The 72089-nt window shown below is 38.9% G+C and overlaps 3 protein-coding genes across 4 annotated transcripts; 1 reads left to right on the top strand and 2 right to left on the bottom strand.

The window, feature by feature from the left end:
- Positions 1 to 9012: 9012 nt before the first annotated feature.
- LOC146894449 (olfactory receptor 10N1) lies at positions 9013 to 9960 on the bottom strand. The gene has a single exon (XM_085688583.2). The coding sequence runs from the start codon at positions 9958 to 9960 to the stop codon at positions 9013 to 9015; it is 948 nt and encodes a 315-aa protein (XP_085544709.2).
- A 10055-nt stretch (positions 9961 to 20015) lies between these two features.
- On the bottom strand, positions 20016 to 23642 carry LOC146894448 (olfactory receptor 10N1-like). Its single transcript, XM_085688581.2, has 2 exons — positions 22746 to 23642; positions 20016 to 20060 (listed from the first exon to the last, which is right to left on the bottom strand). Exons 1-2 carry the CDS (start codon positions 23640 to 23642, stop codon positions 20016 to 20018), a joined length of 942 nt encoding a protein of 313 aa, XP_085544707.1.
- A 20962-nt stretch (positions 23643 to 44604) lies between these two features.
- LOC125389032 (von Willebrand factor A domain-containing protein 5A-like) lies at positions 44605 to 66837 on the top strand. Of its 2 annotated transcripts, XM_048417435.3 has the most exons (21): positions 44609 to 44734; positions 45462 to 45541; positions 45756 to 45847; positions 48473 to 48528; positions 48643 to 48845; positions 49127 to 49349; positions 49466 to 49641; positions 49868 to 49982; positions 54612 to 54781; positions 55012 to 55100; positions 55477 to 55621; positions 55940 to 56019; positions 57914 to 58028; positions 58671 to 58835; positions 59111 to 59211; positions 59451 to 59704; positions 61235 to 61333; positions 61442 to 61546; positions 62034 to 62164; positions 65230 to 65356; positions 65871 to 66837. In XM_048417435.3, exons 4-21 carry the CDS (start codon positions 48486 to 48488, stop codon positions 65954 to 65956), a joined length of 2427 nt encoding a protein of 808 aa, XP_048273392.2. In that variant the 5' UTR covers positions 44609 to 44734; positions 45462 to 45541; positions 45756 to 45847; positions 48473 to 48485; the 3' UTR covers positions 65957 to 66837. The 2 variants fall into 2 exon arrangements, with proteins under 2 accessions (XP_085544737.1, XP_048273392.2); XM_085688611.2 differs by lacking the exons at positions 57914 to 58028; positions 58671 to 58835; positions 59111 to 59211; ... (4 more) ...; positions 65230 to 65356; positions 65871 to 66837 and having other exon boundaries at positions 44605 to 44734; positions 55940 to 56023.
- The last annotated feature ends 5252 nt before the right edge of the window (positions 66838 to 72089 follow it).

Below are 72089 nucleotides of genomic sequence, written 5' to 3'. Positions count from 1 at the left end.
CTTCCCCCACTCCCTCTCCTCCTCCCTCTCCATCCCTAAGAGTAGTCAGGGTTTCCTGCCCAGTGGGAAGTTCAAGTTCCTCCCCCCTCCCTCCAGGTCCAGGAAGGTGAGTATCCAAACAGACTGGATCCCAAAAATCCAGTATATGCAGAGGAAACAAGTCCCAGTGTCATTGTCACTGGCTTTTCAGAAAGACTCCGGGCCCACCACATCCAGGGAATCCGGCCACATTCAGAGAATCTGGTTAGATCACGTGCTCATTCAGTTCCAGTCCAGCTGACCTTGGTGAACTCTCATTAGATCAGTCTCCTTGTATCAGTGGGTGATGGTGCCCGTCGCATTCCTGATTTCTTTTTTCATTTTCTTCATCCTTCTGCTCCTCATTTGGACCGTGGAGGGTTCCGTCCGGTGCTCCAATATGGTTCTCCGTCTGTATCGCCATCCAACGTCGGATGAAGGTTTCCTCTGCTCTTGCCCTCTTTGTTCACGTTCTCCTTCCTTCTGCCTCTCGTTTGGACCTAGGGAGCAAAGTATTCATCAGTATGGTTGTGGGCCAAGGCCAGTTCAGGCACCCTCTCCTCTGTCCAGAGAACAATCTGGGGATCTCTCCTAGGACCTGGGATCCCCTTTATACTCAGGTCTCTTGTAAACCATCAAAATGACTCCCTTAGTTGAGGTATATACTTCCCTGATCCCATATCTATCCATTTTCCCTCCCCCACATCCCAGTCCCCCCGATCTTTCCCCATTCCTCCCCTACTCCCTTCTCTCTAACCCTCTCCCCTTCCAACAGCCCCCCATCCCCCCATGCACCCGAGGTTACCTGGCACTCTTGTCTATTTCCAATCTCCAGGAGGATAGCTACATGATTTTCGTCAGGTTTACCTTCTTATTTAGCTTCTCTAGGATCACGAATAATAGGCTCAAAGACCTTTAATTACGGTTAGAATCCACTTATGAGTGAATACATACCATATTCCTCTTTTTGGGTCTGGCTTACCTCACTCAGTAAAGCGTTTTCTATTTCCATCCATTTGCATGCAAAAGTCAAGATGTCATTGTTTTTTACCACTGAGTAAAACTCTAATGTATATATGTTCCACACCTTTTTTAACCATTCTTCTATTGAGGGGCACCTAGGTTGTTTCCAGGTTCTGGCTATTACAAATAGTGCTGCTATGAACATAGTTGAACAAATGCTTTTGTAATATGTTAGGGCATCTCTTGGGTATATCCCCAAGAGTGGAATTGCTGGGTCCTGAGTGAGGCTGACTCCCAGGTTCCTGAGAAACCGCCACACTGATTTCCACAGTGGCTGCACAAGTTTGCATTCCCACCAACAATGGATGAGTGTTCCCCTCATTCCACATCCTCTCCAGCATAGGCTATCATTGGTGTTTTTGAGTTTGGCTATTCTGACAGGTGTAAGATGATACCTCAAAGTTGTTTTGATTTGCATTTCCCTGATCGCTAAGGAGGTTGAGCATGACCTTAAGTGCTTTTTAGCCATTCGAAGTTCATCTGTTGTGAATTCTCTGTTCAGTTCAGTACCCCATTTTTTAATTGGGTTAATTAGTGTTTTAGTGTCTAGTTTCTTGAGTTGTTTGTATATTTTGGAGATCAGACCTTTGTCTGTTGAGGGGTTTGTGAAGATCTTCTCCCAGTCAGAAGGTAGCCTTTTTGTCTTACTGACAGTGTCCTTTGCTTTACAGAAGCTTCTCAGTTTCAGTAGGTCCCATTTATTTATGTTTCTCTTATTGTCTGCACTCCTGGGGATCTGCTTAGGAAGTGGTCTCCTGTGCCTATGTCTTGTAGACTACTTCCTACTTTCTCTTCTATCAGGTTCAAAGTGGTCGGATTAATGTTGATGTCTTTAATCCATTTGGACCTGAGTTTTGTGCATGGTGATAGATATGGATCTATTTTCATTCTTCTACAGGTTGACATCCAGTTATGCCAGCACCATTTGTTAAAGATGCTATCCTTCTTCCATTGTATAGCTTTAGCTCCCTTGTCAAAAATCAGGTGTTCATACGTTTGTGGGTTAATACCTGGGTCTTCTATTCGATTCCATAGGTCGACTTTTCTGTTGTTATGCCAATACCAAGCTGTTTTCAATACTGTTGCTCTGTAATAGAGTTTGAAGTCAGGGATGGTAATGCCTCCAGAAGTTCCTTTAATGTATAAGATTGTTTTGGCTATCCTGGGTTTTTTGTTTTTCCATATAAACTTGATTATTGTTCTCTCCAGGTCTGTGAAGAAGTTTGATGGGATTTTGATGGGAATTGCATTGAATCTATAGATTGCTTTTGGTGGAATTGCCATTTTTACTATGTTGATTCTCCCAATCCAAGAGCAGGGGAGGTCTTTCCATTTTCTGGTATCCTCCTCAATTTCTATCTTCAAAGACTTAAAGTTCTTATCAAATAGGTCATTCACTTCCTTGATTAGAGTTACCCCAAGATATTTTATGCTATTTGTGGCTATCATGAAAGGTGATGTTTCTCTGATTTCCCTCTCTGCTTCTTTATCCTTTGTGTATAGGAGGGCAACTGATTTTTTGGAGTTGATCTTGTATCCTGCCACATTACTAAAGGTGTTTATCAACTGTAGGAGTTCTTTGGTAGAGTTTTTGGGGTCGCTTATGTACACTATCATATCGTCTGCAAATAACGAAAGTTTAACTTCATCCTTTCCAATTCGTATCCCCTTGATCCCCTTATGTTGTCTTATTGCTATTGCTAGAACTTCAAGCACTATATTGAAGAGGTATGGAGAGAGTGGACAGCCTTGTCGCGTTCCTGATTTTAGAGGAAAGGCTTTGAGTTTCTCTCACTTCAATTTGATGTTAGCTGACGGCTTGCTGTATATTGCTTTTATTATATTTAGGTATGATCCTTGTATCCCCCGTCTCTCCAATACCTTTATCATAAATGGGTGTTGAATTTTGTCAAATGCTTTTTCAGCATCCAATGAAATGATCATATGGTTTATTTCTTTCAGTTTATTTATATGATGGATTACATTGATAGATTTGCGTATGTTGAACCAGCCCTGCATCTCTGGGATGAAGCCCACTTGATCATAATGGATAATTTTTCTAATGTATTCTTGGATTCTGTTTGCCAGTATTTTATTGAGAATTTCTGCGTCAATGTTCATGAGTGAGATTGGTCTGTAATCCTCTTTCTTGGTCGTGTCTTTGTGTGGTTTTGGTATCAGGGTAACTGTAGCCTCATAAAAAGAGTTTGGCAATGATTCTTCTGTTTCTATATTGTGAAATACATTAAGGAGTATAGGTATTAGCTCTTCCTGGAAGTTCTGGTAGAATTCTGCATTGAAACCATCTGGCCCTGGGCTTTTTTTGGTAGGGAGATTTTTAATAACAGCTTCTAATTCTTCACGACTGACAGGTCTGTTTAGATTGTTCACCTGGTCTTGGTTCAACTTTGGTATATGGTACTTATCTTAAAAAATTTCCATTTCTTGTACATTTTCCAACTTTGTGGCATATAAATTTTCGTAGTAAGATCTAATGATTCTCTGAATTTCCTCTGCGTCTGTGGTTATGTCCCCCTTTTCATTTCTGATCTTATTAATTTGCATGTTCTCTCTCTGCCGTTTGATTAATTTGGATAGGGGCTTGTCGATCTTGTTGATTTTCTCCAAGAACCAGCTTTTTGATTCATTGATTCTTTGGATTGTTTTCTGTGTTTCTATTTTGTTGATTTCAGCCCTCAGTTTGATTATTTCCAGTCTTCTACTCCTCCTGGGTGAATCAGCTTCTTTTTTTTCGAGAGCTTTCAAGTGTGCTCTTAAGTCTCCAATGTGTGCTTTCTCTGCTTTCTTTAATTGGGCACTTAGTGCTATGAACTTTCCTCTTAGCACTGCTTTCATAGTGTCCCATAGGATTGAGTATGTTGTGTCTTTATTTTCATTAAATTCAAGGAAGACTTTAATTTCTTTCTTTATTTCTTCCTTGACCCATGGGTGATTCAGTAGTTGTATGTTCAACTTCCATGAATTTATTGGCTTCCTGGGGGTAGCACTGTTGTTGAATTCTAACTTTAATCTATGGTCGTCTGACAAGACACAGCTGGTTACTAATATTTTTTTGTTCCTGTGGAAGTTTGCTTTGTTACCCAGTATGTGGTCAATTTTCGAGAAGGTTCCATGAGCTGCAGAGAAGAAGGTATATTCTTTCCTATTTGGGTGGAATGTTCTGTAGATGTCTGTTAAGTCCATTTGATTTATTACCTGTATTAATTCTCTTATTTTTCTGTTAGTTTTCTGTCTGATTGACCTGTCCATTGGTGAGAGAGGAGTGTTGAAGTCTCTTACTATTAGTGTGTGTGGTTTGATGACTGCCTTGAGTTCTAGAAGTGTTTCTTTTACATAAGTAGGAGGCTTTATATTAGGGGCGTAGATATTCAGGATTGAGACTTTCTCCTTATTAATTGTTCCTGTTATGAGTATAAAATGTCCATCTCCATCTCTTCTGATTTATTTTAGTTTGAAGTCAATTTTGTTGGAGATTAGAATGGCCACACCTGCTTGTTTCTTAGGTCCGTTTGCTTGAAAAACCTTTTCCCAACCCTTTACTCTGAGTAAATGTCTGTCTTTGTGGTTGAGGTGTGTTTCTTGTAAACAGCAGAATGTTGGATCCTGTTTTCGTATCCAGTCTCTTAGTCTGTGCCTTTTTATTGGTGAATTGAGTCCATTAATATTAAGTGATATTAATGACCAGTGGTTGTTGACTCGGGTTATTATTATTTTTTGTTTGTTTGATTTATAGAGTTTGTATGTGTCCCTTCTTTGAGTTAAGCTTGTGAAGGGTCGCTAGATGTCTGAGTTATTGTAAGCAGTGCTGGCAATGTTGGACTCCTTGGGTTGCGATTTTCCTTCTATTACTTTCATTAAGGCTGGGTTTGTGGCTACGAATTGTTTAAATTTGTTCTTATCTTGGAATATTTTGTTTTCTCCATTGATAGTGAACGATAGCTTGGCTGGGTATAGTAGTCTGGGTTTGCATCCATGCTCTCTTAGTTTCTGCAGTATCTCTATCCAGGACCTTCTGACTTTCATGATTTCCATAGAGAAGTCCGGTGTAAGTCTGATAGGTTTACCTTTATAAGTTACTTGCCCTTTTTCCTTTGCAGCTCTTAATATTCTTTCTTTAATCTGCATGTTTTGTGTTTTGATTATTATATGGCGAGGGGATGTTTTTTTTTTGATCAAGTCTATTCGGTGTTCTGTATGCTTCTTGAACCTTCATAGGAATATCATTCTTTAGGTTGGGAAAGTTTTCTTCTATAATTTTGTTGAATATATTTTCTGGTCCTTTGATCTGCAGTTCTTCTCCTTCTTCGATCCCTATTATTCTTAGATTTGTTTTTTTTATTGTGTCCCAGATTTCTTGAATGTTTTGTGATGAGAATTTATTGGATTTGCTGTTTTCTTTGATCAGAGCATTTATTTTCTCTATGGTATCTTCAGACTCTGAGATTCGTTCTTCCATCTCTTGTATCCTATTGGTTATGCTTGATTCTGTAATCTCTGTTCGTTTACCTAGATTTTCCATATCCAGCCGGCCCTCGTTTTGTGTTTTCTTCATTGACTCCATTTCAGTTTTCAATTCTTGAACTGTTTCCATTACCTGTTTGATTTTTTTTTCTTGGTTTCCCAGTGTATCATTCATGGATTTACTCATTTCTTCGAACTTTTTGTTATATTTCTCATCCATTTCTTTACTCATTTCTTCAATCTTTTTGTTGTACTTCTCATCCAGTTCTTTAAGGGAGTTATTCATATCCTGTTTAAGGGACTCTATTTCTTTCATAATGGCATTTTTGTCTGCTTCTTCTGAATTAAGAGGTTCAAGACCTTCTATTGTAGGGTCATTGATATCTGGTGTTTTCATGTTGGTTTTTAGATTGTTGGAGGAGTTCTTGCCTTGGCGTCTGCCCATCTCTTCCTTCAAATGCTCTCTATTGGAACCTCTGGTACCAGGTCAGGTTCCCTTGTTGGGCAGGGACTTCACTGACAGAAGGTCTACCTTTTGGCAGGTAGTCTATTGAAACACAGGCACTCCCTCCTGCCGAGTTGCACTCACAGCCCCGGCCCAGTGCTGCAAGGGAGCTCCTCTGGGGAGATCTTGTGGCCCCAGAGGGAAGGGGGGAAGAGAGGAAGGTGTGCCTGGATAAAGACTGGGACAGGATTCGGGAGAGCTCTGCAGGGAGGAGCCTCCTCTGCCTGGTGATCAGAAAGTCGAGGGGGGCGGGGAAAGTCTGAATTCCTCCTAGCCAAAGCCCTCGGGCCAGTAGCAAACTCACCCCTCCTCCAATGGATGACTGCTAGAAGACTACTGTCTCTTGCTGACCAGGAGTGTGGCTGAGCTGAGATAGAACTTACCTGTCCTCAGGCAGGCTCTCAAAGCAAATGAACTGCCCCTGCCGGCCTGAGCCCACAGCCCAGGCCCAGTGTGCAAGGGAGCAGCTCTGGGGAGATCTTGTGGCCCCAGAGGGTAGGGCGGAAGAGAGGAAGGTGTACCTGGATAAAGGCTAGGACAGGATTCGGGAGAGCTCCGCAGGGAGGGCCCGCCTCTGCCTGGTGACCAGAAAGTCGAGGGGGGCGGGGAAAGTCTGAATTCCTCCTAGCCAAAGCCGTCGGGACAGGAGAAAACTCACCCCTCCTCCAATGGATGTCTGCTAGAAGATTACTGTCTCTTGCTGGCCAGGAGTGTGGCTGAGCTGAGACAGAGCTTACCTGTCCTCAGGCAGGCTCTCAAAGCAAAGGAAATGCCCCTGCCGGCCTGAGCCCACTTCCCAGGCCCAGCGTGCAAGGGAGCAGCTCTGGGAAGATCTTGTGGCCCCAGAGGGTAGGGGGAAAGAGACTCACAGTTGAGATTTTAAAAATGACAAAACTAGGATGAAATCTTAAATAGCCATGCTCTGAAAACACCAATTGTGCTCTAGGCTGTAACACTATCACCATGCTTTGAAAACAAAACAAAAGAGAAGAAAACAAAAAACCCTGTTGTTCCTAGTTGTGACAGCATCAAGCTTAGAACACAGTATGAAGAAAGGAGAATTTGAACTTGGGCCCTGACCAGGTTCAACCATCAATAGTTGGTGGCAGGGACCAGATACTAGCTGCTCATTCTACAAGGTGGAAAAATGAAGGGGTTAAAATAGAATTAGCAGTGAGGTCGGTGTATATCCAAGACCTATTTGCAGCACTTATTATCAGTTGTTCTGTGAACAATTCACTAATATTATGAATTCTCTGGCAAGGTAATGAGCTGTGTTAAGGCACACCACAGAAAGCATGAAGGGTAGCTCCAGGAAGGGAGGACAATTAGGAACAGGAGTATCTTATCTAACAAGGTGAGTGTTTGATAGCCATAATGCTAATTCATATGAGATTCTATATCCGTTATTTGAGGTTTTTAAACTGAGAACTCTGACAAAGAAATGGTAAAGTTCTTTGTCTTTAATATACCATATAAATGGTATATTTTATAGGACTGGTATATATAAGTATAGAGATGATAGTCATGAAAAGGGCATCACAGAGATGCCTTATAAGTATCATGTCCTATAAACATCTTACACTCTTCTTGTGAAATAGGGAAACTGAAGTGTGTGGGACCAGAAAAGGAGAGCAGTTCCGTTCTAAGAAAAGCAGAAGTGTGAAGTGAGATTTATTTGACACTGGGAAGGGATCAATAAGGTCACAGCTGTCTCCAATCTTCAACCAGGAGACATGTGGGTTGAGGATTATAGATAGAGGAAATCTAGTTTTTTTACTATGACCCTGGATTTCTTTTTATCTTTTTTATATTATTTTTATTGTTCTATACGTTTTCCCCTACTCCCTGGCTTTCTCCCCTCTCTCTTTCTATTCTGTTCCATGATCCCCATACTCCCAATTTACTTAGGGAGATCTTATCTTTTTCTCCTTCCTTTGTGGATCCATTTATGTTTCTCTTAGTGTCTCCTTTGTTGTCAGGTTCTCTGTGATTGTGAACCCCCTGGATTTCTTGCTCAGAGGTCAGGTCTAGTTACCTCTATAGTTGGCTATAGAGTTACTTAACAGGACTAGCTACCTGTGGAGTTGGCTAAAGTGTTACTTAGGAAGACTCAGGGATTGTAGAGTCAGAAAAACATAGAGTTACAGGCATACCAATGCATTCAGCTAGTCTATTGTGTGTTTATTTATTCATTTCCCTTATATAAAGTCAAAGAATTGAACATGTATAGTAAGAGACAAAGCATTATAGGAAGAGAGTGCTTTCTTTGGAGATTTTGCTGTCCTTTGACATCTCTACATCTTTGATAATTATATTCTTTAACAGGTTTATAATCAGGAGTGAAAATAAAATTGCTGTATTGTATGAAAACAGAAATTAATCTAAAAGACAAATTTAATTTAAATTTACAAGGAATTTAATGTAATTTGGGGCAGAGTATTTGACCTTTTACTACTATTTTACTGTAGTAAAATCGTAAGATCATTTCTTTTTTTTAGTAATAGAACAAAATAGATTACAATAAAACAACAACTAACACTTTGGAATTAGAAAAAAACATACAAACACAAGAAAAAGAACAAAAAACAAGGCTCAAAAAACAGAGGTCAACTGGTTCACACTTAGGAGTTTCAGGAAAAAAAATAAAATGGAAGCCAGATTATACACAAAAGACCTGGTTCACACCCATCGTGACACTGTGCTTGGTGCTTCATTCTATGTGAGTTCAAAGAAGCTTTGTTAATGTTAATTTAGAGGTTATTGTTGCCTTGGTATTGTTCATTTCCTATGGCTCTTAACATTCATTTTGTCTTTTGTTTCTTGGAGTTCCTTGACCCTAAAGGACAGGATTTGATGGAGACATCCTGTCTAGGGTTGAGTATTTTAAATCTTTCACTCTCAGCATAAGGTTTGACTGTGAGTCTCTATGATTATCCCCATTTGCTTCTGGAGAAAGTTTAAAAAGAGAGTTTGAAATATCATTATTGTGTCCAAATTTGTTTCTGAACACCAAGCAATACATTCTGGAAAACTTTCCTCAAGGACCTCTTCACTTCCTTGTTCCTCAGTGAATAGATTAAAGAGTTCAGCATGGGTGAGACAATATTATTTAATATTTGCACCACAGCACCAAGTAGGGGGTTTGGAGTGCGCTGCAGGTAGATGATGATGACAGGTCCATAGGCACAGAGGATGGCAGTGAGGTGGGCACTGCAGGTGGAGAATGCTTTCTGCCTGCCCTCTGCTGAACGGATTCTCAGAATGGCAATCCCAATGTGTGCATAAGAGACACACACACTGAAGAGAAGAATCAGAGCCAGAAAGCCAACATTAATGGAACCCACCTTCTGAGCCAGTGTGCTATCAGAGCAAGCCAAAGGCAAAACTGCAGGAAGGTCACAGAAGAAATAGTCCACTTGATTAGATGCACAATAGACTAAATGAAAGGTAAAAGAGGTCAGGATGGTGGCATGAAGAAACCCCACTGAACAAGCTATTGTTACCAAGCTCACACACACTCCATGTTTCATGATGAGCATGTATCTCAGTGGGTGACAGATGGCAACATAGCGATCATAAGCCATCACAGAATAGAGGCAACCTTCAGTAGAACCCAGGAGGTGATAGAAGAAGAGCTGGGCAGCACAGCCTTTGTAAGAGATGACTGGGCTCTGGCCAGAGAGATAAAGTAGCATCTTGGGACAGGTTACTGATGGGAATAGCATGTCAAAAATGGATAAAAGTCCCAAGAAGAAATACATGGGAGTATGAAGGGTAGACGAAGAAACAATTGCAGTAAAAATGAGTGAATTTCCAAGCAAGGTGAAGAAATAGATGAATAAGAACACAACAAAGAGTAGAGTCTCCAGTCCTTGTGTCTGAGGTATTCCCAATAGAACAAATTCATTGAGTAGTGTGTAGTTCCTCATTATCTTTAAAGGTAGTCTTGGTACAAACAAGTTTCAGCTAAATCCAAAAACAAGGAAATAGAGTCATTACAATTAAATCAAAACTACTATACCAGTATTATTCTTGCTAAAATCTAAAATGGTCTCATGTTCTGTTCATTATTATGAAATAATATCCAACAGTGTCCAAGACTGGATACATCATGCAGAGTAAGTGCTTGATTAATTCACATTTCAGCACGAGTAGCAAGCGCACATCTGGTTAGGGTCTTTTAGACGAAGTTTGCCTGCTGTGTCTGGAGGCCTCACATTGGGAACAGGGTTAACCAAAGGAAAAAGCAGCAAGTTGGCTTTTCTAAGAGATTCACTGGAGAGAGAGCCCATTAGTTCACTACTGCAGGAAAATGTCAACCTTTGTATTCTATGACTTCATTACTTCTCTGCATACTTCAAAAGGGAAACTACACATTGATAAACACGCAGTGCCACACAGACACACATGCACACATACTAATGTAATGATTTTTTAAAGAAGAACTATGAATATTAAATTTAAATATTAGCTTTCTTAGAAATGTCTACTAACTACAGATAAGGTTGAAATTGAATATTAGATATTTTTCAAGAAATACATTGGAATAAGTAAAGTATACTCATATTCCCTTATTTGAAGACACTATATTCATTCCGGATTACTAATGCAGAGCTAAGTAAAATTTAACACTGCCAAATAAGGAATGTCTCAGAAAACATGTCTCAGGGTCAAACAGAAATCATGCTGAATGTCCTTAATCATTTGCATAACATGAATGACCTCAAAGCTCAAGTTTCTGGTTATTTTTCAAAGTATTTGCAGAGTTATTCAAAGCACTCATCAAACACCCCCATACATTTATCAAATATGGACTTGAGCACCACAGCTTTGTCAGAGAAAAAGATTGTGATTTTCCCCTCCTCCTGCTCCTGTAAAAAAAAACAGTCCAGCTCTGTGTTGTTTTCTCTCAATCAACAGAGGGAATTAAACTGTCGAGAATCGGTCATCTTTCCTGGGATTTCGTTGTGGCTGTCTGTCTCTGCGCTCTCATGGACAGGTCCTTGTGAACCATGGAAGCCCAGGTGATGCTTCTATCTACAGCTTCACCTCTATGATCTGCAGTTTGTACTCACCGAGTGTATGGAAACTGTCCCATTATAACCGTCCTAATTATTAACTTTATGCTCAATTTGGTTGATCTTTCTTTTTTCATATTTAGTGGTTACTGATCGGTGCATTTGTCTTCTAAATATTGGAATATTAAAAGCACTTCCTTCCATTTAAACAGAAGAGATTCTGATGGAACAGAGTCCATGCTCCTGGAGTGAATAGTCCTGGGTACTGCAGCATTAATCACAGAGAGTGAAGCATATATAACAAAATGAAATGTATATGACTCAAACATAAGTATGTATACACATTCAATGACAGCTTCATAATTGTTGACAACTGTCTCACATTTTTTAATAAAAACACACATAATAATTTAGAATAAAGAATTAAGGAAAGAAAATGGAGTTCGTTGTTCAAAGGAAAAATGGGAAAGTTTTGTTATTGAATATTTTTGGTAACAAAGAGTGTGAAATTTGCAGTGTAAAACTACCCAATTAGTACAGAATTATATACCATGATGTGTATAGCCTTAGATACTTGGCTTATGTAATGTGTCTTTGTCATGGAATACCTAATATGACATACATATTTTATCAGTTCAATTGGTTTATTTTCCTATTGCCATTTGATAATGTTCATCCTATCAAGTTCTTTCAGATTAATGTTCTTTTGTGGTATTTGTTGGAAAGAAGTCAGTTTTCTTCCTTTTTGTTTCCTTTAATCCTCTATATCTGTGACAGAACTTCACCTACACTTGAGGTCAATTGTTCCTAACTGTAGAAGCGAGTTCACAATGGCCACTGGGGGGCTCCATGCTATGGATCTCTCTGCACAGTCTCCTGGAAGACTTCAGACCAACTGCAATGGAGTTTAATGGAGACAGTGCACATCAAATAATTGACATTTAAGTATTTAGTAGATGAACACATTCCTAGGCAAACATATATAAAAGCATGGTACTGAAAAGTTTGGGGTGTGATATATGACATTTGAACTGTGAATACATAAAGAATAAATTTAAGTAATATTTTGTAGGTAGAATAGCATTATTTGAGAAACTACACATGAAACTGTAGCTTGTTCTTCTAATTGTGTTTAGTACATCAGTTTCTCAGTAAATGTCCATTCAACTCATAAAATACCCTGTTCCTGGGTGCTGTGAATTTTAAGTATAAAAATATTCAAAAAATAACTTTGAGAGTGGTAGAAAATTTTCTTTGTTCTCTTCTGGCAGAGGAGAATAAGAGAGAAATGAGATAAGAAAACAGAAGGTGTTTAAGTTATTTCTCTGTGTTGGATCCGACTTACCAAATTTGTGCCTTTTGTACGCCTCCAGTTTCTAGTCTCTGAAAGGATGATAGTATTACATTGTGTTATTTTGCTATTAGACCAAACAAGGTACTGCAATAACAAGACTTCTAAGGTCTGCAGATGCTCAGCCATCGCTGTTTACTTCCTCAATCAAGGCAAGTAGAAATACTCTTGTGGGACTGGAGTACAGCTCAGGGAGAAAGCTCTTGCCTAGCATTTGTAAGAATTTAAGTTCTATCTCCAGCAACAAAGAAAGATATCTTAGAGGGCACTGTTGTAATGCATGGCTTGTTATTTACCTGAACATATGAACTCTCAATAGAGTAATGAGAAGTCTTTATAACGTGTTCTTGAACTCTATCAAAGACTAATTTTTTAAAGGTGAAAACATACATATACAATAGAAATGGTTGAAAACCCTGATTTAAGGGTTATCTGCATCATTCATTGTCCATGTGTGAGTTCATTTCCAAACCACTCAAAACAGAGTGCAAATAAAAAATATGCAGTACATCTGATCAGTGCTGCTCAAGGGGAGTTAATACATGACTCATAGTGCTGCCTCCTCAAAAGCAGAACAAATCTGATTGCCAGAAACAATAAACTTCCCAACAAGGAAACCTATGAGACATAGCTCATGAAATTCATCTCATTGCAGCCTGAAATGATTTTCACCATTTGAAGATAGTTTGGAGCCAATGAAGTAGCTCAGAGGTTCAGGACAATTGACACTAGGTCTGAGGACCTGAAATAAATCCCCAGGTCTCACATGGTAGAAAGAAGTGACATTCAAACTGTGGTGTGATTTCCACAAGAATTTTGTGCCACAGCTTCCTATGCCTGAATGTAGGGGGTGGGTCTTTGACTTCCCCACAGGGCAGGGTTCCCAACCCTCTCTTAAGGAGGGAGATGGGGGAGGAGGGTGAATGGGGCAGCCGGAGGAGAATGGGAGGAGAAGACGTGTAAATTTTTGAATGAATAAAAAAAGAATGCTGTGCCAGTCATGTATCATCACATAGGCATACTTACACAGAAAACAGACAAATGTACTATAATAATAAAAGTTAAATTTTTCTATGTCAAAAGCTATTTTATAAATACTAAAGATTAATGTATATACCCTTTTTCTACACATCACTATCTACTGTAGTAGATATCATAGATGAATGGTCTCAAGACTCATACTGGGACATACTTTAAATCCCAGCACTCAGAAAGCAGGGTTAGTTTGATGCCAGCTTGGTTTACAAGGAGGGTTCCAGGACAGCCAGTGTTGTTACATAAAAAAATCCCTGTTTTGGAAAAGAAAACAAAACACAACAAAAAGAGTAACAACTAATTGACAGTATATGTTTTCACCCATTACAGAGGTACATGCAGTTTTCCTGGAAGTTTACAGTCAAATTCTACTGTACTCAGGATACTGTAATGAGACGGCAATGGCACACTCATAGGACTTGGTCTATAGATACAAGGACCCACCTTCCAGGTATGTTTCTATTGATAGGACTAAGAGCTGATAATTCATAAACTGGGAAAGTCAGTTTCTTATCATTAAAAAAATTGAAAAAAATTCTCCCAGTAGTAACCTCAATCTTATCTAGCCAGTTAAATTTTATTATCCAGTGGTTTACAAGATTAAGGGAACATGCTTAATAATGGCAAAAAGTAGGGTAAAACTATCACAGTTCCTCCAATGCCAGTAGAATATTTTCTTTTGTTTCTTAGTCTTCATTATGTCTGCTTGTCTTGGTTATCCCAACATAAATTATCTCTCCAGACCAGCATGGGGGCATGGGAATAATTGAGACACAGTTCACATGGCAAATTCAGAAGGGAGTTTCGGGGTACATACAGATTCTGAAGATCACCCACATTTATTATCAAAACAGTTTTTGTGTCAAAAGGTAAACTGAGGGGGAAGTTCATTAGCATTCTGCTTCCAGGGTAGCAGGACTAAGTAATATCAGCAACTATGGCTGCTCTGTCATGTAGCTTGAATTAACACCTCCTCCCAGGCAATCTCCATAATTACAAAGAAAGGAGCTGAATGATATTAGCATATCCTGACCCTATTGTTAGGCTAGCCACAGCCTTTCTGGAAGCTACATAACCACTCCAGGTGTTAACTATGTCTTGAGAGCCTGGCCACCATATAATGTAGAAATATGTGGCTTGTACAATATTGCCCCACATCTGCTCAGTGAACACATGGAATGTTGTCATAATTGTGCTTGGTATAGAGTAGGGACCACATTGTGCTTGGCTTTGTCTAACAGACAATAGCAGCTTCACAAAATTCCTATAACGATTGTATATGATAATTGATTTGGAAAAAATTAATACACAGTATGATGTTATTCAGTCATTAACTATGAGTATAATTATTTTGGGCAAATTTGTGATAGAGATTTGAGGAAAATAGCTACATGAAGGCAGTACTCACTAAGTCCAAATGGCATCATTCAGAGAAGTAGGTTGTGGCCATGACAAAATGAGACTGTCATGCAACTTTTAGAAAAATCATGCTGTAGGAACATATCAGAAAAAGTGAGCCATTCAAAAAATGCCTTCATTCTTCGGGGGAATATCTTTTATTTATTTTTTTCTCATGATTATTATTTTCTCTGCACAAAAAACACATCCAAAAAATTTTTATTCATAGGACACTTTATGATTCTTGGAACACAACCAATGTTGAATTAACTGGCAAGGAATAATAAAGGTCACATTTCCAGACATGGTATTTGAAACAGAAAATGGGAAAAGGTATAGGAGTAGGTAGTATAGGAGTAGGTAGCCTCCACAGACACTATGCCACTAATGAGAGAAACAGGAAGAGAAGCAGTAGGCACTTACATGCATAAGGAATCATGAATGACTCAACAAAGAAAGACAGATTTCCCTTTCTTCTATCGGCAGATTCTTCAGTTGAGTTGTGAGAACTTCATTCCAAATTTGTCCTTTCCCATAGAATTGGGTGTCTATTCTGCAGCTTCAGATCCCAGGTGCTCTTCATTGAGAATCACACCAAGAGGGTGCTGCATGTCTGCTGGCACTTGGAGTAATGTCTTAGTGGAAGTATAATCATCTTACTTCCTTAGAATTTCAATGGTATCTAGGTCCCTGTGGAGTCTCATCCCCAGTCTATCCCAAGTCTCAGGGAGCCTAAGCCCTCTGAGCATAGGGAACAATTAAATGCAGTGTTAAAAGTTTCATAATAATCAAGATAATTTTAAAGGAAGTGGGACTCAGTGTGAATCCCTCCAGTCCTTCTTTTTATTTTTTTTCCTACTGTGGCAAGTTTTCTTTGCCACTCGTAGTGCTCTTCACAGACCTTAAGGATGCTACCTGTCCAATTCTCTCTTGATTCCAGTTTCTGCCTGATCTCTTATCTCTTGTCACTTCTTGTGTCCAACTGTCAGAAATCATTCATAAAAATATACCAGTTTAATGGAGGCAGGGAAATGCTGTTATTTGAACAACCATATACTTACTTTGGTAAAAAGCCATAGAATTGTGGCAAAAAAAGAGAAACTTCTCCAGATCTCGCAGCTGATTCATCATTGGGGTTAGTTTGCTCTGACCCACTGCAGAAGCCCGACAATGAGGAGCTCAGATATCCCCGTCCCCCTTGACTCCCTGGCCACTCTGCAGGGGCTAAGCCCTCTTGCCTCCTAGCCCATCCCACCTCTCATCCAGGAACCCTTTCCTTTATTCCTCCCTTCCTCCTCCTCGGGGCCATCAAAACACCCAGCTCAGCTGGCTTGCAGGCTGGGATTGGGCTCCCTCCCAGCAGGAGGGAGTGGCTGTGTTTTAAAAGCCTGCCTGCCAGGGGTGGAAAGGTAGGCCCTGCATCAGCTCAGCAAGAATCCTGGCCAGCAAGGGGCGCTGATCATCTAGCAGAAGATTCAGCAGAGGGGTGAACCTGACCCAGTACCAGAAAATTCACTAGAGAACAGTTGAAGGAAGAGATGGGCAGACGCCAAGGCAAGAATTCCTCCTACAATCTGAAAAACAACATGAAAACACCAGATCCCAGCGATTTTACTACAGGCGGACTTGAACACCCTGTTCTGGAACAAGTGGAAAACAGTGTCATTATGAAAACAATAGAGTCCCTTAAACAGGGTATGAATAACTCACTTAAAGAACTGGAAGAGAAGTATAACAAAAAGATTGAAGAAATGAATAAAGAAATGGAAGAGAAATATAACAAAAGGTTTGAAGAAATGAGTAAATCCATAAATGACACCCTGGAAAACCAAGAAAAAACAATCAAACAGGTAGTGGAAACAGTTCAAGAATTGAAAACTGAAATGGAGGCAATGAAGAAAACACAAACTGAGGGCCACCTAGATATGGATAATCGAGGTAAACAAACAGAGACTTCAGAAGCAAGCATAACCAATAGAATACAAGAGATAGAAGAACGAATCTCAGACTATGAAGACACCATAGAGAAAATAAATGCTCTGACCAAAGAAAACAGCAAATCCAACAAATTCTCATCACAAAACATTCAGGAAATCTGGGACATAATAAAAAAAAAAACAAATCTAAGAATAATAGGGGTAGAAGAAGGAGAAGAATTGCAGATCAAAGGTTCAGAAAATATATTCAACAAAATAATAGAAGAAAACTTTCCCAACCTAAAGAACGATATTCCTATGAAGGTTCAAGAAGCGTACAGAACACCAAATAGACTGGATCAAAAAAAAAATCCCCTCACCATATAATAATCAAAACACAAAGCATTCAGATTAAAGAAAGAGTATTAAGAGCTGCAAAGGAAAAAGGTCAAGTAACTTATAAAGGTAAACCTATCAGACTTACACCAGACTTCTCTATGGAAACCATGAAAGCTAGAAGGTCCTGGATAGAGGTACTGCAGAAACTAAGAGACCATGGATGCAAGCCCAGACTACTATACCCAGCCAAGCTATCATTCACTATCAATGGAGAAAATAAAATATTCTGGGATAAAAACAAATTTAAACAATATGTAGCTACAAATCCAGCCTTACAGAGAGTATTAGAAGGAAAATCATAACCCAAGGAATCCAACATTGCCAGCACCGCCTACAATAACTCAGACAGCTAGCGACCCTTCACAAGCACAACTCAAAGAAGGGAAACACATACACTCTACTACCCCCCCCCCCAAAAAAAAACCGGAGTCAACAACCACTGGTCATTAATATCACTGAATATCAATGGACTCAATTCACCTATAAAAAGGCACAGACTTAGAGATTGGATATGAAAATAGGATCCAACATTCTGCTGTTTACAAGAAACACACCTCAACCACAAAGACAGACACCTACTCAGGGTAAAGGGTTGGGCAAAGGTTTTCCAAGCAAATGGACCTAAGAAACAAGCGGGTGTGGCCATTCTAATATTTAACAAAATCGACTTCAAACTAAAATCAATCAGAAGAGATGGAGATGGACATTTTATGCTGGAGAATTGTGTGTATTCTGTCAACCATGTTTTAAATAAACACTGATTGGCCAGGCAGGAAGTAAAGGCGGTAAAACAAGACAGGAAGTAGAGGTGATGCAATGAGAACAGGAGAATTCTGGGAAGGAGGAAGCTGATTCCTCCTATTCCTGCCCAGACTCTGAAAAAGCAGGATGTGATCTGCCCCACTGAAAAAGGTACTGAGACACATGGCTAACATAGATCAGAACAATGGGTTAATATAAGCTCCAATAGTAGCCTGACCTAATGGGCCAATCAGCTTTATAACTTATAGAGATCTCTGTGTGATTTTCTTTTGGGCTAAACAGCTGTGGAAACTGGGCAGGAGGGAAATACAAACAAGCAGGACCTCCATGTTCCACTTTGGGCTGAAGATTCTACTTGTTTGAAAAGAAGATAAAAAAATCAATATTTCAAAATACTAAGTACAGATGTTTGGGTTAAGATATTAAATCTGAAATAGCCTCTATTTCTTTTTTATTATATTATAGTCACTCACAGAATAAAGATAATTCTATCAACCAACCACCAAACCATGCCTTGAGAGAAGTTGAAGAAAATCATTAAGGGGCTGAATGATGAATGATTCCTATTAATATTGATGTCATCGGAATAAAAAAATCATATAAAACTGTGTTTTCTATTTCTTTTTTTTTTGGTTTCAAATATTTTTAGTGGTTTTTTTGTTGTTGTTGTTTTTATTGAGCTGTATATTTTTCTCCACTTCCCTCGCTTCTTCTTCGTTCCACTTCTACCTTCTCAAATGGTACCCATGGTCCCAATTTACTTAGGAGATCTTGTCTTTTTCTACTTTACATGTAGATTAGATCCACATACATCTCTCTTATGGTACTGAAGAACTTTAAATCTTTGAAGAAAGAAATTGAAGAAGATACCAGAAAATGGAAAGGTCTCCCATGCTGTTGCGTAAATAGAATTAATATAGCAAAAATGGCAATCTTACCAAAAGCAATCTACAGATTCAATACAGTGCTTATGAAAACCCCAGCAAAATATTCACAGACCTCAAAAGAACAATACTCAATTTTATACAGAAAAATAAAAAACCCAGAATAGCCAAAACAATCCTGTACAATAAAGGAACTTCTCGAGGCATCACAATCCATGAGTTCAAACTCTTCTACAGACCTACAGTATTGAAAACAGCCTGGTATTAGCATAAAAAAAACAGACATGAGGACCAATGTGTTAGGAAAAATCCGAAGATGAGCCGCTCTGCCGATGCAAAGAAATCCAATCAGGTCAAATCAAACCAAATTAAAATGCCCATGTTTTATTGAATGCAGCACTCTCGGGTAGACAAGAGCATGCCAGGAGGGACAGAAAACTGGGGAGCACTTGGAAAACCCGGGACTATGTGTTCCTCCTCTGGGTACCCGCTTAAATACCCTGTGTGAGTGGTCTTGATTCTCCCCCAAAGAGGGGTCAGGACATGGCAAGCAGGGATTAGGAGTACAGACCAATGCAACTCCCAGGGCAGGGTGTAGGATAGATTCCAGGGACTGGGGTGATGCTCCCAACTAAACATCACATTCCAGACTCTTTGGATATAGGGGTGGCAGGAAGTTGGGGTAATATTTATGACCAACATTTTAGGCTCTCTTTGGATAAAGGGGTGTAGACTCAAGTCTGACTACTTCTTGCAGGCTTGGGACCACATGCGAGAGGGGAAAGGGAGAGCTGAAATTTGAACCGCTCACGCTCAGCTAAAGGTGTGGTTTGGGCAGCATCTGGTTTGCTATAGTCCTCAGGCAGCTGCTTTTTGAGGGAGATGTGAAGAGAAGTGACTACGAGAAAAAAAGATTGTTATTACTGGCCCTGTGAAATGAAGCTAGCCATGGGATGAGACATAATAGCAGTTGAAACCAGATTTTAGTTGGCAGGAGTCCTTTATCCAGAAGAGTTGACAAGTGTTCTTGATTTAAGAAAGCTGGTACCAATGGTGAAGTCCCAGAGGTTGGTGCAGGTGCTTTAGGAGTTGTTCTAGGAGTGCTTTGTAGGTTGGTCTTGGCTTAGGCAGCAGCAGTGACCTGTAAAATGTGCTTGAAACTGGCTGGGGTTGGGTTAGTGTAGCAGTAAAACAGTTAAAGGAACTTGGAACCCTGGATTTTTACTGGACCTTTTTCCGGTATAGCAATAGAACTTTTTCAGGAACCTGTAAGTTAACTGGAACAGATTTGCATGTTGGTGTCAAAGGAAAAGGCTACTGTTTTAGGTTAAGACCTATGAACTTTTAAGAAGGCAATTATAGGAAATTGGAAACTCTGAATCTCTGGAGATTGAAACCTGTTAATCCTGGACTATGTAGCCTGTTAAAGAACAGTACCTTGAGTTGTCAAAACCTTTAGACAGATCTGGGAGGAATAAATGAGCAAAAATGAGACAGTTTTTTGGCTAGCAGGAAATCCCATATTCTCTCCTTATCCTTAGAGAACACCAGTCTTAGAATTAGTTCTTGTCATTAGCTGTTGAATACAAGAGGTCCAGAGATTTATTTTGTATAGGATTATTTAGTCTACCTGTCTTGGCAAGATGAGCAGATTGATTCCCTGGTGAAGCACCAGAAAACTGGAGAAGTAAAAGTCCACTTTTTTTTTTTTCTGTGTGGGTGACTATGCCAAACCAAAGGAAAAGCCCAGAAGCAGAAGGTCTTCTATCTTCTTGGAGGAGTCAGAGGGTTCTGCAAATCCAGCATGTCTCTGTGTTAGAAGTGCTTGTTATTAAAATGTCATGATCTCAGATTTGTAAAGGTACTTGAGAACCAGGTACCATTACCTGGTATTCTAAACTGGGCATATAAGCTAAATTAAATAAAATACACATCTCCCCGGGGAAGGGTCAGGACCATTCCAAGAGGATATTTCAGTGGGCACCCTTAAATATTAGATAAACATAAATAAATAAAAATATTGGAAACACATTGTCCCAAGTTTTGCATGTGCTTCCCGTTTTTCTGTCTCTCCTGCCATGCTCCCAGTCACCCAAGAGTGCTGCATTTAATAAAACATGGGCATTTGAATTTGGTTTGATTTGATCTGCTTGGATTTCTTTGTACCAGTGGTGCAACTTTTCTTAGGATTTTTCCTAACACAATGGAACAAAATTGAAAACCCGGATATCAATCCACACAAATAAAATGCCCAATTTTGAAAAAAACGCAAAAAATATAAAATGGAAAAAAGTATATTCAATAATTGATGCTGGCAACAGTGGATATCAACATGTAGAAGAATGAAAATAGATCCACATATATATCACTATGAACAAAACTCAGGTCCAAATGGATCAAAGACCTCAATATAAAGCCAACCACACTAAACGTCAAAGAAGAGAAAGTGGGAAATTTACTTGAATGCATTGATATGGGAGACTCCTTTCTAAATATAACCCTGACAGCATAAACACTGAGAGAAGCAATTAATAAATAGGACCTCCTGAAAATGAAAAGCTTCTGTAAAGCAAAGGACACAGTCAACGAGACAAAATGGCAGCCTACAAAATAGGAAATGATCTTCACTAATTCCACATCAGGCAGAGGGCTGATCTCCAAAATATATAAAGAAATCTAGAAATTGGTCATCCAAAGAACAATTAATCCAATAAAAAAATGGGGTACAGACCTAAACAGAGAACTCTAAACAGAGGTATCTAAAATGGATGAAAGACATTTAAGGAAATGTTCAATATCCTTAGCCATCAGAGAAATGCAAATAAAAACAACTCTAAGATTTTATCTTATATGTGTAAAAAGTGGCCAAGTCAAAAACATTAATGACAACTTATGCTGGAAGGAATGTAGGGTAAAGGGAACACGTCTCCATTGCTGGTGGGAGTGCAAACTGGTACAGCCACTTTGGATATCAGTATGGCAATTTCTCAGAAAATTAGCAAACAACCTACCTTAAGACCCAGCAATAACACTTTTGGGTATATATATAAAGGATGCTCAATTGTACCACAAGGACATGTGCTCAACTATGTTCATAACGGCATGATTTGCAATAACCAGTAACCAAAGTGCACCTTGACCAAAGAATAGATAAGGAAAATGTGGTACATTTACACAATGGAATACTACATAGCAGAAAAAAGTGGTGACGTCTTGAAATTTGCGGGCAAATGGATGGATCGAGAAAACATTATATTGACTGAGGTAACCCAGACCAAGACAACGTTTCCTGTTTCTATTGGTGATAAAGGAAACTTCTGTACTGCTAGTCATGCTTGTGTTTAGTAACACATTTTTATGCAGGTAATACTTAATAGTACAATAACAACTTTATTGCTCGCTTATATATTATTATATATTTGGCATTAATCTAGACTGCACATCTTTTATTTATATAAAAATGAAACATGGTGGCAAAGAGCATGCCATCAGTAGGTTCGTTCACCTTTAATTACTGGGTATTTCCACTGCCTTAAGTATTCAAGCAAGTAAAGGGCTGGTATCATCTGAGCTGTGTTAAGTAAACAGAGTTCTAGAAGAATTTATAAAGGTCCCATTTTTCAGATTATACCTGAAAAATAAGGTCCATAATAGTATTTTATATTCTTAAGTCACTTTGCTACCAAATATTTTCTTTATTATTTATCTATTTTTAACACATTTTTGTATGCCAAGGTGTGAATGTGGAGTAAGAAGACAACTTTCAGGAGTCAGGTCTCGCCTTCTGCCATTTGGTTCTGGGATTTGAATTGAGGCAGGCAGTATTTGCTTACAGGTTTGTTTGTTTAATAAAATGAAAGAGGAGATTGATTAACAAAGATAATAATTATTAAAAATTAATTATGTACTGTATAATTAATTCCTAAACACCTCAGCTAAACTGTGAAATACCCTTCTTAAGGACCTCTTTACTTCTTTGTTCCTCAGTGAATAGATTAATGCATTCAGCATGGGTGAGACAATATTGTTTAATATTTGCATCAAAGCACTAAGCAAGGGGTTTGGTGTGCGCTGCAGGTAGATGATGATGACAGGTCCATAGGCACAGAGGATGGCAGTGAGGTGGGCACTGCAGGTGGAGAATGCTTTCTGCCTGCCCTCTGCTGAACGGATTCTCAGAATGGCAATCCCAATGTGTGCATAAGAGAAAGAAATACTGAAGACAAACATGAGAGCCAGAATGCCAACATTAATGGAGCCCACTTTCTGAGCCAGTGTACTATCAGAGCAAGCCAAAGGCAAAACTGCAGGAAGGTCACAGAAGAAATAGTCCACTTGATTAGATGCACAATAGACTAAATGAAAGGTAAAAGAGGTCAGGATGGTGGCGTGAAGAAACCCCACTGAACAAGCTATTGTTACCAAGCTCACACACACTCCACGTTTCATGATGAGCATGTATCTCAGTGGATGACAGATGGCAACATAGCGATCATAAGCCATCACAGAATAGAGGCAACCTTCAGTAGAACCCAGGAGGTGATAGAAGAAGAGCTGGGCAGCACAGCCTTTGTAAGAGATGACTGGGCTCTGACCAGAGAGATAAAGTAGCATCTTGGGACAGGTTACTGATGGGAATAGCATGTCAAAAATGGATAAAAGTCCCAAGAAGAAATACATGGGAGTATGAAGGGTAGACGAAGAAACAATTGCAGTAAAAATGAGTGAATTTCCAAGCAAGGTGAAGAAGTAGATGAATAAGAACACAACAAAGAGTAGAGTCTCCAATCCTTGTGTTTGGGGTATTCCCAGTAAGATGAATTCATTGAGTAGTGTGTAATTTCTCATTATCTTCAAAGGTAGTCTTGGTCCAAATAATTTTTTTTGCTAAATCCAAAACCAAGGAAATAGATTAATTAGAATTAATTCACCACTAGTATACCAATTAACATTCTTACTAAAATCCAAAATTGGTCTTATGTTCTGTTCATGATTATGAAATAATATCCAACGATATCTAAGACTCATGCAGAGTAAGTGCTTGATTAATTCACATTTCAGCATGAGTAGCATGAGCTCACATCTAGTTAGTGTCTTTTGGATGAAGATTGCCTGCTGTGTCTGGAGGCAGTAAATGACTTCACATTAGGAACAGGGTTAACCAAGGAAAAATCAGCAAGTAGCTTTTCTAAGAGATTCACTGGAGAGAGAACCCACTAGTCCATTAGTTCCTTACTTAGGAGAATGTCAACCTTTATATTCCTATGACTTCATTCCTTCTCTGTATACTTCAAAAGGGAAATTGCACATTGATAAAAACACACAGACACACAGACACTCATGCACACACACTAATGTAATGATTTTTAAAATAGATTATGAACATTAAATCTAAATATTAGCTTTATTAGACATCTCTAATAATTACAAATGACATTGAAATTGAATATTAGATATTTATCAAGAAGTACATTGGAATTAGTAAAGTATACTCATATTTCCATATTTGAAGACATTATATTCATTTCTGATTATTAATGCAGAGTTAAGTAAAATTTAACACTGCCAAATAAAAAATGTCTCAGAAAACATGTCACAGGATCAAACAGAGAAACATGCTAAATGTCCTTAACCATTTGCATAACATGAATAGTGTTTAATAAAATAACCCAAAAGCACATGTTTCTGGTAATTTTTCAAAGCATTTCCAGAGTTATTCAAAGCACTTATCAAACACCCCACAAATATGGACCTGAGCACCACAGCTTTGTCAGAGAAGAAGATTGTGATTTTCCATTCCTCCTGCTCCTTGAAATACAGTCCAGATCTGTGTTGTTTGCTCTCAATCAACCAAGGAAAGTAAACTGTCGAGAATCTTTCCTGGGATTTCGTTGTGCCGTCTGTCACCCGCCCTCTCATGGACAGGTCCTTGTGAACCATGGAAGCCCAGGTGATGCTTTTATCTACAGCTTCATCTCTATGATCTGCAGTTTTGACTTACCAAGTGTATGGAAACTGTCTCATTATAACTGTCCTAATTACTAACTTTATGCTTAATTTGGTTGATCTTTCTTTTTGCATATTTAGTGGTTACTGATCGGTGCATTTGTCTTCTAAATATTGGAAGATTAAACCACTTCTTTCCATTTACACAGAAAAGATTCTGATGGAACAAAGTCCATGCTCCTGGACAGTAAATAGTCCTGGGTGCTGCAGCATTAATCACAGAGAGTGAAGCATATATAACAAAATGAAATGTATATGACTCAAACATAAATATGTATACACATTCAATGACAGCTTCATAATTGTTGATATCTGTCTCACATTCTTGAATAAAAACACACATAATAATTTAGAATAAAGAGTTAAGGAAAGAAAATGGAGTTCTTTGTTCAAAGGAAAAATGGGAAAGTTTTGTTATTGGATATTTTTGGTAACAAAGAGTGTGAAATTTGCAGTGTAAAACTACCCAATTAGTACAGAATTATATATCATGATGTATATAGCCTTAGATACTTGACTTATGTAATGTGTCTTTGTCATGGAATACCTAATATGACATACATATTTTATCAGTTCAATTGGTTTATTTCCCTATTGCCATTTGATGTTGTTGATAGATGGTTCATCCTATTAAGTTCTTTTAGTCTAATGTCCTTTTGTTGTGTTTGTTGAAAGAAAGTTAGTTTTCTTCCTTTTTGTTTCCTATTATCCTCTATATCTGTGACAGAACTTCACCTACATTTGAGGCCAGTTCCTCTTAACTGTTGAAGCGAGGTCACAATGGCCACTGGGGGGCTCTCATGCTATGGATCTCACTGCACAGCCTTCTGGAAGACTTCAGATCAACTGCAATGGAGTTTAATGGAGACTAGTGCACACCAAAAAATGACATTTAAGTATTTAGTAGATGAACATATTCTTAGGCAAACATATATAAAAACATGGTACTGAAAAGTTTGGGGTGTGATATATGACATTTGAACTGTGAAAACATAAAGAATAAATTTAAGTAATATTTTGTAGATAGAAATCAATAGCATTATTTGAGGAACTACACTTGAAACTGTGACTTGTTCTTCTAATTGTGTTTAGTACATCAGTTTCTCAGTAAATGGCTTTTATTCAACTCATAAAATACCCTGTTCCTGGGTGCTGTGAAGTTTAAGCATAACAATATTCACAAAATAACTTTGAGAGTGGTAGAAAATTCTATTGCTATCTTCTAGAAGAGGAGAATAAGAGAGAAGAGATAAGAAAACAGAAGGTGTTTAAGATATTTGTCTGTGTAGGATCTGGTTTACCGAATTTGTGCTTTTTGTATGCATTCAGTATCTAATTTCTGAAAGAATGATAGTATTACATGGTTTTACCTTGCTATTATACCAAACAAGGTATCACAATAACAAGACTTCAAAAGTCTACAGATGCTCAGCCATCGCTGTTTACTTCTTCAATCAAGGCAAGTAGAAATACTCTTGTGGGGCTGGAGTACAGCTCAGGGAGAAGCTCTTGCCTAGCAGCTGTAAGAATTTAAGTTCTATCTCAAACAACAAAAGACAGAGATCAAACAATGGCACTGTTATAATGCATGGCTTGTTATTTACCTGAACATATGAACTCTCAATAGACTAATGAGAAGTCTTTATTACATGCTCTTGAAAACCTATCAAGACTAATTTTTTAAAGGTGAAAACTAACATACACAATAGAAACAGTTGAAAACTCTGATTTAAGGGTTAACCGAATCATTTACTGTCCATGTATGATCTCATTTCCAAACCACTCAAAACAGAGCGCAAATCAGAACTATGCAGTATATCTGATTGGTGCTGCACAATGGGAGTTAATGCGTGACTCATAGTGCTGCTGCCTCTAAAACAGAACAAATCTGATTGCCAGAAACAATAAACTTTCCAACAAAGAAACTTATGGGACATAGCTCATGAAATTCATCTCATTGCAGCCTGAAATGGTTTTTCACCATTTGAAGATAGTTTAGAGTCAATGAAGTAGATCAATGGTTCAGGATAATTGACACTAGGCCTGAGGACCTGAAATAAATCCCCAAATCTCATATGATAGAAGCAAATAACTTATTCAAATTTTGGTGTGATTTCCACGAGAATTTTGTGCCAGGAATGTACCATCACACAGGCATAGTTACACAGAAAATAGACAAAAGTACTATAATAATATTTTTCCGGGTTGTCACGGCCCAATCCTTTAATCCCAGCACTTGGGATGCAGAGGCAGAGGCAGATGGATGTCTGTGAGTTTAAGGTCAACCTGGTCTGTAAGAGCTAGTTCCAGGACAGACACCAAAAACTACAGAGAAACTCTGTCTCAACTAACAATCAAACAAAAATTTAATAAAATAAAATTTCCATTATAATAACAACCGTTGTTTTTTTTTGAAATCCTAGAGATTAATGTTTATCATTTTTTTTTCTACCCATCACTAGCTACTGTTGTAGATACCATAGATGCATGGTCTCAAAACTCATATTAGTGCATCCTTTTAATCCCAGAAATCAGAAGACTGAATCTAGTTCGAGGCCAGCCTAGTCTACAAAGAGGTTTCCAGGATAGCCAGTGTTGCTACATAATAAAACCCTGTCTTGGAAAAGAAAACAGAAACATAATAAAAAAGAGTAACAACTAATTGACAGTATATGTTTTCACCCATTACAGAGGTACATGCAGTTTTCCTGGAAGTTTACAGTCAAATTCTACTGTACTCAGGATACTGTAATGAGACGGCAATGGCACACTCATAGGACTTGGTCTATAGATACAAGGACCCACCTTCCAGGTGTGTTTCTATTGATAGGACTAAGAGCTGATAATTCATAAACTGGGAAAGTCAGTTTCTTATCATTAAAAAAATTGAAAAAAATTCTCCCAGTAGCAATCTTAATCTTATCTAGCCAGTTAAATTTTATTATCCAGTAGTTTACAGGATTACGGAAACATGCTTAATAATAGCAAAAAGTGTGGTAAAAATGGGACTGTTCCTCTAATGCCAGTAGAATATTTTTTTTGTTTCTTAGTCTTCATTCTGTCTGCTTGTCTTGGTTATCCCAACATAAATTATCTCTCGAGACCAGCATGGGGGCATGGGAATAATTGAGACACAGTTCACATGGCAAATTCAGAAGGGAGTTTCGGGGTACATACAGATTCTGAAGATCACCCACATTTATTATCAAAACAGTTTTTGTGTCAAAAGGTAAACTGAGGGGGAAGTTCATTAGCATTCTGTTTCCAGGGTAGCAGGACTAAGTAATATCAGCAACTATGGCTGCTCTGTCATGTAGCTTGGATTAACACCTCCTCCCAGGCAATCTCCATAATTCCAAGAAAGGAGCTGAATGATATTAGCATATCCCGACCCTATTGTTAGGCTAGCCACAGCCTTTCTGCAAGGCTACCTGACCACCCGAGGTGTGAACTATGGCTTGAGAGCCTGGCCACCATATAATGTAGAAATATGTGGCTTGTACAATATTGCCCCACATCTGCTCAGTGAACACATGGAATATTGTCATAATTGTGCTTGGTATAGAGTAGGGACCACATTGTGCTTGGCTTTGTCTAACTGACAATAGAAGCTTCACAAAATTCCTATAACGGTTGTATATGAAAATTGATTTGGAAAGAATTAATACACAGTATGATGTTATTCAATCATTTACTGTGAGTATAATTATTTTAGGCAAATTTGTGATAGAGATTTGAGGAAAATAGCTACATGAAGGCAGTACTCACTAAGTTCAAATGGCATCATTCAGAGAAGTAGGTTGTGGCCATGACGAAATGAGACAGACATGCAACTTTTAGAAAAATCATGCTGTAGGAACATATCAAAAAAAGTGAGCAACTCAAGACATGCTTTCATTCTTCAGGGGACTATCTTTTATTTATCTTTTTCTCATGATTATTATTTTCTCTGTACAAAGATCACATCCAAAAAATTTTTATTCATAGGATACTTTATGATTCTTGGAACACAACCAATGTTGAATTAACTGGCAAAGAATAATAAAGAACTGCATTCCCACACATGGTTTGTGAAACAGAAATTGGGAAAAAGAGTCTGGCTATCCTGTATACGAGTAGGTAGTATAAGAGTAGGTAGCCTCCACAGACACGATTCCACTAACGGGAGAAACAGGAAGAGAAGCAGTAGGCACTTACATGCATAAGAAATCATGAATGACTCAACAAAGAAAGACAGATTTCCCTTTCTTCTGTTACCAGATTCTTCCATAGAGTTGTGAGAGCTCCATCCCAAATTTGTCCTTTCCCATAGAATTGGGTGTCTATTCTGCAGCTTCAGATCCCAGGTGCTCTTCATTGAGAATCACACCAAGAGGGTGCTGCATGTCTGCTGGCACCTGGAGTGATGTCTTAGTGGAAGTATAATCATCTTACTTCCTTAGAATTTCAATGGTATCTAGGTCCCTGTGGAGTCTCATCCCCAGTCTATCCCAAGTCTCAGGGAGCCTAAGCCCTCTGAGCATAGGGAACAATTAAATGCAGTGTTAAGAGTTTCATAATAATCAAGGTAATTTTAAAGGAAGTGGGACTCAGTGTGAATCCCTCCAGTCCTTCTTTTTATTTTTTTTCCTACTGTGGCAAGTTTTCTTAAAGAAACAGAACTTAAAGATGCTACCTGTCCAATTCTCTCTTGACTCCATTTCTGCCTGATCTCTTATCTCTTGTCACTTCTTGTGTCCAACTAGTCAGAAATCATTCATAAAAATATACCATTTTAATGGAGGCAGGGAAATGCTGTTATTTGAACAGCTATATATTTACTTTGGGCTGACAATTCTACTTGTTTGAAAAGAAGGTAAAAATCAGTATTTTAAACTACTAAGTAATGGTATATATCAGAAGTACAGATGTTTGGGTTAAGATATCAAATGAAGTAGCCTGTATTTGTTCTTTATTATATTATAGGCACTCACAGAATAAAGATAATTCTACCAACCAACAACCAGACAATGTCTTGAGAGAAGTTAAATGAAATTATTAAGGAGCTGAATAATGAACAGTTCCTATTAACTAGCGATGCGATAGGAATAAAAAAAATCATAGAATATTGTGTTTCCTGTTTCTTTTTCTTTTTTGGCTTCAAATATGTTTTTTTTCTTGTTTTTATTGAGCTGTATGTTTTTCTCCACTTCCCTCTCTTCTCCGTTCCACTTCTACCTTCTCCCATGGTCCCCATGCTCCCAATTTACTTAGGAGATCTTTTTTACTTTCATGTAGATTAGATCCACATATGTCTCTCTTAGGGTTCTGAAGAACTTTAAATCTTTGAAGATAAAAATTAAATAGGACACCAGTAAATGGAAAGATCTCCCATGCTCTTGTGTAGATAGAATTAACACAGTAAAAATGGCAATCTACCCGAAAACAATCTGCAGATTCAAAGATGCCTCCCAAAAATCCCAGCAAAATTCTTTACAGACGTCCATAGAATAATACTCAACTTTAAACAGAAAAGCAAGAAATCCAAGATAGCCAAAACAATCCTTTACAATAAAGGAACTTCTGGAAGCATTACAATCCCTGGCTTCAAACTCTACTAATGATGCAATTTAGAACCACACCCACAAGGGTAGGATTTTGACGACACCCCTTTGCTTTTCTGGCTTTAGTAGTAGTTTCAACTGTGCCATAAGCCTCATCTACAAGGTGAAAGCCAGAGCTTTTTTGCCAGATGGGATCTGGGTTCAGGGAGATGTCTCTCACTCACTTCTCTTGCTCCCCTATAGGTGACTCAAGGACTCTGTTCGAGAGTCACATTGAAATGGTCTCCGGTTTAAACACACGTGTTTAAAGTGGTTTCTTGCAATATCAAAATGCTCTTGAGCGGCCATTTAGAAAAAAATCTTTTTACATTGGGACAATTTAACTTAAAGCAAATTATGCTCCAAAGCCCTCTTTTTTTTTTTTTTTTTTTGGATGCATACTCTTGTACTGCCCCCACTTCTGTCTCTCTGTGCTGATTTGCTACCAGCTCTCTTGTCCTGTCCCAACTTCCATTTCCCCCCACTACCAGCTCTGTTCAGGCCTTATGATTGGGGGTCAGTGGCTGCTCACATGACTCACATGGCATAAGGACTCTCAGGCTCCTACTAGGCCCTGGAGGATTGCTTGCATGGTGGAAGGGTTCTGATGGAACTCCAATGGGCCCACTCCCTGGTCTCCATGCTTGGCCTTGACCAAGGGACAGGGGCAGATAAACAACAGATCTCATGTCCACACTCAGTGTGCCCAAAACAACTCTGGCCCTACTTCCCACCTCCTTTCCCCACTGCTTGCCATTTCCTAGCCTATCTTCGCCAGGATTTTCCATTAGCTGTCTCCCTGGTCTAATATTTCGTCCTAATGTTTCTCTTCTCTCTTACAACGTCAAGTCAGCTGACACAGGTTTCTATGATTGTCCTATTTGTTTCTCTGTTAAAATAATGTGGCCACAGTATGTTTATATAAATGTGTAACTGTGTTTGCATTATGTGGATTTAAGTTCTTGTGTACCTGTGTACTTCCAAATTACAGCAGCTCTAAAAAGAATACAAACACATGGGTTGCTGCCACTTTAGAGTTCTCACGTGTGCTAGTATTCTATTAGCATTGATAAATTGTAACTAACTAGATAAAATACACATCTAAATTTACTTATATGCCCAGTTTAAAATGCCAGGTAATGGTACCTGGTTCTCAATTGCCTTTACAAATCTGAGATCATGGGCTGAAGAGATGGCTCAGAGGTTAATTAAGAGCACTAGTTGTTCTTCCAGAGGTCCTGAGTTCAATTCTCAGCAACCACATGGTAGTTCACAACCATTTATAATGAGATCTGGTGCCCTCTTCTGGCCTGCAGGCGGACATGCAGACAGAACACCGTATACATAATGAATGAATAAATAAATATTAAAAAAAAATCTGAGATCATGGCATTTTAACAACAAGAGCTTGTAACACAAAGACATGCCAGCTTTCACATCACCCTCTGGCTCCTCCAAGAAGACAGAAGACCTTCTGCTTCTGGGCTTTGCCTTTGGTTTGGCATAGTCACCCACACAGAAAAAAAAAGGAGACTTTTACCTCTCTAGCTTTCTGATACTTCACCAGGGAATTGATCTGCTCATCCTACCAAGACAGGTAGACTAAATCTTCCCCACACAAAATAAATCTCTGGATCTCTTATACTCAACAACTAATGACAAGTACTGATTCTAAGATTGGTGTTCTCTAAGGATAAGGAGAGGATTTGGGATTTCCTGCTAGCTAAAAAGCTGTGTTATTTTTGCTCATTTATTCTTCCCAGATCTGTCTAAAGGGTTTGACAACTCAAGGTACTATTCTTTAATAGGCTCCATAGTCCAGGATTAACAGGTTTCAATCTTCAGAGTCACCGAGTTCCCAATTTCCTTTAGTTGCCGTCTGAAATGTTTATATGTCTTAACATAAAGCAATAGCCTTTTCCTTTGACACCAAGATGTAAATCTGTTCTAGTTCTCTTACAGGTTCCTGAAAATGTTCTATTACTACACCAGAATCAGGTCTGGTAAAAATCCAGGGTTCCCAATTCCTTTAATTATTTTACTGCTACACTAACCCCAGCCAGTTTCAAGCATATTTTACAGGTTACTCCTGCTTCCTATGCCAAGATTGTGCTAAAAATGTCCTCCCAGGACAATGCCAAAAGTACCTGTAGCAGCCCCTGGGACTTTACCATTGGTATCAACTCTCCTAACTCAAGAATACCTGCCAACTCTTCTGTATCAAGTACATCTGCAAACTAAAATCTGATTTATCAGCTATTTTGTCTCATTCCATGACTAGCCCCATTTCATAGGACCAATAATAACATTATTTTTTCCTCTTAACCTCCTACCTTTGCATCTCCCTCAAAAAGTAGCTGCCTGAGGACTACAGCAAAACCACACCTTATGCTGAGCGTGAGCGGGCCAACTTTCAGCTCTCCTCTCTCCCATGTTGTCCCTTGCCCACAAGGAGTAGCCAGACTTGACTCTACACCCCTTTTTCCAAATAGAGCCTAAAATCATAATGATCACCTCAACATCCTGTCACCCCTATATCCAAAGAGTCTGGAATGTGATGTTAAGTTGTGAGCATCACCCCAGGCCTTGGAATACATACCAGACTTCTGGCCTGGGAATTGTGTTGGTCTGGACTGCAAATCCCACCAAGCCAGGTCCTGACACCTCCCTGAAAGGGGCCAGGGGAGGGTCAGGACCACCCCCACAAGGTATTTAAGTGGGCACCCAGAGGAAGAACACATGGTCACGGGTTTTGCATGTGCTCCCTTGTTTTCTGTCTCCCCTGCCATTCTCTCAGCCATCTGAGAGTGCTGCATTTAATAAAACATGGGCATTTTAATTTGGTTTGATTTGACTTGATTGGATTTCTTTGCACTGACAGAGTGGCTTGTCTTCAGATTTTTCCTAACAATATGGCACAAAATTGAAAATCTGGGTATCAATCCATACTACTACAAAAACCCAAGTCTTGACAAAAAGGCTAAAAATATAAAATGAAATAAAAGCATATTCAATAAATGGTGCTGGCGACACTGGATATCAACATGTAGAAGAATGAAAATAGATTCTTCTACACCATGCATAAAATTCAAGCCCAAATAGATCAAAGACCTCAATATAAAGCCAACCACATTGAACCTCATGGAAGAGAAAATGGGAAATAGACTTGAACGCATTGACTTGAGAGATACCTTCCAAAATATAACCTCAGCAGCACAGACACTGAGAGAAACAATCAAAAAAATGGGACCTCCCCAAACTGAAAAGCTTCTGTCAAGCAAAAGACAAGGTCAACAAGACAAAATGGCAGCCTACAGAATAGGAAAAAATCTTCACTAACCCCACATCAGTCAGAGGGCTGATCTCCAAAATATATAAAGAACTCAAAAAATTGGCCATTCAAAGAACAAATAATCCAATAAAAAAATGGAGGACAGACCTAAACAGAGAACTTCCAACAAAGGAATCTAAAATGACTGAAAGACACTTAAGGAAATGCCCAACATTCTTAACCATCAGAGAAATGCAAATCAAAACAACTCTACATTCTATCTTATACCTGTAAAAATGAATAAGTCAAAAACATGGATAATAATTTATGATGGAAAGGATGTGAGGTAAAAGGGACCACTTCTTCATTGCTGGTGGGAATGCAAACTGGTACAGCCCCTTTGGATATCAGTGTGGCAATTTGTCATAATATTTGCAAACAACCTACCTCAAGACCCAGCAATGCCAGTTTGGGGTCTATAACCAAATGATGCTCAATCGTACTACAAGGACATGTGCTCAACTATGTTCATAGCAGCATTATTTGCCATAGCCAGTGCAGTGCCAGCATGACAACTGTAATTCTTCTGAGCGAGGGACGTCGGGATTAACACACAGCACAACTTCAGGTTCTGCAGATAAGCCTTTATTCCACTTTCTCACACAGTATCTATAGCCCTTAGCAGGGGAGTCCAAGCCAGCAAAAGCAGGAAGCTCATCATTGTAACTCAATGGCTTAGGGGTAAATATCCTTAGAAACAATGCTGAAAACACCAGATTGTTTCTGTTTTTGTTCCTGTTTTCAACCAACCGCAAGAGTACAAAACAGATCAAGTGTGGGTGTGAAGGCCTGTCTTCTAGAGACCCAACAGCCAGAACCTGGAAAGAACCTAAATGACCCTTGTCCAAAGAATTGATAAAGAAAATGTGGTACATTTATACAGTCGAGTAAAAAAGAATAATGAATTTGCACACAAATGGATGGATCTAGGAAACATGATATTGACATAGGTAACCCAGACCTAGACAACAATGTTACATATTTCTACTGGTGATAAAGAAAACTTCTGTCCTGCTGGTCATGTTTGTGTTTAGTAATACTCATTTTTATTCAGGTAATACTTAATAGTGTAATAACTACTTTATTGCTAGCTTATATATTATTATACATTTGTCATTAATCTAGACTGTACTTCTTTTATTTATATAACAATAAAACATGCTGGCAAAGAGCATGCCATCAGTAGGTTCATTCACCTTTAATTATTGGGTATTTCCACTACCTTAACTGGCCAAGCAAGTAATGGTCTGGTATCATCTAAGCTATGTAAGTACACAGAGTTCTAAAAGAACTTATAAAGGTCCCATTTTTCAGACTGTACCTGGAAATTAAGATCCATAATAGTATTTGTTTTCTTAAATCACTTCACTACCAAATATTTTCTTTATTGTTTATCTATTTTTATTACATTTATTTTTCTGCCAAGGTGTGAATGTGGAGTCAGAAGACAATTTTCAAGAGTCAGGTTTCACCTAAAGTCACTTGGATCTGGGAATTGAATTTAGGTGGGCAGTCTCTGTAAGAATTGCCTTTCCCCACTAGATCAACTTTGTGGCCCCCCATTTATTTTATCTCCCTAAGTTTAAGGTTCATTTGGTGGTTTTGTTATGTGTTTAATTCTGTGATAAACCCACTAATAAAAAGTGGGGAGGAATGGCTTATTTGAATGACACATCACGATCACAGTCTACATCCAGAAAAGTCAGCACAGGGACTTTACGGAGGTAAAGATGCAAAGGCCATGGAGTCTTGCTGAATGCTGACTTGCTCTCCATGTTCCATTCATCTTTATTTCTCATGTATTTAGGCTACCTGTCCAGTGGAGGAACCACCCCAAATGGGCTAGACCTTCCCACATCAATCCCTTATTAATAAAATGTTCTATAAATCACAGGGCATGCCTGAAAGAAAACCAGGTAAACTACCCACATATCTTCTCCTCTCTCTCTCTATTTTCCCAGACCCAAATTCCCCAATCTAGTTCCTAGTGATGTAACAAAACACCAACCTTCCTTAATCCCTGCCTTCATCTCCTATAGATTCCACAAACAATTACAACAATCATACTCTCCTATACAGAGGGAAAATACAAACTAAGGAACAGAATACCCACCCAACAAAGACAAATCAAGAAACAAACATGTAGATCATTCATCACCCTAACCATTTACTTAATAATTGATTGATGTAAGAGGGTCTGAATGTGAGACACCTACACCAGCGTAGAAACACAGTCAGCAACAGCCAGATCAATATTTCTTTACCAGAGTCTTGCTATACTACCTGGAATATTCTAACATGATGCACATGAAAAAAGATCTTTTATGAACATGACAGGGATCCTTAAAGTGGAAATAAATAAATCCCTTAAAAAAACAGGAAAACACAAACAAACAGTGTAAGGGAATAAATAAAACTGTCCAAAACTTGAATGGAAATATAATCAATAAAAAGAAAACCAAAAATGATAGAGTTCTGAAAATTAAAATCTTAGGAATTTGAGCAAGAGCTCCAGAGGCATGCTTCACCAATAGAATACAAGAGATGGAAGAGAGAATCTCAGGTGTTGAAGATACGGTAGAAGAAATGGGTACTGAGGTCAAGTAAAATGTTAAATCTAAAAAACTGTCAAAAAACATCCAGGAAATCTGGAACACTATGAAAAGACTATAGCAAAGAATAATAGTTATAGATTGAGAAAAAAAAATCCAGTTCAAAGTCCCAGAAGACGTTTCCAACAAAATCAGAAGAATAATTTTCTAACCTAAATGAGGATGTGCCTATGAAAGTACAAGAAGAAAATAGAACACTAAACAGTTTGGAGCATAAAAGAAATCCCCCTCACCACATAATAATCAAAACATTAAATGTATGGAACAATGAGAGTGTATTAAGAGCTGCAAGGGAAAAGGGTCAAGTACTATATAAAGGCAGACATATTAGAATTACACCTGACTTCTTAATGAAGACTCTAAAGCCATAAGGACCTGGATAGAAGTGCTGCAGGCTCTAAGATATCACAAAGCCAGACAGCCCATACTACTATAACCACCAAAGTTCTCAATCACAATAGATGAAGAAAATAAGACATTCTATGATAATGTCAAATTTAAACAATATCCATATACAAATTCAGCTTTACAGAAAGTATTAGAAGGAAAACTCTAACCTAAGCAGGTTAACTACCCATATGAAAACCCAAGAAATACATGTTCTAACACCAATACAATCAAAAGAAGGGAAACACACACACTGCCACTGCTGTCACTACCACCACCATCACCATCACTACCAACAATAAATAACAGTCATCAACAGTCGTTAGTCACTGGCATCTCTCAATATCAATGGTTTCAGTTATTCAATAAAAAGACACAAACTAATAGAATGGATAAGAAATCAGGATCCATTCTTCTGCTGCATCCAATACATACATCAACATTAGGGATAGAAATTACCTCAAAGTAAAGGATTTGAAAAAGACATTCCAAGCAAATGGTTTTAAGAAGCAAGCTGGTGTATCTATTAGTATTCATCAAAATATACTAAACCAAAATTAATCAAAATATACTAAACCAAAACAAATCAAACTAATCATAATCATTAACGGGAAAATCCATGAAAATGACATTTCAGTTCTTAATATCTATGTTCCAAATTCAAAGGCATCCAAATTTGCAAAAGAAATACTATTACAGCTCAAATCATATATTGACCGGCACACACTGATAGTGGGAGACTTCAGTACTGCATTCTCACCAATGGACAAGTTATTCAGTCAAAAATCAAAGAGAGAAATACTGAAGCTAACAGACTTTATAAACCAAATGGACCTAAAAGGTATTTATAGAACTTTTCACTCAAACACAAAAGAATATAGCTTTTATTCTGTACCTAATGGAATGTTCTCCAAAACTGACTACATACTCAGACACAAGTCAAGTCTCATCAGAGACAAGAAAATTGGAATAACTCCTCACATCCTATAAGACCACTACAATTAAAGCTGGATCTCAACAACAAAAGAAACAACAGAAAGTCTACAAACTCATGGAAACTGGATAATTCTCTACTCAATGACTACTGTAACAAGGCAGAAAGAAAGAAATTGAAGACTTCCTAGAATTCATTGAACATGAATGTACAACTGAAGAAGGATGCTTCAAAGAAATCTCACACTAGTTCAGAATTGAGAATAATAGAGGGTTATTTATTCAGGGGTAGATTCCAGATCACAATCCTCTGCTGGAACAGGGAACAGCAACCATATGCTTCACCTGGAAGAGAAGCACTTTATATGGGCATAAATAGTATAAGAGGCCACACCCAAGTGGGCGGGTAACTTAAAGGCTACTGGCAGTAGGAATTCCTACAGTAAACAACATCGCCAAACTTAAAATACCTAAAATCTTTAAAATATAAGAAGCAAGCATACCCAAGAGGAATAGATAGTAGAAAATAATCAAACTAAGAGCTTAAATCAATAAAATAGAAACAAAGAGAACAATAAAATAAAACAATATAAAATACAAAAAAGAGTTGCTTCTTTGAGAAAATCAGCAAGAAAGACAAACTCTTATCTAAACTAACTAAAGACATAGAGAAAATATCAAAATTAACAAAATCAAATATAAAAAGAGAGATATAACAACAGACAGTAAAGAAATCCAAAAACTCATTAGGTCATACTTCAAAAACTTGCACTCCTCAAAACTGGAAAATCTAAAAGAAATGGATAATTTTCTCTATTGATACCACTTACCATAGCTAAGTAAAAATCATGTAAATAATATAACTAGACCTATAATCCATAAATAAATAGAAGCAGTCATTAAAATTCCCCCTACCTCTCCCAAAAAGTCCAGGGCAAGATAGTTTCAGAGCAGAATTCTACTGGATTTTTTAAAAAGGAGCCTAAGTCAAGCCAATTATCCTCAAATTATTCCACAACTTAAAAACTAAAGAAAAATTGCCAAATTTTTTATAAGGCCACAGTCATTCTAATACCCAAACTACACAAAGACTCAACAATGAAAGAAAATCACAGACCAAACTCCCTTAAGAGTATAGATGCAAAAATGCATCTATGTATTTTGCAAGTATCAATAATACCTGCAAACCAAATCTAAAAACACATAAAAAAAATTCCCACCATGACTAAATAGGCTTCATTTCATAGATGCAAGGACAGTTTAATATATGAAATCTGTCAACGTAATCTATCATAAAAAAAACTACGTGATCATTTCATTAAAAGCAGAAAATGCTTTTGACAAAATTCAATACCTCTTCATGATAAAATCCTGGAGAAATTAGGAATACAAGAGGCATACTGAAACATAGTAAAGACAGTATACAGTAAGCTTATAGCCAACATCAACATAAATGGAGAGAAACAAAGCAATTTCATTAAAATAAGGAACAAGAAAATGTTTTCTACTTTCTCCATATCTAGACATTATAGTACTTGAAGTTCTAGCTAGAGCAATAAGATAGGTAAGAGATTTTAATGGGCATTGCATTGAATCTGTAGATTGCTTTTGGTAAAATTTCTATTTTTATTGTGTTAATTCCACCTACCCAAAAATAATGACATCTTGAAATCTGTAGGCAAATAGATAGGTCTTGAAAACATCATATTGAGTGAGGTAACCCAGACTCAGAAAGACAAATATCATATGTACTCACTCATAAGTGTTTTTTAGACAAAAAAAAAAAAAAAACAAAACAACAGCCTACAATTCACAATCCCAGAGAACCTAGACAATAATTAGGACCTTAAGAGAGACATATATGGATCTAATCTACATGGGAAGTAGAAAAAGACAAGATCTCCTAAGTAAATTGGGAGCATGGGGACCATGACAGAGGGTTGAAAGGGAGGGGAGAGGATGGGAGGGGCGCAAAGAAACGTATAGGTTAATAAAATCAACAAAAAAATTAAAAATGATAACTGTAAGAGATCAAACAGATACAGATAGTAAAAAAAAAGAAGTTGAAGGATTTTTATTTTCAGATAAAATATATTATACTTTTATTCTCCTAAAAATTCCACAGGGAAATTTCTCCAACGGATAAATATTCTCAACAATGTAGCTGGACACAAAATTAAGTAAAAAATCAGTAGCCTTCCTTTATACAAATGATAAATAAATTAAGAAAGAAATCAAGAAAACAACACATTTTGCAATAGCCTCAAATAATACAAAATATCTTAGGGTAACTCTAACCATGTAAGAAAAAAAAACTTGTATGAAAAAAATTTAAGGGCTTTGAAGAAACAAATTGACAAAGTTGTCAGAAGATGGAAAGCTCACCCATGCACATGGATTAATAGGATTAACATACTAAAATGGTCATTCTACCCAAATCTGCAGATTCAATGCAATCCCCATTCAAATTCCAACACAATTCTTCACAGATTTTGAAAAGACAATTCTCAACTTCAAATGGAAAAACAAAACAAGAAACAAGATAACTAAAACAATCCTGAACAATAAAAGAACTGCTGAAGACATCTCCATTCATGATTTCAAATTGTACTACAGAGTTGCAGTAATAAAAACTACATAGTGCTGTTGTAGGGGAATGTGTTACAGCTGAGAAGTTGTAGAGATATAGTGACTTACCAGGAAGCCAGGCTATACTTAGAGCTGCAATAGAACAGCTTTGCAGGGGTAGAGTCACAATAGAACAGGTCGATGGTGTAGAACTGCAATAGGACAGTTGTGGATTCTGCAGTCGCAATAGGACAGCTCTGGAGACTAGCCCTGCATTAGGATAGCTCAGCCCTGGAGGAGAGGTGTCCTGAGTATCAGGAGGCCAGGCTATCTAGAGCTGCAATATAACAGCTCTGGAGGGTGGAGCCACTATAGGATAGCTCAGTCCTGGAGGGAAGGAGCTCACTTAAGGAGAAGCCAGGTACCTGAAGCTGGCTTGCTGTGGGGCTTGGTCTCCCCTCAGTACATAACAATTCCGCTCTTCTGGAAAGCGGCTTGATATAGCTGAGCTCTGCTCTGTTCCCTTAAGAGAAAGTCTTAGTAGAGTTATCCACTTTGTCTCTGGCCCAATATGTTACTTGTTTTGCTAACACTCTGCTAAAGGGGAAGCCCCTGCAGAAATTAGCAATCTCCTCTGGCTCCTTCGAAAAGTTGTTACTTTTTCTGCTTAGCCTTCCTTAGGGAGTATCCTAGCAAGTTTCTTCTGTTTGGTGCAGGCTTGCTCGGGTACTCTAAGAGAGCATCATAGCAAGGTTTTTCAGTTCAATCCCCTAAGAGAGGTCCCAGCTAGGTTCTTCTATTCTGCACCAGGGAATGAAGATTGTCACCCAAGACTCTTTTGAGAAAGATATGTTTTTGGGAATGAAAAGTCCAGGAGAGTGACTGCCTCTGCCAGGGGAGGTACAAACTGCGGCCTCTAACTGAACAGACAGAGAGGCTTATATAGGGCTTCTTAGGGACGGAGTTTTCCCAGGGAGAAGAGGCTTGGTTAGTTTTTTCAACTCAGAGATTGATTAGTCAGATGCAGAGATGGCTCTGATTTCATGGCCAAACCGTGTTTCTTTCACTGGTCCTTTTTAGCTTTTTGACTATAATCTTAGGACCAGGGCATATTTCTTTCACTGGCTTTGGTTCTAGGGACAAGGTGTGTTTTTTTGACACTGGTTTCAGAGTCAGGGCATGTTTCTCTGGTCCTGGGTTCAGGGATAAAGATGTTTCTTTCCAGGGCTCAGGTCTCAGATTCAGGGTGTATTCCTTTCCCTGGCTCTGGGTTCAGAGTCAGGGTGCTCAGTAATTGGTTAGTTTCCTGCTCTAGTTGTCCCTTTCATCCTATATTTGGCATAAAAACAGACACATTGATTTATAGAATCGAATTGAAGACCCAGACATAAATCAACACACCAATGGACATCTGTTTTGGATAAAGACTAGAAATACATACTGAAAAAAAATGACAGCATTTTTTAAAATAAATAATGACGTTCAAACTGGATGCTTGCATGTAGAAGAATACACATAGGTCCATATTCATCACACTCTATATAACAAAAGTATGAATGGATTAAAAATCTCAATATAAAATCTGACTCACTGAACCTGGTAGAAGACAACCTTAGGGAATAGCCTTGAAATCATTGGCAAAGGAGAAGAGAGCTCACTGACAACACAGGCCCTAAGATCAATAATTAATAAAAAAGACCTCATGAAACTGGAAAACTTCTGTAAGGCAAAGGATACCATCATTTGGAAAAAGTGGAAGCCTACAGAATACAAAGGATTTTTTACCAATTACTTATCTGATTGCAGATTGATATTCAAAATACCTAAAGAACATAAGAAACTAGATATCAAAAAACCAAATAATTTAATTTAGAAATGGAGCACAGATCTAAACAGAGAATTCTCAATAAAGGAAACTCAAATGGCTGAGTAACACTTAAAGAAATGTTAAACATCTTTAGTCATAAGTGAAATGCAAATCAAAACTGCTTTAAGGTTTCATCTTACACCTGTCAGAATGGCAAAGATGAATATCTTAGCTCATGCTGGTGATGATGTAGAAGAAGAGGAATAATCTTCCATTGCTGGCGGGAAAAGCAAGCTTGTAGAGCTTCTATGCAAATCAATGTGGTGGTTACTCATATGACTTTTGAGCATATACTCAAAAGACTTTTCATCTTACCACAAGGACACTTGTTCAACCATAATCGTTGCTGCTCTACTCATAATTGCCAGAAACTAGAAATAATCTAGATACCCATCAACTGATGAATGGGTAAAGAAATTGTGGGATATTTAGACAATAGTGTATTACTCAGCTGTTTAAAAGAAATAACATCATGAAATTTGCAGGCAAATGGATGAATCTAGAAAAAAAATTATCCTGGGTGGGATAACTCAGATCCAGAAAGATAAATATGGCATGTAGTCACTAATAGGATATTATCCACTAAATAGATGATAACCAACTCCAAATCTTTAGACCCAGAGAGTTTAAGCAAAGAGAAAGAGGCTGAGGTGGGAGTCTGGACACGCGGATCTTCCTTGGAGTGGAACATAGAATATATCTTGTGGTTAGATGGGGGCTGGAGTAGGAGGTAGGAATAAGATGGGAGGTGCTGGGGAAATAGTGTTGTAGTGAATATAGGGAGAGAGAGAGAGCTCATATTCAGGGCCGTTTGAGGGATGTTATGAAAACCTAGTGCAGTAGAAACGTCCTAAAATATATGAAGGTGATCTTAAGGAGGTCTCCTAATAACGGGGAAGACAGAGTTCTAAGTGTCATATCTTGTCAAGAAACGAGGTTTCCGGTATTCATACTAGGCTTTATTAAATTGTATTGTGTTTTTCGCCAAAGGTAACCTTTGAAAATCCTAGTACAAGCCAGGGTATTTCTAAGACACTGGGATTGCTTTCCACAAACTAGTATCAGTGCTCATTGCCAAGGACAACACCAACACAACTCATTGAACATGGAGATGTCGAGCTGGTGCCTACATGAAGCCTTCAGCCCTAAATTCTAGTGTCTTTGGTGCAGGAAGTTACTCTATAGGCTGCCCAAAGAGAAAATAACCACCAACCCCACCACAAAACCTTTGGCCTATAATATGCCCTGCCTTCAAGATATGCTAGGGCAATGGTGGCAAAGAACTTGTGGGAATAGCCAATCAACATCTGATTTGTCTTAAAGACCACTCCAGAGGGCTGGAGAGATAGCTTAGAGGTTAAGAACACTGACTGCTCTTCCAGAGGTCCTGAGTTCAATTCCCAGAAACCACATGGTGGCTTGCAACCATCCGTAATGAGATTTGGTGCCTTCTTCATGTCCAGTAAGCATACAGACAGACAGAATACTGTATACATAATAAATAATAAATCTTTTTTTTTAAAAAAAAAAAACCACTCCACAAGATGGAACCCATACCTGACACTTCTTAGGTGACCGAGAACCAGAGACTAAATAGCCCAAAGTACTAGGGCAAAACCAAACTCTCCTGGTATAATAAAAAATTTAAAAAGGACTGATAAAATGACTCTAAAAGATATTCTGCTACATGCAGAGACCAATACCTTATTCAGTCAGAGAGAGAGAGAGAGAGAGAGGGAGAGAGAGAGAGAGAGAAAGAGAGAGTGAGAGAAACTATCTAGTACAGTTAGGTAACAATATTTCTACCTTTTATTGTTGACAAAACACAAATTCATACATCATTGCCTTCCATATATGCATAAATATATACCTAAAATATATGTATTTAAAATGACATGTTTCTCTTTAAAACCTTGATCGTCGAACTCATTAAAAATTTTATATGTAAGGACGAAATCATGCATTCTTTTAGAATCAAGTTTGGATTTATGATTAACTATAACATTCTATTTGTTTGCATGTATTGTGCCATAAGTGTTCCCGAATTCTGTTTCTTATAACATTTTTGTCACATCTGCTTTGCAGAAGATTGAAGTCCCAGGCTGTTTTTCCACTAGCCTGGAAGGAGAACTCTGCTTACCCTGCCAGCTTCTGACTTTTGCTGTTAGATACTACAGCTAGCCAACAGTGAGCAACAGCACCAGATGTGATTGCTACCCAGATGCTGTTCCCCTTTTGAGGCAGAGTGTATGCCCTGGACCCATGGTTAACTGGAAATGGAAGCCTCAAATTTGAAAAGAGAAGCACTGACATAAAGTCATTGGTAATTAAGTCTGCCATAGAAATACTCCATTTTCATGCTTTTATTTTTTTGGTTTGTTTTTTGTTGTTGGTTTGTTTTTGTTTTGTTCTGTGATTTTTACAGCATTTTCACCTGAAAATCCAATTGCTTGCTTTGCCAGCCCTCTGCAGAAGCCAGGCAGAGGGAAGCAGCAAGCTGTGAAATTCAAAAGCGATTCTCTTCTCTGCAGATGCTTTAGTCATGGTGTTGCTATGTTACAACAGAGCCAGAGAAGTGGGCGTGTCTTCCAGGAAAATTAATCTGCAGCTGTTTTCACTTTTCTTGACTCGCAGCACGAGGATTTCTGGGGAAGGTGAGTGACAGCCCAGTAGGTTCTGGGACCAGATCCCAGTCCCCGCGCTAGAAACACTCTGCCCCACCCCCATACTACCCCCCACCCCTCACCTAAAGACTGCCTTCCCTTCCCCCTTCCTCCCAGGCCCTGGAGGCCCATCCTCTTTAGGGGCTTCTTCAAACTGCAGCGAGTAAGTAGTTGTGGGAGATTTCTGCGCCATCGGAAGTTTAGGGGAAACGTATCAGGCTGCAGGAATCATGTAATCGTCCAATAGCCTCTAGCAAACCCTTTTCCCTGTCTGTCTGTCTGTTTTTCTATTTGTTGTTTCTGCCCTTCTCTTTTTCCCTCTACTTCCTTAACCCTTTCCACTCCTTTTTTCATTTCCGAAGTTCCTTTCTTTTCAGTCAGCTAAGTTAGCAGTTTTATGGAAAATTGTGCTGTGGGAAGCACAGCTTTAAGCCTCTGACCACAAAAACTGCTTGGAGCACTGAAGACCTTATGGAAAACACAAAAAAAAATCTCAGGAAAACTGACCTTTTTTAAAGTAAATTCTCGGGTACTGAAAATCAAGAGCAGACAAATGTATGTTGAAATGTTGCCCCTCCCCCCTTTATTTTGTTTTCAAGTTCTGCTCCCTAGTCCAGGTTTCCTCCATGGTTAGCTTCTAGCTTCTGGATTTCCCATCAGCCAACTGCGGGGGGGTGTGGCCAGCTGTTTCTTCTCACTCCCACCTCTGTCATTGCAGTTGCCGTGCTCAGAGGGTCCATACCAGAGCAGATCCCGGCTCAGTGAGAAGCCCTCCATCCTCCAGCAGCATCAGGATCGGTACTTCCAGCCTGCTCACTCCTGGGCATACAGGGCCCACCACATACTCAGAGCCACTTTTCTCATTTTTTTTCCTGGGAGATAGAAGGAAGCCTTCCATATCAGACTGTTTATATGAGAACGGGTGTGAGGGAGGGTGAATTCCCGAGGTGAGGGGAATTTACTCTGAGGTTGGCTTCAGGAAATACAGGGGTTTTATTTTGTTTTTCATTAGGTGATTGTGCTCTGCCTGTCTCCTCTCTCAGCCACTGCCAGCCTGAGATCTCTGCTGTCAGACAGTCCATCCTTCAGCTGAGCTGCTCCTGGGTGAGTCTCCTACTCCGATGCGTCCTGTTGCTGTTACTAGATATTCTTATCCCTGGCTTCAGGCCCTTTTCTGTTTCATTTAGTCTCAGTTAAAGAAAGTCCCCTTTCTCCGCATCTTTTCCTAGTTGCTCTGTGTTTTCATATACTCTCATCTGTTGCAATTTGCTATCAAGTGACGAATCATTTTAATAGCCAGGCTTTATTCCCCAGCTGATGAAGAAAAATGTGGAGAGATGAGCCAGAGTCAGAGCTGCAGATTTATGTGTGTGTGTGTGGGGGGGGGGGGGACTGGGTATATCAGATGTGTGATCAGCATGTCGATTGCATGTTTTCTTCTCTCTCTCTCTCTCTCTCTCTCTCTCTCTCTCTCTCTCTCTCTCTCTCTGGGGGGTGTGGGTGTGTGTGCATGCTCACACACTCTGTATGCAAAGCAAATGCTGTATCAGTAAGATACATCACAACTCAGAATCTATTTGAAATTGTAATTTTAATGAGGATACTTAGCCCAGGAAAATCTTTCTCAAGTGCTTCAGAATCCTCGAGGTGGGCTTGTGCCACAAAGAAAAACTGGTCTCTCAACGGCCATTATTTTCCTAGCTGGTATGTCTCAGGGAAGGGGAAGGTACGTGAATCATCTGCCCTGGCGCCAATGCATCAGCATCAAAGAACCAGTTGTCCTGAGCATGCAGTGTGCTCCAAGGAAACATACCCTTCTTAGTGCCTGCCATGCAGTGTGGGACACATTTTGTCAGGGCTAGGGAAGGAAAACTAGGGGGTGATCATGTACAGAATTCTCTCACGGAAAATTTCAGGCCCATGGTTAGTGTTACTGGGAAAACAGGGTTTACCTTCATGAGTTTGTAGTCTCTTTAATAAAAGACTTTGGTAGCAGATTTAGAAGGAAGCTCAAGGACAGTTATATTAGAGTTGGAGGACAAAGAGAGGCCCTTGGTGCCTTTTAATTTATGTATGTAAATGGCTATAGGAAGGAAAGGTAGGCCTTTCGAGAAACATCTAGAAATCCCATAGTGTGAAGAAAAGCATGCTTAGGCCTTGTGTTGGTATAGAAAAAAGACACAAAATAAGTCAAAGAAAGAGTTAAAACGTTTTGAATTAATATTAATATTAATATTCACTTAAGCCAGCAGGTTCTGAGGGCCTGTGTGATGGGAGCTCTGTCAACTCCACACTGTGGGAGAGCTAAGGGGGTGCTAAGTTTATTATCTCATTAAGAAGACAGTTGTTCCTCCTATCTCCTCAACTGTCAGCTTTCTGGAGAGGTTCCTGGCTAGGTGATTGACAGGCCCAACTGGATTAATGCTTAAATAAAGGAAAATCATATGTAATGTATGGCTATTCCCAGTGCCAGAGAGAGAACTCAGATTTTTTTCTTTTGATCCGAATAAAACACCTTTCCTTTAATGGCCCCCAACAAAGTCCTGGTACCTCCATCTTTTCATACTGCATGTATTTTTAATCCTAAAGTAGGGTCAAGTTCCTGCTTTCCTTTTTAATGTTACCAGAATATGGGTTTCAAGATCAGCCACGAGGAAAGGGTCCATCCTTAATAAACTTCAAGGCTGTTCAAATCTGGGTAGCTACCAGATTCTGAGACACAAACAGTCTATAGACTCTGTGATAAAGCCATCATGTAAATCATAATCTGGAAGCATGTACTCTGTCTATCTTTTAAAAACATAACATAGGATATCTTTTTTAAATATTATAATATTGTAGACATAAAATTAGAATATCCGTGTGTGTGTGTGTGTGTGTGTGTGTGTGTGTGTGTGTGTTTGAGACAGGGTTTCTCTGTGTAATAGCCATGGCTGTCCTGGAACTCCCTCTGTAGACCAAGCTGGCCTTGAGCTCACCGAAATCCTCCTGTCTCTGCCTCCCTAGTACTGGGATTAAAAGTGTGTTCCGCCTCACAGCAGGATACACTAGTTTTAAATTGAGGCTGTGTTACATTATAATATTTCATATGTATATTTTAAAAAACCTTGGAAAGAAAACTGGTGATGTGTTTGAATTCTGACCTCCAAAGCAACTCACTCACAAGGAGTCTAAATGCAGGCATCTCTTGGATTACATACAGGTCTCTGAACTGTGTGAACCAAATCAAAAGCTCAGATGTTCATTGAAAAATAGAGGCTGTAACAGCAGGAGCACTGCTAACATCTGTCATCCTGGAAAAATGCCTTGTACGGATCTAGTCTAGTTCCCTAGTCTAGGAAGCACATCCATGTGGATTGACATATTTATATGCTGGTGCTATGGCTCTCATCCTTTTTTTTTTTTTTTTTTTTTTTTTAAAGCATATTGATGTTCAGAAGAGCTAAACTTACCGGTGCCTGTTCAGTGTGTTTATATGTATTGGTCACACTTTAGAGAACATGCAATTGAAAACAGCCTCAGAGAGTTTCTGTTTGTGGGCACCTCAGGATTTCCAGATCTTCCCATCTGGGGTGCCCTTTACTACAAATGTATTTGCTATTTCTGTCTCCATTACTCCACATCCCTTCTTCCTCACTCTTAAACTGCTCCTCTGCATGTCTGCGGGTGTTGGTATTTGAATGGTTGGCTTTAACTATTTATGATACCGGATAATATGTCTTTCCACAGAAACAGTGTCAACATGGTGCGCTCTAGTGGCTTACTCACTGGTGTAAAGGACCCAGGTAAGCAAGAGTTAAGAGTCTTAATGCCAAATTCTTTAGAATCTAGACGGGTCTAGCCTGTGGGTCTGACTCTAGCAAATCTTCTGGAACTACTGAACCCTGGTCTTTCCCTAGTGGCACTGAAGAGCATTGCTGTGACTCTGTCCATCAATGACTTTGTGGCTGGTGTGTCTGCAACCTTAAATTACGAGAATGAAGAGAAAGACCCCTTGGAGGCCTTCTTTGTGTTCCCCATGGATGAAGACTCTGCTGTCTACAGCTTTGAGGCCTTGGTGGATGGGAAGAAAATTGTAGCAGAGTTGCAGGACAAGTATCAGGTCTGAGGGATGTTTCATTGTCTCTTCTTCTTCGTTCCACAGAACGTTCTCTTTAGACCAAATACAACAACATAAAAATTTCTGTATCAAATGTTCTTTCTTTCATTTGTTTCTAATCTAAATTATTTGAGACATAGATAATTAGTCACACAGAGTGTAGCTCTGCCAGTGGTAGCACCCATCAAAGCCCTTCGAAAACAGTATTGGCTTTATGTACATCCTATCTGTTTATTAGTTTCATCTTCGTCTTATTTTCCCACGCCTCCTGTAATTCCTCGTAGGCTCACAAAAGGTATGAAGAGGCCCTCTCTGGGGGATTCCAGGCATACCTGTTAGAAGAAGACAAGTGCTCCAGAGATGTCTTCTGTTGCAATGTGGGGAACCTGCAGCCAGGGTCAAAGGTGGCACTCACCATAAAATATGTGCAAGAGCTTCCTCTGGAAGATGATGGGGCCCTGCGTTATGTGCTCCCAGCAATCCTGAATCCCAGGTATCATCTCTCTGGTGAGTACCTCTCAATTTTGGACACTTGTCTGTGGTAACATATGATTGGAAAGTACTGTACTGTTTTGGAGTGCTAGAAGTGATGACAAGGAACAGAATTAAGGTTCTTTCTGTAGAGCAATCTGTGGACAGTTCCCTGGATCTGAAGACCCCAATATTCCCTTTGGAGGACCTGCCATACACGCTCAGCATGGTTGCTACCATCAGCTCCCAGCTTGGGATCAGGACAATCCAATCCAACTGTCCCTTGAGTTCCATTGACTACATTGGAGAGAACAAGACCTCTGCTCAGGTATATAGTGTCAGAGTTGTCAGTCTTTCGTGCTTTTAGCACCTGGTTCTAACTCACCCTTCCTAGATCCTCCTCACTTTCTGGGCTACTGCCTCTTTTACCTACCCTTTGTCCTGTAACTCTTTCCATGCTGCTCTTGGAAGCCTATAGTCCTAGATTAGATTTCAATCACTGGAAACGATCAGTGGCAGTTGTACCATGGCTTCTCTGTTGGTCTCTTTCTCAGGTTTCCTTGGCTGAAGGACACAAGTTTGACCGGGATGTGGAACTCCTGATTTTCTACAGGAAGGTGCACAGCCCCAGTGTAGCTGTGGAGATGGGGATGCCTGAAAGAGAAGCAGGTATTTTCTTCCTCACTTGTAAGTCACCATCTAGGAAGGAGGACACTCTGTCTTAAAACTACCCTCAAAAATTTCCACTCTGATTTTTCTGCCAAGTGACCAGGAAAGCATTATTAGTATGAAATACTGAAAGTCTTTACACTTCTATAACCAAAAATAGATTAACAAAGAATAAGGTAATTTTGTCTTTTAGACAAACTTAAGTCCATTAGTAAATAGTTGGAGAAAGAATATTAACAATAACTCAAAAAATTGCAAATGGTGTAAACATGAACTGTGAGCAGTCTTGAAAAAGACACACTTCAAAATAGTTCTATGACATTTTCCATCCTCAAAAGATCCCACATGTTCAAATTTGATAATACCTCATGCTTCAGAAAGTATGTTGAAAAACCAGGCCCATGAGGACAACCCTAATGAAATTCAAGGGTCACAAAACCAAATGTAAAGTGAAACCAAAAGACATGATTCTGGGATGGAACTTGTAGTGGGATAGGAGTTGTTTGGTAGGGGATGCAAGGGAGGGTGGAATGAGGAGTGTGACCAGGATGTGTTATATGCACATATAAAGTCATCAGAAATAAAAATTAGAGAACACTAAAAGTATATATGTTGAAATTTTCTTTTTTTCCTTTTTGAAATTATTTTATAAATAATACCAATCAAAATTCCCACTTCCTCCCCTCCTCCCACTTCCCTCCCGCTCCCCCACCCACATCCCCCACCTCCAGTCCTAAGTGAGAGCAAGGCACCCTGACTTGTGGAAAGTCCACGGTCCTCCCCTCCCTATCCAGGCTTAGGAAGGTATGCATCCAAAGAGAATAGGATCCCAAAAAGCCAGTACATGCAATAGAGACAAATCCCAGTGCCATGATCATTGGCCGCTCAGTCTTCCCCAATTGTCAACCACATTCAGAGGGTCCAGTTTGATTCCATGCTCATTCAGTCCCAGTCCAGCTGGATTTGGTGAGCTCTCATTAGCTCAAGTACACTGTCTCAGTGGGTGAACCAATCCCTCATGGTCCTGACTTTTTTGTTTATATTCTCCCTCCTTCCGCTCTTTAACTGGACCTTGGGAGCTCAGTCCAGTGTTCTGAAGTGGGTGTCTGTCTCTGTCTCCATCAGTCAGTGAACAAAGGTTCTATGGTGATATTCAAGATAGTCATCAGTCTGACGACAGGACAAGATCAGTTCAGGAGCCCTCTCCTTTACTGCCCAGGGTCCTAGCTGGAGTCACTCCATGGACTCCTGGAAACCCCTCCAGAGCCAAGCCTTTTGCCAACCCCAAAATGACTCCCTCAATAAAGATATCTCCTTCCCTACTCCCATACCTGTCCTTCCTCCATTTCACCCATCCCACTCCCCCAAGCTCTCTGCAATCCTCCCCTTCTCTCCTCTCTCTCCCTCTCCCCTTCCATCTACCCCCTGCCCCGCCCCCATGCTCAGCAGCAAGATTATTTGGCATTGCAAGAGAATTTGAATCAGATGTATTAACATTCATTATAATTTAGAGAATTCAAATTTTTGAAATCTTAAGGAAACACATGTAATATGCAGAGGATACCCTGAGCATTTTCGTAATATAAAATGTTAGTAAATAAGAAAATATCATAGGGATAAAATTTACTAAGCCTTCAATAACATGCCTTAAAGTGTACTTATTAAAATAATACTCACTGCCAAGTTGAAATAATTTAGAATAAAAATCCCCTAAAAATGCAAAGTGAAGGGAAAGTAACTCAGAAATATCAGTCTACCATATAAAGTTGGTACATTAGAAAGAGTAATCTGTAAATGTAGAAAATACGAAAGTATTCATTGCCGTTAAGCTGATACAGTTTAGCTCTTCAACAAATAACTTTTATCAATTGAACACATCAACATGTAATCTCATGTGAAGTTCAGTATTTTTCATATCAAGATAAATATAAACATCAGATTTTAGCTTTTTAATTATCTTAAATGCTAAGTTGTGAGTCTTCCTGATTATTCAGTAAATCATTGCTATCTCTCTGAATAGTTTGTTTCCCTCAGGTTTCTCAATTTCTCAAATATAGTATATAAATTTCTCATTACGTTCCTAATAAGTTTAGTCTCTTGATTTGATTTAAGATCTGTCTTTTTCCAAATCTCAAGTAAGTGTATGTGTGTGTGTGTGTGTGTGTGTGTGTGTATTTCCTTGTAACTCTATCAGGCACAGCACATGTCAATCTTTTGTAACCTTGGGCCTTCTTAAGCCACCATCTGTTGTGCAGCTTGGTTCAAAAGATCATGTTGTTTCTGAGATATTTCCCGTGTTGGAGTACTTCTGTGTCTTTGGGGACAGTGATAATCATGGTGATGGCTGGAATTATGATCATGCTTCTTTACAAGTGCACGAAAGATGCATTACTGACAATCATTTTTTAAGCTGATATGTCCAACTTTTGACGATATGACATGGTATCATCATCTTCAAAATTGATCTTGAAGGCCATACACTTGATGTACATGTATATATTGGCCACATTCTTAGTTGTTACTGGCCATGTGCAGCCCATTGGTTAAACTCATATTAGTGTCATCTCAGTCTCCCATTGCTAATATTTGTCTAATAAAGCTTCACCCTTAAATTCACCAATATGTGCCTTTGGGTTTTAATTTGTAATAACCTTTGCAGCCATTTTTTTTTCATAGAGCCAGCAGTACATGCATAAGTTCCCAAGACAATTATAGACAGCTTGTTAGAAGCAATTTCTTTCCCACAGAGTTCTATTTTTTGTTTGTCTCTTAGTTGATACTGCGCTATACTTTTAGTGAACTCTTTCTTTAGGAGCCATGAAATATTCCATTGGTGAGCTCATATTATTTAAAAAAAAAGAATCTATCTCATACACATAAAACAAAAAGCTGTTTCTGCATTGCATGTTTTATATCCTAGGGTATGGATTCTGTAAAAATTATCTTTCCATTAATATCCTATCAAATCCCTCCTAGGCAACACCTAATTTACTATGTTATTCACTCAATTATTTGAGTATGCAATGGATAAGAGAATAAACTAAGCCCAGGTCTATGATCGTACTGAACCACAGGCCTAGTAAGAATTCATACTTGCCATCCCAGATTCACTTTGTAATGATAATACAATATAATTGTGTAGCTTTATGTGTTCTCTAAGCAATTGTTCTGGGGATGCAATAACCCTCCCCTTTTCAATGAACTTATATCTCACTGCTGGTTTTTCAGTTCCAGAATCAATTATTATTAGGTTTTAAATAAAAAATTTTCTATATATCAAATATATATATATATCAAGTATATATATATATATATATATACACACACACATGTGTGTGTGTCCTTCAGACAATTATTCAATAAGGTGCTTGGAAGCCAACATCAATCTCGAGGTATTCCTTTCATCTGTGGACTATCAGTGAATACACTATAATCAAAGCAGATAGACTTATACTGGCATACATAATTTTTTATTAATGTTCTCATAATTTTTAACTAAGAATTACATTTATGCTCATTGTCATCATTTTCCAACTGCACTGAGAATTCAAAACATTTTTACTATGTATTTATTTACTTTGTGTGTGTGAACGTGTGAGCTTGTATGGCATAGTGCTGTGTGTGGTGTGGTGTACATTCAGAGGCCAGAAGACATCTTGCAACAGTCAGTCTTTCTCTCCACCACATGGGCCCAGAAGAGCAAACCTAGGTCTTCAGGCTTGGCAGCAGGTACTTTTACCTCTCAAGTCATCTCTTGGGTCCTGCAATTAAAGTCTTAATGATCAATGAAATAAATCCGATGGCTTTGATTTTTTTTTGAGGGCATTCAAATTCCTGAACTGATTTTGGCAAAGGCTCACCTAGGGTGTCTCACCAGTCTGTTGAGGTGCCAGGAAAGGAGCATGTAGCAGCACTGACAGCGCTGTCACTGTTGCTTTTGCATGCCACCTGCTTTCTTCATTTGCACATCTCCTCTACTTTTATCTCTTGAATGGTTATGACACACCTCCAGCCTTTTGCAAGTAGACTGCTGAAAAGAAAGAAAGAAAGACAGAAAGAAAGAAAGAAAGAAAGAAAGAAAGAGAGAAAGAAAGAAAGAAAGAAAGAAAGAAAGAAAGAAGGAAGGAAGGAAGGAAGGAAGGAAGGAAGGAAAGAAAGAGGGGGGAGAAAGGGAGGGAGGAGGAGGAAGAAGGGTGAAAAGGAGGAAGGGAGGGAGGGAGAGAGGGAAGGAAGAAACAAAAACAGGGTTTGGGCTTGAGTCTTTCTAGCTCACTGTTCTGTCCATAGTGAATGAATGTGTGAGTGTGTGTGTGTGTGTGTGTGTGTGTGTGTGTGTGTTTTGGGGAGTGGATTCAAGAGCCTTTCATGTGTTAGATAATCACTTCAACTGAGCTATATTCCCTGCACTCTTTTTAGTCCTTTTTTTTTTCCCTTAAGAAAGGACATCATTTGTTTGCCTAGATTGGCCTTGGACTCATTCTGTAGCTTAGATTACCTTGAACTTGCAATTTTTCTGTACTAGTCTCCCATGTAACTGAGATTTAAAGCCTGTATCAGCAAAGTGTTCTTGGGACTTTAGGATTCTTGAGTTTCTATTTGTCTTACGAGGTCCTTTTCCTTTCTGTCTAGATAGTCTGATGGGCGCTCCTTCTGCAATGGTGAGTTTCTATCCAGATATCCCAGAAGTGGAGACTGCAACAAAATGTGGAGAATTTGTTTTCCTTATGGACCGTTCAGGAAGTATGAAGAGCCCTATGAGTAGCCAGAACAGGTCTCAGCTGAGAATAGATGCTGCCAAGGTAAAAGCAGCGTCTGTCTTTCCCATGAACAATTTGCTCACAGAGGATGAATCTGTTGGGTTCATTTGGGGTGTATTTGAGATGGAGTTATGTTTTTTGTCTGAGTTCTCGGGCTTGCCTTGAGTAGTTGGAATAATGTGGCCTGACGGCCCACAACTTCCACCGCTGTACCAGGCATCTGTGTATGTGTGTGCCTAGTTACTCTACTCACCCTTCCTTCTCACCTTCAGGAAACACTGATTCTGCTACTGAAGAGTTTGCCTATGGGCTGCTATTTCAACATCTATGGATTTGGATCCACCCATGAGGCATTTTTTCCGTAAGTTTCTAGAAAGAGAGTTCAAGAAGGTATACGAGGGTTTCCAAGATAGGTATGAATTCAGTAAGTAGGAATACTTGCTGCCCAGTTTGGCAACCCAAGTTTGAGCCCTATGACTCACATGGTGGTTGGAGAGAATCAGTTCCTACAAGCTGTCTTCTGAACTTCCACATGTATGCTGCCACATGCCAGTGCAGGCGTGTGTGCACACACATACACAAAATGTTGTAAAATCATATAATTTTAAAATAGGTTGGTGAAAAGTTTAACTAGGTGTGGGGGAGTTCAGAAAGGACTATTATTTGCTGGGGTTTCTCAGCCCCCCTCTGCAACTTGATGCTGCCATCTCATGACCACATGTGCTTGCTTCTTCCAGGAAGAGTGTGAGGTACACTCAGGAAACCATGGAGAAAGCAGTGGAGAAAGTAAAGCTTATGTTGGCAGATCTGGGAGGGACAGAAATTTTAACACCACTACGGAAAGTTTTCAGGAAACCCCCTATTCCAGGGCATCCCTTACAGGTAAGAATTAGAACAAGGCTAACAGAAGGGGTGGAGGGAATGAACATTCTCAAGAATACATGTCCTGGATTGTCAGTGCAAGACTATGGAAATACTGTATGTATTTCAGGCTTCTGCTGTATGGGAGAGGGGCACTGACCCTGGGCAAACATTCTAAATGACTGAAGAACACTGGAGATTAGAAATCTCCTGCCTGTTTTTTAAAAAGGCACCAGAGACTTTAATGTAAATGAGTTGAGTTGTTTTGAGTTAAGTTCTATTCTCTTAATATGAACTTGATGCTGACCTCACGGGTGTTCTGCTTCTGGTTTTGTGCAGGTCTTTGTCTTCACTGATGGAGAAGTTGCTGAAACTTTTAATGTAATCAGGGAAGTTAAATTCCACAGCAAAAGGCACAGGTAAATGGATAGTCTCATTTCTACTGGGAAAACTGAGTTTTAGCAAGGCAACATGTAACTAAGTATTACCTGATACTAGATACTTTTGACAATGATTGAAAATTTTGAGACTTACTAAGTGATATTTATTTTCTTTTACACAACTGAAGGCAATGTTTCAATAACATCAATTACATAGAAAACTAATTTGCTTATTTTCTTTCTAAACTGACAGCAAATAGATCAATGGGTCATTTTACTTTCCTCTTTACTTTTTCTTTTATCTCTAAATATTTTATAAGAAGTAAAACATGTAGAAATCTGCCCAAACCATAAGTACTGTGGCAAATGAATGCACGTGAGCATATTGTGTAACTCCTGTGTGGGTCTAGGGCCAGAATAAAATAGAATAAAATATCCTTCCTCAGAGTATATGAAGCTTTGGCAGATGAGCATTGCTAGGGTAGGGAAACCAGTTTGTTTCATGGCAGTGGCCACTGGCAGGTTGCCCATGTGCAGTGAATAGTCCTACACTGGTGATCAATACTGGCTACACTCATTGGGCCATAAAAAGAGAACATGGAATTAATAGGGGTACTGGCTGGAGCAGAGTGTCAACGAGGACTGCTGCAGGTAGTGAAGTGTGAACGTGATCAAAACATATTATGCATATTATATATGCATACTTGAAGCTCTCAAGGAATGAAAGGGAAATATTTATAGATCTTCTCTAGTTTTCTAGTGATTTAGAAAACAGTAGCTAGCATTTCCGAGAGCAGTGCCACACTGAGTATTCGAACCTATGCTATGTATTTAATTCATGTAAGTCACACTTACTTAGCTATTTACTTATTAAATAGCTAAACGAGGGGACCAATTTACCTTTCTAAGTTGTATATTTCTTTCTTGAAAATGGAGAAAGTAGTAGTATTTATTAATTGGTTTACTGTGATTGTTGAGATAGTAAAACTATATAAGCATCAGGAATTATCTTGATACAATTTAAGTATCATGAAATTTTGTTATCACTGTTTTCATTAGCATCTACATGAAGTACTTTAGTGAGTTCTAGGCAAGCAGTCTAACACTAAAAGCTCTCATTTTGATTTTATCCACAAAGATAAATTATAGTAGGTCCAGATCATCGTTGAAAGATTTCAAAATTGCACTGCAAAGATCATGGTGGGCTGTGTTATATAGGATAGGAAACCCCAGGCAGTTCCAGGACCAATCATTAAGATTTGGTCCTGAATTCTGAATAATGTAGAGCATTAATCTCAAAACTGGTGTCACTGTGAGCTGTGACTTATGGTAACCCAATATAAAGAGACCAATAAGCAGTCCTAATCTACAGTGTGTTGATTTACAATGGAAATTGTTTTGTGCCATCTAAAATGCTTGTTTTACCAATAATGTACTGTCTGTGTGTATATTTTTCTTCTTGGGAAATTAAACCATGGATAAATCAATGCTTGTTATGCATAGATTTGGGTAGAATTAGAACTTGCCCTTACAAGGATGGGGGCATACTCCTTACCCTGACATTCTCCCACCAGATAAAACACTATGCAGTGTCAGGAAGGTGCTGTTGACATGATATATATACATATATCATTAAAGAGAAACAGTATATTTAGACAGATTAGTTACAGGGTATGACTTTGGACAGATTTTTTTCATTTTTGTGCTCTAGATCTTCACATGAAAAATGAAATATGAAATTATCTCAGAAGACTTCAGATAGATAAATTGTATCATAATTGTGGAATATTTTTATATTTCTTTGAAATAGAACATATTCAGTGAATGACAGTTATTCTTAGTACATTATAATTGTATAATTTTTGATAATAAAGCATTAATTTGATAATGCTGATCAAGTTACACCTTTGTCTCCATCTTCTTACATTCACAGGTGTTTCTCATTTGGTATTGGAGAAGGAGCCTCCACCAGTTTAATCAAAAACATTGCCCGGGTGTCAGGGGGCACTGCAGAATTTATCACAGGCAATGATAGGATGCAGTCCAAGGTGGGGGGCCCACTGTGTATAAAGAGTGGATAATATGGGGCATTTCTTCAAGAGCTGGTGTTCAGCTTACCTGATGTCTTCAATATTTAGCTCATATCCTTAGTGGGGGAAATTCCAGCCTGTGGAAAGATGTCACAATATAGTATGTGGAAAAATGTTTCTAGTCCTTTTAGGCCTAAGCTCAGAGATGCACTGCTGAGCGTGAGGATTTTGTTTTGAAACCAGAAACAGACTAAGAGCTTTGGTTGTCTTGCCTAAATATCCAAGTATGTACTTCAGGACCTCTTTTAGTGTTATATCTAACCATCAATGCAAAGGAGAAGGATCAAGTGTGTTACGTATAATAAAATCAGTGAATTCCAATCAATGTGCTGGTTTCTTAGTATTTCCAAAGAGAAGCCATCTTCAGACATCGGTTTACGCATCTGTCTCACTGATAACAACATCTTTTCTAAATCTTTCACATTTATATGTTAACTTGAAATCACAAAGGAAGAGCAGTAAGGCCATCTCTCTGTACAGCAGTAGGAATTAGACATAATATTCGTTATGGTTTATGATCCCTATGTACTGTAAGTCATTAGTAACACCAATCACTATCATTGCTTACTTACACTGCCTCTGCCCTTTCTCCTCCTGCAGGCTCTTAGGTCCCTAAGACGTTCTTTACAATCTGTAGTAGAGGATATCTCTCTGAGTTGGAGTTTGCCTCCTAACCTGTTTGCACACATGCTATCTCCAGAGCAAACTGTTATCTTTAGGGGTCAAAGGTTAATCATCTATACCCTACTGGTTGGACAGATACCGGTGAGTGCACAATATTAATTAGTTTTTCTTCTCGATGCAGCTACTGCCCTAGCAGATTAAGTAAATAAAGTAGATAGTTTTTTAACTTCAGCAAGTTGTTGTATTGACTAACTGGAACTGGCCAAGCATTCTCATCATGCCAGGTTTCTGCTCCCCTGAACATGTGGTTTCTACAAAGAAACTTGGATGTGTTAAGCTGGGCGGGGGGTTGCAGCTTACATTCTCACCGTCTTCCTAGTGATTCCTCTCTTTTATTTTTCTTCTCTAATTTATAGCAGGAAGAGGCTACAGGTGAGGTCTGTCTCAAATACACTCTTCATGGCAAAAGTTATGAGGAAAAGGTGACATTTTCTCTACAACCCAAGGCTGATGACAAGTGAGAATTCTGTTTTATTTCCTTTTCTTTCTTTCTTTATCCCTGTTCTCATTGATACCTGAATTCCTTCTCTTTACCCTGAACCCAGTTGTGTCCCTACAATCATGTTTTGTTTCTTGCCCACTTATTTCCTCTGCTTTTCTCTCATAGTCCCTTACTTCTGTGATATGTAACATTTAAGATCACCAACTAAAAGGCATATGGGTTTCTGCTTACTCTCAAAATGTTTTTCCTTTCAGCCTCACTGTTCATCGTCTTGCTGCAAAGTCCATGATCCAGTCCAAAGACTTTGGCTTCAGAGAGACAACCCTGGTACTTAAAAGAGATGTGTTGGACATCAGTTTAGAGTCCGGAGTCATGAGCTCCTTCACAGCCTTCGTTGCCATCAATAAGGAGCTCAACGAGCCAGTCCATAGGCCCCTGGTTCATAGGGAGATTCCAAGGCCAATTCTCTTGGGAGGTTCCTCTACCAGGCCAAGAACTTCTTCTGATGGTAGGTTTTATCCCTAAACACTTTTATAAATAATGAGTCTTGATGTTCTGAGAATAGTATGTAAAGAAAAAATTTAAAATATCCTCAAGTTCCACTATATGTATTGATATATATATATATATATATGTGTGTGTGTGTGTGTGTGTGTGTGTGTGTGTGTGTGTGTGTGTGCGTATTTGTGTATGTATATCAATTGGGAAAGATATTTGAAACCAGGTGTTGAGAAAAGAAATAAGGAAAATTTAAAATGTCAAAAATGCTTATAAACCTTGATAATCAAAAGTAAAAAGCTGAAGGTGATTTGTGGTTTGGATGACTAGATTGTTAAAGGACACAATGACAAGTAATGACTGAGACAGTGTGAAAGATGAAGGAGAAAAGGCATTGAGTAACAGTAGATTTGAAAGAGCCACTGAGTACACTTGTAAAATGGGATTCTCAGAGAGAAATATGATCATTTGTTCAGGATAAGGGTTTCTTTAAAACAACTAAAGACTATCATGGTCTGGGGAACTTATTTTAGCAATGCTCATTGATTTCTGAATAAAAATTAAATGGATAGACCTTTGACTTCATTCCCAAATTAGGGTTTTTGACAGATAGGTGTAATAAAGAGGAAATTACTGATGAGAATTTAAGTAATTAAGTGTGTGCAAAATATTGACTTGAATAAAAAATAAAGGTGATAGGGAGGAACACAATGTTAAAGGGGAAAAATAGAAAAACAAAGGATTTATGTAGTGTAAAATGTGGACATAGACTAAATATAATAGTCACTAAGTTAAAACACTACACACACACACACACTATATATATATATATGTTAGCATTTTATATATATTACATATGTAAATTCTAATTAATTGTTTAAAAATAGACCAATGCTGAATGATAACAAGTTTGTCATGAGTGAGGAGGTTGGCACTGAATTAGAATAGAGACCAGTACCTGGATTTGAGGAAGTCAGGTCCAATTACATTAGGATGTTTCATTTCAACTTGATGACAGAAGTCGAAATGGGTTGGAAGTCATTAACCTGAATTTCAGATATATCAGTGGATCACAGGAAGTAACAAAGAAGGCTCAAACGTGAAGACAGATGGAAGGTAACACAAATGAGGAAGGAAGTGTGATGATTTGGGCCAGAAGAGCTTCCAACACCTCTCCTTAACCCTATCCTTACTGATACTGTCTATGGCAAGGACATCTGGGGAGTGATAGCAATGATATGGAAGAATAAGTTTACCTCGTGTTAAGACATGGTAGAAAGGAGCTCCCGGGAATGAACCAAAAGATGGATGAAAGATTATTTTCCTTGTGTGTTGGGAGTTTCAAAAGGAAGAAGGTAGAATGTAGAGAGGGTCAGAGAGTGCACAAGAAGAGAGCACATGGGAAAAGAATGAAATACATAGGTGCCTATTAAAGCTAAGAAGATGGTGCTTGTGTCTCAAATTGTCAGAGTTCACCATCTTTTTCAGCTTTGGGGACCATGAATGCCACAGTGTAAAGGTTTGTACTTGTGCCTTTCAGGTTTCCCCAAGGTTTTACCCTGCTCCAGTGGTCCTGTATCTCAGCCTCCGAGGAGCATACGCACAGGTTACTGTGCAGCCATGGCACAAATGCCCGATGGTGAGAATCCTTTAAGTTCAATGTATCATGTGGTCTCTACAGCCTCAGTGAGCTTTTTTTCCCAGGGACATTGTCTTACCAAGGTTTGTTTCTCACACGTCCATCTAGGCGCACCACCACAGCCTCATTACAGCCAGAGGATGAAATGCGTGATTCACACAGATACTCGCCCTGAGCTGCCCAACATACTCAGATTGCACACTTACCAACAAGGTGAGCAAGACCTTATTTTGTTTCTTTGATCTATGGAGATTAAAGTCCTAGGCTTCCAAATCTCCCTACCAGGAAATCTACTGGGAGCACTTGATAGCAGGTAAGATTTGGTCCAGTACCTGTATGGTTCAGCCCAGCTCCATTGGACTACAGTATAGGATCTTTAAACCTCTAATGGGCTCCAGGGTATCTTTTAGATTAACAAACCCCTCTTTACCATCTACTCCTACATACACTTCCTGTAGGCAGGGCCTCCATTACTGAGCTGACATCTTATTTGGTTCATTCTACCCTGGCCATCCTTTCACATGTTGAGCTTGAAGATATTTCATGAGGATATCTGAAGGCTGGTTTTCTGCAGCACTCTTGATATTACGTGGCTCTGAATTCAGAAAGCCACTCAGGTAGGGAAAAAACAAACAAACAAACAAACAAAAAAACCCAGTATAATTCCCAGCACTTTATATCTTTTCTTCTCTCCTTAAAGGGAGTATGGAGCATACTGTTGCACAGCTGATCCTTCTCCAAAATGCAAATGGTTCCTGGGATATGAATGAGGATTTAGCCAAGGTTCTAGGTGTTAGCTTGGAAGACATAACGGCTGCACACCCTACTGAGGTAAAATCCAAATAAAAATCAAAGAAATTTCTATTTGTTTTTATTATTGCTGATAGTAAAAATTTTCATAAATCAAGGTCTATTTATGATAGGAGACTATGAAGTGATATGGACTAGACTATCATCTAGTATGCTGAGATTGATAGTTTTTGTGATTATAATGGCACTGTAAGAGCAATAGACTAAAATTAATATCAAGTCCATTCAAAGGGTAATAGACGACAAAAGAAACCTCAAATCCTTCTCTACTTCATTCATATTTTATTAGATTCTTACATATGTATATGCCAGTTATTTTAGCTCTAAAAGTAAAAATTATCTAGCTAAGCAATTAGCATACATGCTGTTACTTGTTCCTCACATCAGTCAAGTAGAGAAGTTTTCTTTTGTGTTGATGTTTATAGATGAAAAAGGTGAATATTACAGACCCTGTCTGCCAGTGATGGGTAGAGCTACAAATGATGTTAAGTCTGTGTCTTAAGAACCCTTAATAATAGTACCATTATGGTTTCACCTTCAATCAAAGGATATGGCCTACTTTACTCAAAGTTTATTGAAGTCAAAATAGGCTGACCAATTAATTCAAATGTGTTGAATTATGGTCATGTGAATAAATTACGCTGAAAATTATAGGATAACTTGATAAATAATCTTGCTGGTGAGAAATTCTTGAAATATAGGACAAACAATGAAATATAGCAAAAAAAAACGAAGAATAAATTTTATTCTGAATAATTCCTAAGCCTGGAATGTGATGAAATAAACTTCCCTTAGTGTCTAGCCACCTTGTCCAGCACAGATCCACTAGCGGCATGTGGCTGTGATGTCCCAACATGCTGCACTTGAGTTTCACTGTGGCTTCCTTTTCCATTAGCCACATAGCTACTTCAAAGAACCAGTACCAAAATGCACATAGCACTTATTTAGTTTGAAACTACATGAGCAACTGAAGGATACAGTTCATGGGTATTTACAGCTCATGCTGGGCCACTCCAAGACCCTTCAGTCTGAAGCCCTCAAAACAACAACAACAAAATGCTAAAATTATTGTGATGTTTATTTTTAATTTTAAAAAAATGTGGGTATTTGAAGATTTCAAAGAATGTGCCTAGTCTTGGGTTTTTATACGAAAATGTTGTTTTAGAGCAAAGAATAAAAAGGGTAATTTACAAAAATTAGAAAGATGAAGATATCAAGAAATTTTAGCACAGATTAATTGAGCATAGCACATGTGAGACGAGCATCCCCTTTGTGAAGATGGCAACCAGGCCAACAGAATGAATAGAACAAGAAAGCTGGTGTATAATATTTGAGTACAAGAGACCTTATAGGAAAAATAAGTATCTGGATCAAGTAAAACCTCACTGAAAATTTGTACCACTAAATAGTGAATCTATTTTAAATTGTAATATTTTTAAGTATTTGAATATTTTATTTGATTTTTTTTTAAATCCACCAAGTTCTGCTTTTTTGTATGTCTGTATTTCCAATGGAGATTCTTATGAACATGTGGGCCCAAATGTGTTGGAGGAGGTTGTTTGTTGGTTCCTAGCCGCCAGGCTACCTTAAACCCAAAATAATCACACAGAAACTATATTAATTAAATCCCTTCTTGACACATTAGCTCTAGCTTCTTATTGGCTAACTCTTACATATGAATTTAACCCATCTCCATCTCCATTAATCTGTGCATCACCATGAGGTTGTGGCCTACCAGCAAAATTTCAGTACATCTGTCTCCGGAGGCGGCTCCATGGCATCTCTCTGACTCCTCCCTTCTTTCTCCCAGCATACAGCCTAGCTTTCCCTGCCTAGTTCTGTTCTTCCCTGCCATAGACTCAAAACAGTTTTTCATTCATTAACCAATAAAGGCAACATACAGACAGAAGGACCTCCCCCCACGACAAATGTCCTATTGATGTGTGACAGAACAAAGAGATAAGCTATGCAGTAGATTCTTGATGGGAAAATTTATAGAAAAGCAGGTCTGGGTTCCAAAATTATTAGATAAGATAATCTCGATTTTATTTCTTAAAATGACTACAACATATAGCATAAGTAAAAGCAAATATAGATATTGGTTCTTAATTCTCACCTATACAAGGAGAAGAAAGACACAAAGTGTTGCCAGAAGTTGCCTGTGAAACCAGACATTTCAACTGGCTGACACACATATCAAGATGGTTGGTGGAGGCCACAGGCTGACCTGTAAAGCTAAATGCTTAGACTGTGACCAGTGAATTTCACAAATATGTTTACTTCTGGGTGTGGCCATTTCAGAGTATACTTTAAAAACTACTATGATCTCTTAGACAAGGATAGCAAACCTGGCATTCTTATGCTTCCTTGAGCAGCTTCTCTAGGGAGGAAACAAACTAACAAAATGACATCATTCAAAGAGGACAAGATAGCTACTTCTGAATGTAGAGAGTCACACTAAAAGCAGGCATGCTCATCGACTTGCTGAGTCTAAAAACTGAAACTTCAAGAAAAAGTAGACAAAAGCTCATGGGTGATATTATTTTACTGAAATTTTCAATTCACTAATGTAATTAGTAAAAACTCATTTGGTCTTTGATCTCACCCCTATCATTCACTACACTAGATAAACCATTTCACTTTTATGTGACATTTTGTTGCTGTTGTTGTTTTGCAACTATTCAGTTGACATTTTTTTTTGTTTGTCCCTTCATGTGGAGAAAGAAGAAGATGATTCTTGTAACCTAAATATTTTATAAAGACAGCTTTTTATGTATGTTCTTCTCTGGGCACAGTGGGACCGTGCTCTTCAGAGGTGTTTAATGGGCTCCTATGACTGACCCAGTGCTTGCACTGGAATAAAAACTAGAGACTTTTCCATCCTAAGACTCACTGGGTTGTTAATCTGACAACCAGGCAAAACATCTGACATACTAAATGCATGTTGGGCATAGAGGGGAACCAACAAACTCTATGCAGCAGCAGTTTGCGGGATATGGAATGAGGAGCAAGTGAAGTTCTGTATGTGTTCTCTTGAGAGACGTCTTGCTCCATCCTGGGCATCAGGGAATTTACTATCTGTGCAGGTACTGGAGCCCTCGGCTTGGGCTACAATGCTGGCTGTGATCTGGCTGCACGCCAATGGCAAAGAGTTGAAGTGTGAGTGGGAACTTCTGGAAAGAAAGGCTGTGGTGTGGCTCCACAACAATGCAGGTAGGAGCACAGCCCCTACCCCTTTTCTTTCTCCTTTTGGAAGTCAGCTACTGTATCTCGAGGCCTGGCAGAGAGTGAGCCCAGAGGCCCCACATGCACCTCCCCCTGACTGAGAGCTTTTCTATTTCCTTAACTTGTCTTTCTGTGGCAGAATATGGGTGAAATGTGTCATTGGGGGTGGACAGAGATGAGTATAGGGGGAAGGGACATAGATGGGGAAAGAGAAAGGACAGAGTGTAACAGTAACTGTCCTTTCTAGCTCAGTACTGAGATGAATCTCAATAATCCTGGACTGAGAACAGATACTCCTTGGGCATTTATTGTCTCCCTGCTGATGAAAGTTCTGAGTCAGAGTAGATAAAAAGCAAATTGGGTTACACAGAAATGGAAAGCCAGGAGGAAAGATAATAGGGATGAGGGTGATGACTGGGGACACTGGGAAAGGTCAAGAAGAGAGAGAGCTTCCTTCCTAGCTGCTATCCCAAAGCCGTGACTCTTGTTCTCCTCCTCACAGTTCGTGGCTTCACCAATCTTATGCGTACTGCCAATAACTTGTTGAAGACATCTGTGAAATCCTCGGTCTTCACTTTCAAAGACTGATGCTCAGGAGAAGGAACTCTTTCTTTCTGCCTCCTGCCAAGTCCTTCACCTTCTCGTCTGCTGAGATGAATTTTTGTCCTGAGTACTTGATGGCCAGTGTCTTACTATAAAAGTGAAGGATGAGCATACTGCTTCAACTGTCTGTGTTCTAGCTCCTTCTGGATATAAGTGTCAGTGTCTGTGTGTCCCCTCTGACAAGCACTGGTAGCCATAGAAACTGTTTCCTATTTTGGAGTAGAAGAGAACATGTGCATGTAGTGATGGGTTTCCAGGGTTACACTCTGGTCTAAGGACTGTGGCAGTGCTGCTAGAGAAAACCTGGATTAAATAACTTTCTTCTTTATCTCTTTCTTGCTCTCCTTTCTTTTTATCTGCTTTATATATATTCAAAGATGATTTGAGCTTTCCAATGCTTGAAAGAAGTTGGAGATAAATTGAAAGCCAGCTTCAGGGGCAATGTAACTTCAAGATCACAGAGACTCGAGGTTTACATTTTGCCCATTGTTACCACTGGGAGCATTCTTGATGCCCCCTTATTGTTACCCTGGCTCCATACCTTTTTTTTCCTGCCTAAGTGATTTGAGTTGAGTCATATTTGTAAATAGATGTCCATCCCTAACCATTGATCATCCTGAAAGAAGTTGGTAATGAAGTCCTTAGAACTAGCTTCAACCCACTAGGTCCATGAGCCTGGTTGTGGCCTTATGTACTCAGAATTAATGTAGGTTGTGCTGAGACCTGAATATAGTTTTGTTTTCAGCCCATGAAGAGTGGGGTTCTTCTGATCTCTTGAACACTTACTTTTCACATACCCTATCCTAGTAAATGAGCTTATTCACCTACCTGTTTTACCAATATTAAAATGTCTATTTGAACTGTGACTTTGCTGTATTGGTCATTTGTTGATTGACTCAGTGAAGAAATTAGTTTTATTCGCCCATTTTCAGCACCAACATTTTGCATGTGTCCACTCTTCACACAGTGTATGTTAATGCTACACTGGGGAAGGGGGAGGCACAGTTTGTACCTTAAGCCAGATTGGACTACCTATACTCAATAAACCTATTTTAAAAAGCTAAATTAATGGTAGGAAGTGGAATAAATTATTTATTTAATGTAGTTACACTGAGAAGAGGGAAAAGAGACCCAGAGAACCTCCAAGCCCAACTAGCCCATGATTTTCCCAAGTTGGATTTTCCCAAGTTAGTTATCTTAAGCGTCCTCAAGAGGGGTTAAAATTGAAATAAAGGGCCAAGGGCATGCATATATAAGCAGTCCTTGTCACGGTGTGGTGGTACCCATTATTGAAACATCATTGTTTGGGTTTCAGTCACATCCAGTTAGGTGGTCTAACAAGTTGTTAGAACTATGAGACCTCTTTCCTGGAGACAATCTTCCCCTCTAGCTGTGCCTTTTCCTTCTTCCAGCATAAGATTTGTAGATCAGTTCCTATTTCTTTGGGATCAGTTGTTTGTTAGTCTGACATTGAGATTGGGAGATATATGTCTCTTTAGGAAATCTTTGTTTCTTTCAGGCCAGTTACACTTTTACTATATTTCCCTATATCTGTTGGCAGACTATTTTTTCCAATTAAAAAGCTACTTATTTTGTTTTTCCTTTTGTATATAAAATTGCTTGTCTGCATGCATGTATGTGCACCACATGTGTGCCTGGGGCCTACAGAGGCTAGAAGACAGTGTTAGATTTCCCGGAACTGGAATGAAAGATGTAGGTTCTCAGAATCAAACCCTGGTCAACTGGAAGAGCAGCAAATGCTTTTTAACCGTTGAAGCATCTCTCCAATCCCTGATTTACTATCACAAAGAAGTTAGAGGATGACACTTGCTAGAAGACAGCTTCTAGAATCTGGGCATTTGGCTAACTGTTTATAAGATGATGGGTGAATTACCTTTTAGGTGATGAATATCAGCTGTGAAGCTGAGGCATTAGACCATAACTCTATAGTACTTAAAGCTTTTCAGAGTCCTGATGTGACATGATCTTGGGTCCTCTGGAAGAACAGCATGCACTCTTAGCTACTCATCCATCTCTCCAGGCCCTAGATTGGAAAAATGAAAGAATAGACAGTTAATGCAAATTTTCCTCACATTGGAACCCAAACAGAAAACCTTGCCTACACGATGGAATCAACTTTCTTAGATGATGAGTGTGTTTATGGTTCAGTGAGACTATGAAACAGGACTATTAGAACCTCTAGGTGTTTTGAGTTGTTTTTGAAATATACATTTTAGACAACACCAAAACTGACTGTCTTGAGGTTGACATTTTAACAGAGATCACCAGATAATTTATGTGCATATTAAATCTAAGAGGGTTTAGTATTTTTATAAAATTTTATGTATATATTTTATGTATTTATTTTATGTATGTATTATGTATTTTATGTATTTATTTATATGTAAGATTTTATTTCGTATATTTAAAGGCTGAAATAGATGGTTGCATAAGGAACAAGACATTTACAGATGATGGTCCATACAGAATTTACATGTCCTTTTCTCACCACTCAACTGCTGGGCTTTGTCTTAGGGATTTACTGCAGGGCCTCCTATTGCAAAGCAAATGAGACAAAATAATCATGCGTTATTTTCTCCTTTGAATTGGGAAGTAGTTACAGTTTTTAAGCAGCAGTTTGATTTATTATTTTTTTCCTTCTTGAGTTTCTGTGTGAGGAACTGTTGCATCAATAATACCTTCTTCAGATCTAGGGGCTGGAGCAATGGTTCAGTTGTTAAATATGTGCTGATCAAATTAAGTTTCACAATTAAGTACTATTTGCTGGGACAGGAGGAATGGCCCAAGTGGTCTAGACTATGCTACTCTTACAGAGGACCAGAGTTCAGTTCCCTGCATATCAGGTATCTCACAGGTGCCTGTAACACTAACTCCAAGGGATCTAATGTCCTCTTCTGGCTCCACTCGCAATGGTACCCACATTCTCATACCCTCACAGACATATACACATACATGTAATTAAATATAAAATATATAAATATAATCTCTAAGAAAAATTTTATTTTGGACCATTTGTTGAAATATTCTTTTGTGGATGATATTTTTATTGGCTGAGTTTTCTGTCCCACCCAATCCTGCAGTTGTTCAGTCCCAAAGAAACACACAGAGGTCTACATTAATTATAAACTGGTTGGCCTGTTAGCTCAGGCTTCTTATTAACTCTTTCTTACATTGTACATTAACCCATTATTCTTGTCTGTGCTAGCCACGTGACTCGGTACCTTATATCAGCGAGGCCCTATCATCTTGCTTCCTCTGTGGCTGGGTGACAACTGCAGACTGAATCTTTCCTCTTTCCAGAATTCTCCTGTTCTCATTGGCCCACCTATACTTCCTGCCTGGTTGCTCTGCCTGTACTTCTTGCCTGGCTACTGTTTGTTTGTTTTTTGAGAAGGGGTTTCTCTGTAGCTTTGGAGCCTGCCCTAGAACTAACCCCTGTAGATCAGGCTGGCAAAATGTAAATTTTTTAAAAATATGCATTTAGATAATATCATTTCTTCATAGTTACATAAGGAATAGAGACAGTAGAATTACTTTGCAAATTGTCTTAGTACTATTATGACTAATTTTGAGAAAAGACAAGTGAGTATAAAAGATTAATGTATTTCAGTAGAAAAACATAGTCCGTATGTCATGAATATCTGGTGTTGTTGCAGGATACTTGTTAGGATCTCTGCAGAAAACCTATTAAGTCTATTAATAGCTCCCCACTCTCCCAGGGACAGCTGCTTTCTGCTTGGAGTCATTTTAGGAATCAGTGATGATGTAGTGGAAAGTGAGTTAAGCCTGACAATATTTGGGATCTCCTACAGTCTATCTTTAGGAATACTGTAACTGTTTGGAGTTCCAGTGCCCCTATTTATTAAATGAGAGCAACATGACCCACATTACACAACTGTTGAAAATTAATTCAAACAATGTGAAAGTACATTGGGAAACTCCAATAATTGCATAAGACCAATAAAGTCGCTTATGAATGAGGATGTGTAAATTAGAATTAGCAATAAATACATTGTTCCATTTTAAAGCTCAAAGAGAAGATAACTACAATTTCAGGTATGGGATAAAGCTCTGTGGTTAATGAGATTTTATCAGTTTGGTTAATTTGATTAAAGTTCTTGGGACTAAATTTCTACTATAAAAATAAATGAGACATGAGTCTAGAGAGATGACTGAGCAGTTAAGACAAGCAATGACTGCTCTACAAGAGGACTTTGTTCAATTCTAAGCACCCACATGGAAGTTCACAACCATTTACAACACCAACTGCAGGGGATATGGTGTCCTCTTTTGGCCTTCATCGGAATTGCATCTGGGTAGTGCACACACATACATGTAGACAAAACACCCATACACAAAAAATAAAATGAAAAAAAATGAAATAATTCTTGAGTGATAACTTTATGGCAAAATTTGAATCATAATGTCAAGGGTGCCGACATACGGATCCAATACTTAGAAAGGCATTGGCTGTGAGAGTGGTAATATTGCAGCCTAGTAACTAAGAGTTCTCTTTGGGTGGTGGTGGTGCTTGTCTTGAATCACAGTACTTGGGAGGCAGAGGCAGACAGACCTCTGAGTTTGAGACCAGCCTGGTCTACAGAGTGAGTTCCAGGACAGCCAGAGTTACATAGAGAAATCATGTCTTGAAAACCACTCTTTTATCCAGTCTATCCCGTCTGATACTCACAACTTCAACTACCCAGGTTAATATTCTCTGTAGACATTCTGAAGATAACTAAGATAAATACCCATTGGTTCCTCTGTTATTACAATGATTATGTTTTTAGTTTTGTTTGCCCTGGAAGCTAAACTGAATTGTAATGATTAATGGAAAACTCATTCATTTATTACATTAGGCTGGTGACATTGAAGAGCCTTACAGTATAAATAAAATCAAATTATTTCAAATTAATTGTCACTTGCTTTAATTGTGAATGTCAGTGACATATATGAAAAATGGTTATCTTTATTTCTATTTTTAATTGTTTTTTTGAAAGTAATTTTATTAAATTATAAAAGTTTCCATTTCCGCCCCTCTTCCCAACACCCTCCCACTCCCCCCATTCTCTCTCCTCCTCCCTCTTCGTCCCTTAGGGCAGTCAGGGTTTCCTGCCATGTGGGAAGTTCAAGTTCCTCCCTCCTCCCTCCAGGTCCAGGAAGGTGAGTATCCAAACAGACTGGATCCCCAAAATCCAGTATATGCAGAGGAAACAAGTACCAGTGTCATAGTCAATGGCTTTTCAGAAAGACTTCGGGCCAGCCACATTCAGAGAATCCGGCCAAATTCCGAGAATCTGGTTAGATCACGTCCTCGTTCAGTTCCAGTCCAACTGGCCTTGGTAAACTCTCATTAGATCAGTCCCCTTGTATCAGTGGGTGATAGCATCCCTCGCAGTCCTTATTTCCTTTTTCATTTTCTTCGTCCTTCTGCTCCTCATTTGGACCTTGGGGGGCTCAGTCCGGTGCTCCAATGTGGGTCTCCATCTGTATCGCCATCCTTTGCCAGATGAAGGATCTATGGTGATAAGCAAAATATTCATCAGTATGGTTATGGGCCAAGGCCGGTTCAGGCACCCTCTCCTCTGTCCAGAGAACAATCTGGGGATCTTTCCTTGGACCTGGGATCCCATATATAATCAAGTCTCCTGTAAACCCTAAAATGACTCCCTTAGTTGAAATATATTCTTCCCTGATCCCATATTCATCCTTCCTCCCTCCCCCCCATCCCGGTCCACCAAGCTTTCCCCATTCCTCCCCTACTCCCTTCTCTCTAACCCTCTCCCCTTCCAACAACCCTCCCCCCGCATGCACCCGGGGTTACCTGGGACTCTTGTCTATTTCCTGCCTCCTGGCGGATAGCTAAATAATCTTCATCAGATTCATCTTCTTATTTAGCTTCTCTAGGATCACGAATAATAGGCTCAAAAACCTCTAATTATGGTTAGAATCCACTTATGAGTGAATACATACCGTGTTCCTCTTTTTGGGTCTGGCTTACCTCACTCAGTAAAGCGTTTTCTATTTTAATTGTTTTTATTGAGCTATATAATTTTCTCTATTCCCCTCCCTTTCTCCCCCCTCCCCTTCTACCCTC

This window comes from Myodes glareolus, chromosome 4 (genome assembly GCF_982192425.1).
Source record: "Myodes glareolus chromosome 4, mMyoGla1.1, whole genome shotgun sequence".
Classification (NCBI taxonomy): Eukaryota; Metazoa; Chordata; class Mammalia; order Rodentia; family Cricetidae; genus Myodes; species Myodes glareolus.
Note: the sequence above shows the minus strand (reverse complement) of the source record. Positions and strands in the feature narration are given on the sequence as shown.

Bases quoted from the DNA above. Each gene is read 5' to 3' on its own strand.
- LOC146894449 (XM_085688583.2), bottom strand. From the start codon at position 9,960: ATGAGGAACTACACACTACTCAATGAATTTGTTCTATTGGGAATACCT.
- LOC125389032 (XM_048417435.3), top strand. From the start codon at position 48,486: ATGGTGCGCTCTAGTGGCTTACTCACTGGTGTAAAGGACCCAG. The intron at 54,782-55,011 runs GTAAAAGCAGCG...TCTCACCTTCAG, and splicing joins TGAGAATAGATGCTGCCAAG to GAAACACTGATTCTGCTACT. The intron at 61,547-62,033 runs GTGAGCAAGACC...CTCTCCTTAAAG, and splicing joins ATTGCACACTTACCAACAAG to GGAGTATGGAGCATACTGTT.
- LOC146894448 (XM_085688581.2), bottom strand. From the start codon at position 23,642: ATGAGAAATTACACACTACTCAATGAATTCATCTTACTGGGAATACCC. The intron at 20,061-22,745 runs GTATTTCACAGT...GTTAACTTACAG, and splicing joins TAAAGAGGTCCTTAAGAAGG to GTTCCTGAAAAAGTTCTATT.